General features: G+C 43.9%; 2 protein-coding genes and 1 long non-coding RNA gene across 6 annotated transcripts; all 3 read left to right on the forward strand.

Annotated features, from left to right (window-relative positions):
• The first annotated feature begins 1,339 nt into the window (after positions 1 to 1,339).
• On the forward strand, positions 1,340 to 31,777 carry LOC106591075 (uncharacterized). 2 transcript variants are annotated; one of them, XM_014182266.3, is made up of 2 exons: positions 1,340 to 2,004; positions 29,907 to 31,777. In XM_014182266.3, the coding sequence occupies exons 1-2, from the start codon at positions 1,587 to 1,589 to the stop codon at positions 31,136 to 31,138; spliced, it is 1,650 nt and encodes a 549-aa protein (XP_014037741.3). In that variant the 5' UTR covers positions 1,340 to 1,586; the 3' UTR covers positions 31,139 to 31,777. The 2 variants fall into 2 exon arrangements, with proteins under 2 accessions (XP_014037741.3, XP_014037742.3); XM_014182267.3 differs by having other exon boundaries at positions 29,910 to 31,777.
• A 10,884-nt stretch (positions 31,778 to 42,661) lies between these two features.
• LOC106591074 (uncharacterized) lies at positions 42,662 to 56,579 on the forward strand. The gene is made up of 2 exons (XM_014182265.3): positions 42,662 to 43,580; positions 53,659 to 56,579. Exons 1-2 carry the CDS (start codon positions 42,905 to 42,907, stop codon positions 54,303 to 54,305), a joined length of 1,323 nt encoding a protein of 440 aa, XP_014037740.3. The 5' UTR covers positions 42,662 to 42,904; the 3' UTR covers positions 54,306 to 56,579.
• Positions 56,580 to 61,807: 5,228 nt separating this feature from the next.
• On the forward strand, positions 61,808 to 65,546 carry LOC106564024 (uncharacterized). 3 transcript variants are annotated; one of them, XR_006757839.2, is made up of 6 exons: positions 61,816 to 62,186; positions 63,361 to 63,430; positions 63,714 to 63,927; positions 64,039 to 64,101; positions 64,225 to 64,469; positions 64,562 to 65,546. It is a non-coding gene; the product is annotated as an uncharacterized LOC106564024 (long non-coding RNA). The 3 variants fall into 3 exon arrangements; XR_014379571.1 differs by having other exon boundaries at positions 61,808 to 62,186; positions 63,361 to 63,927; XR_014379570.1 differs by having other exon boundaries at positions 61,822 to 63,927.
• Positions 65,547 to 72,089: the final 6,543 nt, after the last annotated feature.

Genomic DNA, 72,089 nt, shown 5'->3' on the forward strand with positions numbered 1-72,089 from the left:
TGCCAAAACCTGTGCTGAATAATCCCAATGCGTTTCTATGGGCATACTATGCATTACTAAGCTTGTCGTCTGCATACACGCTTTAGGGGTCAACGCCTCACATTGTTAGGGGCGGAGACATGAGCATCTCATCATTATATACAGATCTCTGGTTTCAGCCTCTTGTGAATTAGAGAGGAAAGTTGTCGGTGCACAGTTCAGATGCTGGCTTTGTCACGCCCTGATCTGTTTCACCTGTCTTTGTGATTGTCTCCACCCACCTCCAGGTGTCACCTGTTTTCCCCATTTAGTCCCTGGGTATTTATACCTGTGTTTTCTGTCTGTCTGTCTGCCAGTTCGTCTTGTCAACCAGCGTGATTTTTCCGTGCTCCTGCTTTGTCCTCATTGCTGTTTTGCTAGTCCTCCCGGTTTTGACCCTTGCCTACCTTGACTCTGAACCTGCCTGCCTGCCACTCTGTACCTCCTGGACTCTGACCTTGTTTATGTTCCTTTGTCTGTCCATGACCATTCTCTTGCCTGCCCCTTGGATTATAATAAATATCAGAGACTTGAACCATCTGCCTTCCGTGTCTGCATCTGGGTCTCGCCTTGTGCCCTTATTGGCTTCCCCTAAAATAAATTGACATTTGGCCAAAATTATGTAATTACTCCTGTCTAAATAAAATGATTCAAAATACTTAAATAGCTGTGGATTGTTTCAAACCACAAGTGTATAGACCTCTGCTATTGGGGAAGCCAGCAGTTTGGGCGGCACGTGTGGAAACAGGCCTAGCTGTTTACTGGGGCCCCTCCTGTTCAGCCTCTACAGTAATGATCTGCCTTCTGCCTGTACTGGGTCTGAAGTACAAATGTCTGCAAATGATAGTGATGTATGATACATTAATGATGTGCCTTCTGTCTGAACTGGGTCTAAAGTACACATGTATGCAGATTATACAGTGATATGTGCATGCAAAGAGCAAACAAGCTGCACAAGAACTCACAGAAAAAATTGTCCATGTTACAAAGTGGCTCAGTGACTCATGTTTGCATCTCCTATAATGTTCTATACATACGGAATTGTTTGACTACAGAGGCAGCAAAACTGTACTTCAATACTATGATACTCCCTCACTTAACATACTGCATGACTAGCTGGGCCCAAGCTTGCTGTACAACATTGTAACTCATTCAGTCTGTCCATAAACAAGCTATCTTGTGAAATACATGTACCTTTCTCGTGTATTCAAGATCGTAAATGGCAATAAAATAAACTTCTCTCAACTGCGTTACCAACTCCAGTCAATAGATGGCGATGTGCGTCTTGCAGGCGAAGCTGCTGGTGTGACGTATAATCTAGTGGACTGGACGCTTTTTCAACAACACAGCTAGTCAAGCCTCCTCGGTAACTTGCTAGCCAACATAGCCGAAACATTACAGCTCTTTAGACAATTTCTCTGTATATTAGCCTCTGTGTTTTAAGCAAACTTATGTTGTATAGCTAGTTGCCGCATTTCATTTCACGTTGTTAGTAGTCAGCTAGCTGGCTTGCTAAATTAACTCAGCACTAATGCTAACTAGCTAGCTAGCTAGCTAACATCCCGACCATGAACTCACTAAGCTACTCCCCCCCTGCTAAAGAAGAGGTCTGCTGGACGGAGAAAGAAACTCTCATTGAAGAGGTCACAGTGAAAAAAGAGGAAGAAGCTTTCAGAGTGAAAGAAGAGGATGTTACTGCGAAAGAAGAGGAAGAAGCTTTCAGAGTGAAAGAAGAGGATGTTACTGCGAAAGAAGAGGAAGAAGCTTTCAGAGTGAAAGAAGAGGATGTTACTGCGAAAGAAGAGGAAGAAGCTTTCAGAGTGAAAGAAGAGGATGTTACTGCGAAAGAAGAGGAAGAAGCTTTCAGAGTGAAAGAAGAGGATGTTACTGCGAAAGAAGAAAAGGAAGAGGAAGTGTTTGGATTGAAGGAGGAGGGGGAGATTACTGTCACATTGGAGGAGGAGAATGGAGATCTGATTAACACCAGTGAGTATTGTCTTAAACACAGAGGCACAACCTCTGCTGTTGTTGAATCAATGTGTGGTTTTTAAGGTGCATTCTACTGAAGTTCTACACTTGGATATGTTGGTCAGTACTGTAGGAATTGTTAAAGCTACAAAGAATGGAGGCCACCAACAGAACGTTAGAAAATGGATCAAATGCTTCCCGTATCTCTTCATGTAGTGCTTCTTCCAGTTTAAATACTCACCATCCCATAGACTCAGTAAGTCCCAAATAAAATGTTGCTTTTCTTCTGGTTTAATGTATCTCGAAATTAATTTGCCGGTTGGGTCACATCCAATTGATAAAACTGAAGGTTTTACGAATTTTAAGTACAGCAGCTTTGTTTACAAATTGTAGGTCAGATTTCTCAAGGTAATTACTACAGCAACACAACAATACATAGGCCTATATCTAACTACATCCCCCTCATTGCCAATGAGACTCATTATAAATGAGAGTTGAGCGATACAAAAAAAGTGGAGAAATCTTTTCTTCTTCAGTGGGGTTTATCGGCAGTTGGCATCCAACGTTATGGTGCATTACCGCCACCTACTGTACTGGAGTGTGGGCCAAAGACAGGGAGAAACTAAATCCTACCTGCCAGCCCCATTGCTGTTAAAAAAAGATAACAAAATATTTGAGACTGTATCTAATGACGTTCACCTCAATATACTATTTAAACTAATTTCCTGTATCCCTTTCTCCCTCACACTAGATCTCATCCTCTCTCTTTCCCTCTGACACTGCCCACAGTGTAGCAATACATGCTTCATGGTCTCCGTTTCCTGTCAATAATCACACTTTCCTGTTGGATGCTTTCCTATCACAGTCCATATCAGGCTTTTTGCCTCTGCCTTGCTCATTAAAACTACAACATCAACATCCCCCACTACCAAGTGCTTGTTTAGCCAGTACATCAACTGCCTCGTTCCCCTCCACCCCCACATGGGCTGGGACCCAAGTAAAGCTTGTCTGTATACCCATCTGTCTAATCCTGTAAAGGGTTTGTAGCACCTCATAAAGCAGGTCTTGTCTGCTACGTGAGCTAAAGGACTGGAGACTCATCAACACTGTACATGAATCAGAGCAAATAACTACTCTGTTGAGCTTGACTTCCTCCACCCACTGCAAGGCCAACAGCATGGCCATCAGCTCCGCCGTATATAGACCCAGGTGATCGTTTCCTGACTGCCACCCCACATTCCTGCACTACAAATACTGACCCAGTACGTCCTGTCCTTGGATCTTTTGAACCATCTGTGTAAATGGTCACAAAATCCTGATGCACAGTATCCAGACATCACTTAAACAAATCAGATGGATCAACACCCTCCCTATCTTCCCCTAGTCTCTCCAACACTTCTAGATCTACTACTGGAGGCGGGATTAGCCATGGTGGACTAAACTCCCTTCTATACAGTCCCATCTCCTTCGCCTGGGTATTACCCACCCACTCAAAGCTCGTGTTCTCAGCATGCCTGTAAAATCCCTTTCGTAGGATGAGACACCCCATGTCCCTGTAGGTTGACCCAATAATTAATTGCCAGCTGCAGTCTCCTAATCTGCACTGGCATATCCCCAATCTCCACCTGTATTAGCTGAGAAATGCGTGCCATAACAGTTAATAATATTGGCTCCTGGCTGTCAGTCCGTCTGTGACCCAACTCAATGAAGCCTAGAGGGGGTGAAATTCTATCCAGGCGGTGCTCGTGAAGGCAGCTTAAACTGAAGAAATCTTTGGTGTGTTCAGTCAGCTTGAACGTTTATGTTGTGGTACGGTTTATACTGAACGACACGTTTTTCCCAAAATGTGCTCTATGTTCTTGAACAGATTTTGAAATACGTTTGTTCTGTTTGGTGGGTGTGCCGGGGGATGGCTTGAAGTCATGAGTGACGTATTTAATGGGCAGCGGTGCATTTTTAACCTACAACTTAACCCCTCACAGTTTTTCAACTGGTCGTTCAGTACAACACCATTTCCATTCAATTGAACATTCTATTACGTGATGTACTGAACGCATCCCCGTTCTATTTCTTAAGCGATGCTGTCGTTGTTGACCAATCACAGTAGAAAATGTAGCCTGCGTGGTGATATGTCAGCATATACAGTTGAAGTCGGAAGTTTACATGCACTTAAGTTGGAGTCATTAAAACTTGTTTTTCAACCACTCCACAAATTTCTTGTTAACAAACTATAGTTTTGGCAAGTCGGTTAGGACATCTACTTCGTGCATGACACAAGTAATTTTTCCAACAATTGTTTACAGACAAATTATTTCACTTATAATTCACTGTATCACAATTCCAGTGGCTCAGTTCACATACACTAAGTTGACTGTGCCTTTTAAACAGCTTGGAAAATTCCAGAAAATGATGTCATGGCTTTAGAAGCTTCTGATAGGCTAATTGACACCATTTGAGTCAATTGGAGGTGTACCTGTGGATGTATTTCAAGACCTACCTTCAAACTCAGTGACGCTTTGCTTGACATAATGGGAAAATCAAAAGAAATCTGCCAAGACCTCAGAACAAAATTGAAGACCTCCACAAGTCTGGTTCATCCTTGGGAGCAATTTCCAAATGCCTGAAGGTACCACGTTCATCTGTACAAACAATAGTACGCAAAAATAAACACCATGGGACCACGCAGCCGTCGTAACGCTCAGGAAGGAGACGGGTTCTTTCTTGCAGAGGTGAACGTACTTTGGTGCGAAAAGTGCAAATCAATCAGAGACCAACAGCAAAGGACCTTGTGAAGATGCTAGAGGAAACAGGTACAAAAGTATCTATATCCACAGTAAAACGAGTCCTATATCGACATAACCTGAAAGGCCGCTCAGCAAGGAAGAAGCCACTGCTCCAAAACCGCCATAAAAAAGCCAGACCACAGTTTGCAACTGCACATGGGGACAAAGATTGTACTTTTGTGGAGAAATGTCCTCTGTTCTGATGAAACAAAAATGCAACTGTTTGGCATAATGACCATTGTTATGTTTGGAGGAAAAAGGGGGAAGCTTGCAAGCTGAAGAACACCATCCCAACCGTGAAGCACGGGGTGGCAGCATCATGTTGTGGGGGTGCTTTTCTGCAGGAGGGACTGGTGCACTTCACAAAATAGATGGCATCATGAGGCAGAACAATTATGTGGATATATTGAAGCAACATCTCAAGACATCAGTCAGGAAGTTAAAGCTTGGTCACAAATGGGTCTTCCAAATGGACAATGACCCAAAGCATACTTCCAAAGTTGTGGCAAAATGGCTTAAGGGCAACAAAGTCATGGTATTGGAGTGGCCATTACAAAGTCCTGACCTCAATCCTATAGAAAATGTGTGGGCTGAACTGAAAAAGTGTGTGCGAGCAAGGAGGCCTACAAACCTGACTCAGTTACACCAGCTCTGTCAGGAGGAATGGGCCAAAATTCACCCAACTTATTGTGGGAAGCTTGTGGAAGGCTACCCGAAACGTTTGACCCAAGTTAAACAATTTAAAGGCGACGCTGCCAAATACACTCAATTAGTATGTAAACTTCTGACCCACTGGGAATGTGATGAAAGAAATAAAAGCTGAAATAAATCATTCTTTCTACTATTATTCTGATATTTCACATTCTTAAAATAAAGTGGTGATCCTAACTGACCTAAAACAGGCAATGTTTACTAGGATTAAATGTCAGGAATTGTGAAAAACTGAGTTTAAATGTATTTGGCTAATGTGTATGTAAACTTCTGACTTCAACTGTATGTTTGACAGCAGGGCCATTTAACTTTCCCACTCTAGCTAGCTAGCTACCTGGCTAACACTATCAGTTTACAGAGTCACGTTTAACAGTAAATAAATCCACATTTCGTTGCGGTGGTTGTTGCCCTGCATGTGAATGGTGTGAAGGCACTAGCCTCTTTGACTAGAGGGACAACTGGTGTACTCGGTGGGAAACTACAATATTCCGGTGGGTGAAAAGCCCTTACATTTTTGAGTTATGGGTCGATTCCAGTGTTATGGACATTACCTTTGCATGTGTAGCATATGGAATGTCATGTGCAAAACTTACAGGGGTGATCCACTATATTGAGGAAATGTAGATAGCCACGTTAGTATCGCCCTTGTGTGGGTGCTGGCAAACACGGTAGATTGGCTGTTAATACCTAGCACTATCGAGCAGGGCTGGAATCTGACACAAAGTCGCAGAGTATTTGCAGAATTTTGGGCAACCAATCACAGCGCTTAATGGATAGCAACTGTCGTCAAGTCCGACACCTCAGACAAGCTCACGTTTTAAATGCATGAAAGCCAATGAGAACTATGGCAAAACTTCTCAATGTATGTTAGCTAGATAAATTATTATAATATATAAAAATATTATGAATACAACTATCGTCTGCTGTTCACCACAACATACCAGAGTTTTCTGATTAACAAGCGGTAGTCCGTGTTTAATTTGATTGTGTATTAAAAACACATTTGGAGATCATTGTGAGGGGTTTTCTCCAGTAGTTTGAATGGGGAATGGGTCCTCCCAGGAAAATGTTGTCCAAGGTTGCAACAGTAATCAAGGGGTTCAGTGCTTAGCGAAGGCTAGATTGTTTGTAAGACTTTGACAACTTTGTATTTATAGGCCTGGTCAACTTTGTATTTATAGGCCTGGTCAACTTTGTATTTATAGGCCTGGCCAACTTTGTATTTATAGGCCTGGTCAACTTTGTATTTATAGGCCTGGTCAACTTTGTATTTATAGGCCTGGTCAACTTTGTATTTATGGGCCTGGTCAACTTTGTTCTGAAGTTATCGGCAGTCACTGTCAGAAACTTCTTGATTCTATGTTTAGCGGAGATCTTCTCTGAATAAAGTGAAGCGGAAGGGATTTCTTGGCAAATTGCGAGAAGACGGTATTTCTGCTCATAGATTATGAACGTATAAACTACACATTGACACATTCAGCCCAAAGCAGGAAGTTTTAAAAAATACTTACTAGTCGCCAAAGTACCGGAGCATGTCTTGAAGATGCTTTTGGGAAACCTGGCCCTGGACTATTCTCAGATTTTTTTATAAACACACTTCTCATCTTTCTATCTAAAAAACACTACTGCCATGTATGAGAGATACATTTTCCATGATAATGGGGTCCTGTTATGTCTGGTGAAAACCAATCACTGCATTTCACAGCAAGAACCTCATAGCAACGGTCAAGCTTGGTGGTGGAGACCGTCAGCATGTAGCCTCGTTGTCCTCTGGGGCATATAGCTCGTCCTGTAGGACGGCGTTGGTGTCTGCCACGTGACTGGAATTCTTTTGGTAATGATTGTTAAAAGCCCCTGCCACATACGCCTCGTGTCCCTCTGAAAAACTCCTCAAAAAGTCTTCAACATCTCAAATGGCGAGACTGACTACTATCACATGGACAGACTTCATTAGTGTGTTTGTGTCAGACTGACTACTGCCACATGGACAGACTGACTACTACCACATGGACAGACTGACTACTACCACATGGACAGACTGACTACTACCACATGGACAGACTGACTACTACCACATGGACAGACTGACTACCACCACATGGACAGGCTGACTACTGTCACATGGACAGACTGACTACTACCACATGGACAGACTTCATTAGTGTGTTTGTGTCAGACTGACTACTGTCACATGGACAGACTGACTACTGTCACATGGACAGACTGACTACTACCACATGGACAGACTGACTACTACCACATGGACAGACTGACTACTACCACATGGACAGACTGACTACTACTACCACATGGACAGACTGACTACTACTACCACATGGACAGACTGACTACTACTACCACATGGACAGACTGCACTACTACTACCACATGGACAGACTGACTACTACTCCACCACATGGACGGACTGACTACTACTACCACATGGACGGACTGACTACTACTACCACATGGACAGGCTGACTACTACTACCACATGGACAGACTGACTACTACCATCACATGGACAGACTGACTACTACTACCACATGGACGGACTGACTACTACTACCACATGGACGGGCTGACTACTACTACCACATGGACGGGCTGACTACTACTACCACATGGACGGGCTGACTACTACTACCACATGGACGGGCTGACTACTACTACCACATGGACAGGCTGACTACTACTACCACATGGACAGGCTGACTACTACTACCACATGGACAGGCTGACTACTACTACCACATGGACAGGCTGACTACTACTACCACATGGACAGGCTGACTACTACTACCACATGGACAGGCTGACTACTACTACCACATGGACAGGCTGACTACTACTACCACATGGACAGGCTGACTACTACTACCACATGGACAGGCTGACTACTACTACCACATGGACAGGCTGACTACTACTACCACATGGACAGGCTGACTACTACTACCACATGGACAGGCTGACTACTACTACCACATGGACAGGCTGACTACTACTACCACATGGACAGGCTGACTACTACTACCACATGGACAGGCTGACTACTACTACCACATGGACAGACTGACTACTGTCACATGGACAGACTGACTACTACCACAAAGACACACTTCATTAGTGAGTTTGTGTCAGACTGACTACTGTCACATGGACAGACTGACTACTGTCACATGGACAGACTGACTACTGTCACATGGACAGACTGACTACTGTCACATGGACAGACTGACTACTACCACATGGACAGGCTGACTACTACCACATGGACAGGCTGACTACTACCACATGGACAGACTGACTACTACCACCACATGGACAGACTGACTACTACCACCACATGGACAGACTGACTACTACCACCACATGGACAGAATGACTACTACTACCACATGGACAGAATGACTACTACCACCACATGGACAGACTGACTACTACCACCACATGGACAGACTGACTACTACTACCACATGGACAGACTGACTACTACTACCACATGGACAGAATGACTACTACTACCACATGGACAGACTGACTACTACCACATGGACAGACTGACTACTACTACCACATGGACAGAATGACTACTACTACCACATGGACAGACTGACTACTACCACATGGACAGACTGACTACTACTACCACATGGACAGAATGACTACTACTACCACATGGACAGAATGACTACTACTACCACATGGACAGACTGACTACTACTACCACATGGACAGACTGACTACTACTACCACATGGACAGAATGACTACTACTACCACATGGACAGGCTGACTACTACCACATGGACAGACTGACTACTACTACCACATGGACAGACTGACTACTACTACCACATGGACAGACTGACTACTACTACCACATGGACAGGCTGACTACTACTACCACATGGACAGGCTGACTACTACTACCACATGGACAGGCTGACTACTACTACCACATGGACAGGCTGACTACTACTACCACATGGACAGGCTGACTACTACTACCACATGGACAGGCTGACTACTACTACCACATGGACAGGCTGACTACTACTACCACATGGACAGGCTGACTACTACTACCACATGGACAGGCTGACTACTACTACCACATGGACAGGCTGACTACTACTACCACATGGACAGGCTGACTACTACTACCACATGGACAGGCTGACTACTACTACCACATGGACAGGCTGACTACTACTACCACATGGACAGGCTGACTACTACTACCACATGGACAGGCTGACTACTACTACCACATGGACAGACTGACTACTACCACCACATGGACAGGCTGACTACTACCACCACATGGACAGGCTGACTACTACCACCACATGGACAGGCTGACTACTACTACCACATGGACAGGCTGACTACTACTACCACATGGACAGGCTGACTACTACTACCACATGGACAGGCTGACTACTACCACATGGACAGGCTGACTACTACTACCACATGGACAGGCTGACTACTACTACCACATGGACAGGCTGACTACTACTACCACATGGACAGGCTGACTACTACTACCACATGGACAGGCTGACTACTACTACCACATGGACAGGCTGACTACTACTACCACATGGACAGGCTGACTACTACCACATGGACAGGCTGACTACTACTGCCACATGGACTGGCTGACTACTACCACATGGACAGGCTGACTACTACCACATGGACAGGCTGACTACTACCACATGGACAGGCTGACTACCACCACATGGACAGGCTGACTACTACCACCACATGGACAGACTGACTACTACTACCACATGGACAGACTGACTACTACTACCACATGGACAGGCTGACTACTACTACCACATGGACAGGCTGACTACTACTACCACATGGACAGGCTGACTACTACTACCACATGGACAGGCTGACTACTACTACCACATGGACAGGCTGACTACTACTACCACATGGACAGGCTGACTACTACTACCACATGGACAGGCTGACTACTACTACCACATGGACAGGATGACTACTACTACCACATGGACAGGCTGACTACTACTACCACATGGACAGGCTGACTACTACTACCACATGGACAGGCTGACTACTACTACCACATGGACAGGCTGACTACTACTACCACATGGACAGGCTGACTACTACCACATGGACAGACTAACTACTGACTGTCACATGGACAGACTGTCTACTACCACATGGACACACTTCATTAGTGAGTTGTGTCAGACTGACTACTGTCACATGGACAGACTGACTACTCTCACATGGACAGACTGACTACTACCACATGGACAGGCTGACTGCTACCACATGGACAGGCTGACTACTACCACATGGACAGACTGACTACTACCACCACATGGACAGACTGACTACTACCACCACATGGACAGACTGACTACTACTACCACATGGACAGACTGACTACTACTACCACATGGACAGACTGACTACTACTACCACATGGACAGACTGACTACTACTACCACATGGACAGACTGACTACTACTACCACATGGACAGGCTGACTACTACTACCACATGGACAGGCTGACTACTACTACCACATGGACAGGCTGACTACTACTACCACATGGACAGGCTGACTACTACTACCACATGGACAGGCTGACTACTACCACATGGACACACTTCATTAGTGAGTTTGTGTCAGACTGACTACTGTCACATGGACAGACTGACTACTGTCACATGGACAGACTGACTACTCTCACATGGACAGACTGACTACTACCACATGGACAGGCTGACTACTACCACATGGACAGGCTGACTACTACCACATGGACAGGCTGACTACTACTACCACATGGACAGACTGACTACTACTACCACATGGACAGACGGACTACTACTACCACATGGACAGACTGACTACTGTCACATGGACAGACTGACTACTGTCACATGGACAGACTGACTACTGTCACATGGACAGACTGACTACTACCACATGGACTGTCTGACTACTGTCACATGGACAGACTGACTACTACCACATGGACAGACTTCATTAGTGTGTTTGTGTCAGACTGACTACTGTCACATGGACAGACTGACTACTGTCACATGGACAGACTGACTACTGTCACATGGACAGACTGACTACTACCACATGGACAGACTGACTACTACTACCACATGGACAGACTGACTACTACTACCACATGGACAGACTGACTACTACTACCACATGGACAGACTGACTACTCCTACCACATGGACAGACTGACTACTACTACCACATGGACAGGCTGACTACTACTACCACATGGACAGGCTGACTACTACTACCACATGGACAGGCTGACTACTACCACATGGACAGGCTGACTACTACTGTCACATGGACAGGCTGACTACTACTACCACATGGACAGACTGACTACTACTACCACATGGACAGGCTGACTACTACTACCACATGGACAGGCTGACTACTACTACCACATGGACAGGCTGACTACTACTACCACATGGACAGGCTGACTACTGTCACATGGACAGACTGACTACTACCACATGGACACACTTCATTAGTGAGTTTGTGTCAGACTGACTACTGTCACATGGACAGACTGACTACTGTCACATGGACAGACTGACTACTGTCACATGGACAGACTGCACTACTACCACATGGACAGACTGACTACTACCACATGGACAGGCTGACTACTACCACATGGACAGGCTGACTACTACCACATGGACAGACTGACTACTACTACCACATGGACAGACTGACTACTACTACCACATGGACAGACTGACTACTACTACCACATGGACAGACTGACTACTACTACCACATGGACAGACTGACTACTACTACCACATGGACAGACTGACTACTACTACCACATGGACAGGCTGACTACTACTACCACATGGACAGGCTGACTACTACTACCACATGGACAGACTGACTACTACTACCACATGGACAGGCTGACTACTACTACCACATGGACAGGCTGACTACTACTACCACATGGACAGGCTGACTACTACTACCACATGGACAGGCTGACTACTACTACCACATGGACAGACTGACTACTACTACCACATGGACAGGCTGACTACTACTACCACATGGACAGACTGACTACTACTACCACATGGACAGACTGACTACTACTACCACATGGACAGACTGACTACTACTACCACATGGACAGACTGACTACTACTACCACATGGACAGACTGACTACTACTATCACATGGACAGACTGACTACTACCACCACATGGACAGACTGACTACTACTACCACATGGACAGACTGACTACTACTACCACATGGACAGACTGACTACTACCATCACATGGACAGACTGACTACTACCATCACATGGACAGACTGACTACTACTACCACATGGACAGACTGACTACTACTACCACATGGACAGACTGACTACTACTACCACATGGACAGACTGACTACTACTACCACATGGACAGACTGACTACTACTACCACATGGACAGACTGACTACTACTACCACATGGACAGACTGACTACTACTACCACATGGACAGACTGACTACTACTACCACATGGACAGGCTGACTACTACCACATGGACAGGCTGACTACTACTACCACATGGACAGGCTGACTACTACTACCACATGGACAGAATGACTACTACTACCACATGGACAGACTGACTACTACTACCACATGGACAGGCTGACTACTACTACCACATGGACAGGCTGACTACTACTACCACATGGACAGACTGACTACTACTACCACATGGACAGACTGACTACTACTACCACATGGACAGACTGACTACTACCACCACATGGACAGACTGACTACTACCACCACATGGACAGACTGACTACTACCACATGGACAGGCTGACTACTACTACCACATGGACAGGCTGACTACTACCACATGGACAGGCTGACTACTACTACCACATGGACAGGCACTTCATTAGTGTGTTTGTGTCAGACTGACTACTGTCACATGGACAGACTGACTACTGCCACATGGACAGACTGACTACTACCACATGGACAGGCTGACTACTACTACATGGACAGGCTGACTACTACTACCACATGGACAGACTGACTACTACTACCACATGGACAGACTGACTACTACTACCACATGGACAGGCTGACTACTACTACCACATGGACAGGCTGACTACTACTACCACATGGACAGGCTGACTACTGTCACATGGACAGACTGACTACTACCACATGGACACACTTCATTAGTGAGTTTGTGTCAGACTGACTACTGTCACATGGACAGACTGACTACTGTCACATGGACAGACTGACTACTGTCACATGGACAGGCTGACTACTACTCCCACATGGACAGACTGACTACTCCCACATGGACAGGCTGACTACTCCCACATGGACAGGCTGACTACTACCACATGGACAGGCTGACTACTACCACATGGACAGACTGACTACTACTACCACATGGACAGACTGACTACTACTACCACATGGACAGACTGACTACTACTACCACATGGACAGACTGACTACTACTACCACATGGACAGACTGACTACTACTACCACATGGACATGCTGACTACTACTACCACATGGACAGACTGACTACTACTACCACATGGACAGACTGACTACTACTACCACATGGACAGGCTGACTACTACTACCACATGGACAGACTGACTACTACTACCACATGGACAGACTGACTACTACTACCACATGGACAGGCTGACTACTACCACATGGACAGACTGACTACTACTACCACATGGACAGACTGACTACTACTACCACATGGACAGGCTGACTACTACTACCACATGGACAGGCTGACTACTACTACCACATGGACAGGCTGACTACTACTACCACATGGACAGGCTGACTACTACTACCACATGGACAGGCTGACTACTACTACCACATGGACAGACTGACTACTACTACCACATGGACAGGCTGACTACTACTGCCACATGGACAGACTGACTACTACTGCCACATGGACAGACTGACTACTACTGTCACATGGACAGACTGACTACTGTCACATGGACAGGCTGACTACTACTACCACATGGACAGGCTGACTACTACTACCACATGGACAGGCTGACTACTACTACCACATGGACAGACTGACTACTACCACATGGACAGGCTGACTACTAACACATGGACAGACTGACTACTACCACATGGACAGGCTGACTACTACTACCACATGGACAGAATGACTACTACTACCACATGGACAGACTGACTACTACCACATGGACAGGCTGACTACTACTACCACATGGACAGACTGACTACTACTACCACATGGACAGACTGACTACTACTACCACATGGACAGACTGACTACTACTACCACATGGACAGACTGACTACTACTACCACATGGACAGAATGACTACTACTACCACATGGACAGACTGACTACTACTACCACATGGACAGAATGACTACTACTACCACATGGACAGACTGACTACTACTACCACATGGACAGACTGACTACTACTACCACATGGACAGACTGACTACTACTACCACATGGACAGGCTGACTACTACTACCACATGGACAGGCTGACTACTACTACCACATGGACAGAATGACTACTACTACCACATGGACAGACTGACTACTACTACCACATGGACAGGCTGACTACTACTACCACATGGACAGGCTGACTACTACCACATGGACAGACTGACTACTACTACCACATGGACAGGCTGACTACTACTACCACATGGACAGACTGACTACTACTACCACATGGACAGACTGACTACTACTACCACATGGACAGACTGACTACCACCACATGGACAGACTGACTACCACCACATGGACAGGCTGACTACTACCACCACATGGACAGACTGACTACTACTACCACATGGACAGGCTGACTACTACTACCACATGGACAGGCTGACTACTACCACCACATGGACAGGCTGACTACTACTACCACATGGACAGGCTGACTACTACCACATGGACAGGCTGACTACTACTACCACATGGACAGGCACTTCATTAGTGTGTTTGTGTCAGACTGACTACTGTCACATGGACAGACTGACTACTGTCACATGGACAGACTGACTACTACCACATGGACAGGCTGACTACTACTACATGGACAGGCTGACTACTACTACCACATGGACAGACTGACTACTACTACCACATGGACAGACTGACTACTACTACCACATGGACAGGCTGACTACTGTCACATGGACAGACTGACTACTACCACATGGACAGACTTCATTAGTGTGTTTGTGTCAGACTGACTACTGTCACATGGACAGACTGACTACTGTCACATGGACAGACTGACTACTGTCACATGGACAGGCTGACTACTACCACATGGACAGACTGACTACTACCACATGGACAGGCTGACTACTACCACATGGACAGGCTGACTACTACCACATGGACAGACTGACTACTACTACCACATGGACAGACTGACTACTACTACCACATGGACAGACTGACTACTACTACCACATGGACATGCTGACTACTACTACCACATGGACAGGCTGACTACTACTACCACATGGACAGGCTGACTACTACTACCACATGGACAGGCTGACTACTACTACCACATGGACAGGCTGACTACTACTACCACATGGACAGGCTGACTACTACTACCACATGGACAGGCTGACTACTACTACCACATGGACAGGCTGACTACTACTACCACATGGACAGGCTGACTACTACTACCACATGGACAGAATGACTACTACTACCACATGGACAGGCTGACTACTACTACCACATGGACAGGCTGACTACTACTACCACATGGACAGACTGACTACTACTACCACATGGACAGACTGACTACTACTACCACATGGACAGACTGACTACTACTACCACATGGACAGACTGACTACTACCACCACATGGACAGACTGACTACTACCACCACATGGACAGACTGACTACTACCACCACATGGACAGACTGACTACTACCACCACATGGACAGACTGACTACTACCACCACATGGACAGACTGACTACTACCACCACATGGACAGACTGACTACTACTACCACATGGACAGACTGACTACTACTACCACATGGACAGACTGACTACTACTACCACATGGACAGACTGACTACTACTACTACTACCACATGGACAGACTGACTACTACTACCACATGGACAGAATGACTACTACTACCACATGGACAGACTGACTACTACTACCACATGGACAGACTGACTACTACTACCACATGGACAGGCTGACTACTACTACCACATGGACAGGCTGACTACGACCACCACATGGACAGGCTGACTACTACTACCACATGGACAGGCTGACTACTACTACCACCATGGACAGGCTGACTACTACTGACCACATGGACAGACTGACTACTACTACCACATGGACAGGCTGACTACTACTACCACATGGACAGACTGACTACTACTACCACATGGACAGGCTGACTACTACTACCACATGGACAGGCTGACTACTACTACCACATGGACAGACTGACTACTACTACCACATGGACAGACTGACTACTACTACCACATGGACAGACTGACTACTACCACCACATGGACAGACTGACTACTACCACCACATGGACAGACTGACTACTACCACATGGACAGGCTGACTACTACCACCACATGGACAGGCTGACTACTACTACCACATGGACAGGCTGACTACTACCACATGGACAGGCTGACTACTACTACCACATGGACAGGCACTTCATTAGTGTGTTTGTGTCAGACTGACTACTGTCACATGGACAGACTGACTACTGTCACATGGACAGACTGACTACTACCACATGGACAGGCTGACTACTACACATGGACAGGCTGACTACTAGCACATGGACAGACTGACTACTACTACCACATGGACAGACTGACTACTACTACCACATGGACAGACTGACTACTACTACCACATGGACAGGCTGACTACTACTACCACATGGACAGGCTGACTACTACTACCACATGGACAGGCTGACTACTGTCACATGGACAGACTGACTACTACCACATGGACACACTTCATTAGTGAGTTTGTGTCAGACTGACTACTGTCACATGGACAGACTGACTACTGTCACATGGACAGACTGACTACTGTCACATGGACAGGCTGACTACTACTCCCACATGGACAGACTGACTACTCCCACATGGACAGGCTGACTACTCCCACATGGACAGGCTGACTACTACCACATGGACAGGCTGACTACTACCACATGGACAGACTGACTACTACTACCACATGGACAGACTGACTACTACTACCACATGGACAGACTGACTACTACTACCACATGGACAGACTGACTACTACTACCACATGGACAGACTGACTACTACTACCACATGGACAGGCTGACTACTACTACCACATGGACATGCTGACTACTACTACCACATGGACAGAATGACTACTACTACCACATGGACAGAATGACTACTACTACCACATGGACAGGCTGACTACTACTACCACATGGACAGGCTGACTACTACTACCACATGGACAGGCTGACTACTACTACCACATGGACAGGCTGACTACTACTACCACATGGACAGGCTGACTACTACTACCACATGGACAGACTGACTACTACTACCACATGGACAGACTGACTACTACTACCACATGGACAGACTGACTACTACTACCACATGGACAGGCTGACTACTGTCACATGGACAGACTGACTACTACCACATGGACACACTTCATTAGTGAGTTTGTGTCAGACTGACTACTGTCACATGGACAGACTGACTACTGTCACATGGACAGACTGACTACTGTCACATGGACAGGCTGACTACTACTACCACATGGACAGACTGACTACTCCCACATGGACAGGCTGACTACTACCACATGGACAGGCTGACTACTACCACATGGACAGACTGACTACTACTACCACATGGACAGACTGACTACTACTACCACATGGACAGACTGACTACTACTACCACATGGACAGACTGACTACTACTACCACATGGACAGGCTGACTACTACTACCACATGGACAGGCTGACTACTACTACCACATGGACAGGCTGACTACTACTACCACATGGACAGGCTGACTACTACTACCACATGGACAGGCTGACTACTACTACCACATGGACAGGCTGACTACTACTACCACATGGACAGGCTGACTACTACTACCACATGGACAGGCTGACTACTACTACCACATGGACAGGCTGACTACTACTACCACATGGACAGACTGACTACTACTACCACATGGACAGGCTGACTACTACTACCACATGGACAGACTGACTACTACTACCACATGGACAGACTGACTACTACTACCACATGGACAGACTGACTACTACTACCACATGGACAGACTGACTACTACTACCACATGGACAGACTGACTACTACTACCACATGGACAGACTGACTACTACCATCACATGGACAGACTGACTACTACCATCACATGGACAGACTGACTACTACCATCACATGGACAGACTGACTACTACCATCACATGGACAGACTGACTACTACCATCACATGGACAGACTGACTACTACCATCACATGGACAGACTGACTACTACCACCACATGGACAGACTGACTACTACTACCACATGGACAGACTGACTACTACTACCACATGGACAGACTGACTACTACTACCACATGGACAGACTGACTACTACTATCACATGGACAGACTGACTACTACTTTCACATGGACAGACTGACTACTACTTTCACATGGACAGACTGACTACTACTGTCACATGGACAGACTGAGTACTGTCACATGGACAGACTGACTACTGCCACATGGACAGGCTGACTACTACTACCACATGGACAGGCTGACTACTACTACCACATGGACAGAATGACTACTACTACCACATGGACAGAATGACTACTACTACCACATGGACAGACTGACTACTACTACCACATGGACAGGCTGACTACTACTACCACATGGACAGACTGACTACTACTACCACATGGACAGGCTGACTACTACTACCACATGGACAGGCTGACTACTACTACCACATGGACAGGCTGACTACTACGACCACATGGACAGGCTGACTACTACGACCACATGGACAGGCTGACTACTACCACCACATGGACAGGCTGACTACTACTACCACATGGACAGGCTGCTACTACCACATGGACAGACTGACTACTACTACCACATGGACAGGCTGACTACTACTACCACATGGACAGAATGACTACTACTACCACATGGACAGGCTGACTACTACTACCACATGGACAGGCTGACTACTACTACCACATGGACAGACTGACTACTACTACCACATGGACAGACTGACTACTACCACCACATGGACAGACTGACTACTACCATCACATGGACAGACTGACTACTACCACCACATGGACAGACTGACTACCACCACATGGACAGGCTGACTACTACCACCACATGGACAGGCTGACTACTACTACCACATGGACAGGCTGACTACTACCACATGGACAGGCTGACTACTACTACCACATGGACAGGCACTTCATTAGTGTGTTTGTGTCAGACTGACTACTGTCACATGGACAGACTGACTACTGTCACATGGACAGACTGACTACTACCACATGGACAGGCTGACTACTACTACATGGACAGGCTGACTACTACTACCACATGGACAGACTGACTACTACTACCACATGGACAGACTGACTACTACTACCACATGGACAGGCTGACTACTACTACCACATGGACAGGCTGACTACTACTACCACATGGACAGGCTGACTACTGTCACATGGACAGACTGACTACTACCACATGGACACACTTCATTAGTGAGTTTGTGTCAGACTGACTACTGTCACATGGACAGACTGACTACTGTCACATGGACAGACTGACTACTGTCACATGGACAGGCTGACTACTACTCCCACATGGACAGACTGACTACTCCCACATGGACAGGCTGACTACTCCCACATGGACAGGCTGACTACTACCACATGGACAGGCTGACTACTACCACATGGACAGACTGACTACTACTACCACATGGACAGACTGACTACTACTACCACATGGACAGACTGACTACTACTACCACATGGACAGACTGACTACTACTACCACATGGACAGACTGACTACTACTACCACATGGACAGGCTGACTACTACTACCACATGGACAGAATGACTACTACTACCACATGGACAGACTGACTACTACTACCACATGGACAGGCTGACTACTACTACCACATGGACAGGCTGACTACTACTACCACATGGACAGGCTGACTACTACTACCACATGGACAGGCTGACTACTACTACCACATGGACAGGCTGACTACTACTACCACATGGACAGACTGACTACTACTACCACATGGACAGACTGACTACTACTACCACATGGACAGACTGACTACTACTACCACATGGACAGACTGACTACTACTACCACATGGACAGACTGACTACTACTACCACATGGACAGACTGACTACTACTACCACATGGACAGGCTGACTACTACTACCACATGGACAGGCTGACTACTACTACCACATGGACAGACTGACTACTACTACCACATGGACAGAATGACTACTACTACCACATGGACAGACTGACTACTACCACATGGACAGACTGACTACTACTACCACATGGACAGACTGACTACTACTACCACATGGACAGACTGACTACTACTACCACATGGACAGGCTGACTACTACTACCACATGGACAGGCTGACTACTACTACCACATGGACAGGCTGACTACTACTACCACATGGACAGGCTGACTACTACTACCACATGGACAGGCTGACTACTACTACCACATGGACAGGCGGACTACTACGACCACATGGACAGGCTGACTACTACGACCACATGGACAGGCTGACTACTACGACCACATGGACAGGCTGACTACTACGACCACATGGACAGGCTGACTACTGCTACCACATGGACAGACTGACTACTACACACACATGGACAGACTGACTACTACCCGCCACATGGACAGACTGACTACTACCACATGTGACAGGCTGACTACTGCCACCACATGGACAGGCTGACTACTACTACCACATGGACAGGCTGACTACTACCACATGGACAGACTGACTACTACTACCACATGGACAGGCTGACTACTACCACATGGACAGACTGACTACTACCACCACATGGACAGACTGACTACTACTACCACATGGACAGACTGACTACTACTACCACATGGACAGACTGACTACTACTACCACATGGACAGACTGACTACTACTACCACATGGACAGACTGACTACTACTACCACATGGACAGACTGACTACTACCACCACATGGACAGACTGACTACTACCACCACATGGACAGACGGACTACTACTACCACATGGACAGGATGACTACTACTACCACATGGACAGGCTGACTACTACTACCACATGGACAGGCTGACTACTACTACCACATGGACAGGCTGACTACTACTACCACATGGACAGACTGACTACTACTACCACATGGACAGGCTGACTACTACCACCACATGGACAGCCTGACTACTACTACCACATGGACAGGCTGACTACTACCACATGGACAGGCTGACTACTACTACCACATGGACAGGCACTTCATTAGTGTGTTTGTGTCAGACTGACTACTGTCACATGGACAGACTGACTACTGTCACATGGACAGACTGACTACTACCACATGGACAGGCTGACTACTACTACATGGACAGGCTGACTACTACTACCACATGGACAGACTGACTACTACTACCACATGGACAGGCTGACTACTACTACCACATGGACAGGCTGACTACTGTCACATGGACAGACTGACTACTACCACATGGACACACTTCATTAGTGAGTTTGTGTCAGACTGACTACTGTCACATGGACAGACTGACTACTGTCACATGGACAGACTGACTACTGTCACATGGACAGGCTGACTACTACTACCACATGGACAGACTGACTACTCCCACATGGACAGGCTGACTACTACCACATGGACAGGCTGACTACTACCACATGGACAGACTGACTACTACTACCACATGGACAGACTGACTACTACTACCACATGGACAGACTGACTACTACTACCACATGGACAGACTGACTACTACTACCACATGGACAGACTGACTACTACTACCACATGGACATGCTGACTACTACTACCACATGGACATGCTGACTACTACTACCACATGGACAGGCTGACTACTACTACCACATGGACAGGCTGACTACTACTACCACATGGACAGGCTGACTACTACTACCACATGGACAGGCTGACTACTACTACCACATGGACAGGCTGACTACTACTACCACATGGACAGGCTGACTACTACTACCACATGGACAGGCTGACTACTACTACCACATGGACAGGCTGACTACTACTACCACATGGACAGGCTGACTACTACTACCACATGGACAGGCTGACTACTACTACCACATGGACAGGCTGACTACTACTACCACATGGACAGACTGACTACTACCACCACATGGACAGACTGACTACTACTACCACATGGACAGACTGACTACTACCATCACATGGACAGACTGACTACTACCATCACATGGACAGACTGACTACTACCATCACATGGACAGACTGACTACTACCATCACATGGACAGACTGACTACTACCATCACATGGACAGACTGACTACTACCATCACATGGACAGACTGACTACTACTACCACATGGACAGACTGACTACTACTACCACATGGACAGACTGACTACTACTACCACATGGACAGACTGACTACTACTACCACATGGACAGACTGACTACTACTACCACATGGACAGACTGACTACTACTATCACATGGACAGACTGACTACTACTATCACATGGACAGACTGACTACTACTACCACATGGACAGACTGACTACTACCACATGGACAGACTGACTACTACTGTCACATGGACAGACTGACTACTACTGTCACATGGACAGACTGACTACTGCCACATGGACAGGCTGACTACTACTACCACATGGACAGGCTGACTACTACTACCACATGGACAGGCTGACTACTACTACCACATGGACAGAATGACTACTACTACCACATGGACAGGCTGACTACTACTACCACATGGACAGGCTGACTACTACTACCACATGGACAGGCTGACTACTACTACCACATGGACAGACTGACTACTACTACCACATGGACAGACTGACTACTACCATCACATGGACAGACTGACTACTACCATCACATGGACAGACTGACTACTACCATCACATGGACAGACTGACTACTACCATCACATGGACAGACTGACTACTACCATCACATGGACAGACTGACTACTACCATCACATGGACAGACTGACTACTACTACCACATGGACAGACTGACTACTACTACCACATGGACAGACTGACTACTACTACCACATGGACAGACTGACTACTACTATCACATGGACAGACTGACTACTACTACCACATGGACAGACTGACTACTACTGTCACATGGACAGACTGACTACTACTGTCACATGGACAGACTGACTACTACTGTCACATGGACAGACTGACTACTGTCACATGGACAGACTGAGTACTGTCACATGGACAGACTGAGTACTGTCACATGGACAGGCTGACTACTACTACCACATGGACAGACTGACTACTACCACATGGACACGCTGACTACTACCACATGGACAGGCTGACTACTACCACATGGACAGGCTGACTACTACCACATGGACAGACTGACTACTACTACCACATGGACAGACTGACTACTACTACCACATGGACAGAATGACTACTACTACCACATGGACAGAATGACTACTACTACCACATGGACAGACTGACTACTACTACCACATGGACAGACTGACTACTACTACCACATGGACAGGCTGACTACTACTACCACATGGACAGGCTGACTACTACTACCACATGGACAGGCTGACTACTACTACCACATGGACAGGCTGACTACTACTACCACATGGACAGGCTGACTACTACTACCACATGGACAGGCTGACTACTACTACCACATGGACAGACTGACTACTACTACCACATGGACAGACTGACTACCATCACATGGACAGACTGACTACTACCATCACATGGACAGACTGACTACTACCATCACATGGACAGACTGACTAGTACCACCACATGGACAGACTGACTAGTACCACCACATGGACAGACTGACTACTGTCACATGGACAGACTGACTACTGTCACATGGACAGACTGAGTACTGTCACATGGACAGACTGACTACTACCACATGGACAGGCTGACTACTACTACCACATGGACAGGCTGACTACTACTACCACATGGACAGACTGACTACTACTACCACATGGACAGACTGACTACTACCACATGGACAGGCTGACTACTACCACATGGACACGCTGACTACTACCACATGGACAGGCTGACTACTACCACATGGACAGGCTGACTACCACCACATGGACAGACTGACTACTACCATCACATGGACAGACTGACTACTACCACCACATGGACAGACTGACTACTACTACCACATGGACAGACTGACTACTACTACCACATGGACAGACTGACTACTACTATCACATGGACAGACTGACTACTACTACCACATGGACAGACTGACTACTACTGTCACATGGACAGACTGACTACTACTGTCACATGGACAGACTGACTACTGTCACATGGACAGACTGACTACTGTCACATGGACAGACTGAGTACTGTCACATGGACAGACTGACTACTACCACATGGACAGGCTGACTACTACTACCACATGGACAGGCTGACTACTACTACCACATGGACAGACTGACTACTACCACATGGACAGGCTGACTACTACGACATGGACAGGCTGACTACTACGACATGGACACGCTGACTACTACCACATGGACAGGCTGACTACTACCACATGGACAGGCTGACTACTACTACCACATGGACAGACTGACTACTACTACCACATGGACAGGCTGACTACTACTACCACATGGACAGACTGACTACTACTACCACATGGACATGCTGACTACTACTACCACATGGACAGGCTGACTACTACTACCACATGGACAGGCTGACTACTACTACCACATGGACAGACTGACTACTACTACCACATGGACAGAATGACTACTACCATCACATGGACAGAATGACTACTACTACCACATGGACAGGCTGACTACTACTACCACATGGACAGACTGACTACTACCACATGGACAGGCTGACTACTACTACCACATGGACAGGCTGACTACTACTACCACATGGACAGACTGACTACTACTACCACATGGACAGACTGACTACTACTACCACATGGACAGACTGACTACTACTACCACATGGACAGACTGACTACTACTACCACATGGACAGACTGACTACTACTACCACATGGACAGACTGACTACTACTACCACATGGACAGGCTGACTACTACTACCACATGGACAGACTGACTACTACTACCACATGGACAGACTGACTACTACTACCACATGGACAGGCTGACTACTACTACCACATGGACAGACTGACTACTACTACCACATGGACAGACTGACTACTACTACCACATGGACAGACTGACTACTACTACCACATGGACAGGCTGACTACTAACACATGGACAGACTGACTACTACCACATGGACAGACTGACTACTACTACCACATGGACAGACTGACTACTACTACCACATGGACAGACTGACTACTACTACCACATGGACAGACTGACTACTACTACCACATGGACAGACTGACTACTACCACCACATGGACAGACTGACTACTACCACATGGACAGACTGACTACTACTACCACATGGACAGAATGACTACTACTACCACATGGACAGACTGACTACTACTACCACATGGACAGGCTGACTACTACTACCACATGGACAGGCTGACTACTACTACCACATGGACAGACTGACTACTACTACCACATGGACAGACTGACTACTACTACCACATGGACAGACTGACTACTACTACCACATGGACAGGCTGACTACTACTACCACATGGACATGCTGACTACTACTACCACATGGACAGAATGACTACTACTACCACATGGACAGGCTGACTACTACTACCACATGGACAGACTGACTACTACTACCACATGGACAGAATGACTACTACTACCACATGGACAGACTGACTACTACTACCACATGGACAGACTGACTACTACTACTACATGGACAGGCTGACTACTACTACCACATGGACAGACTGACTACTACTACCACATGGACAGACTGACTACTACTACCACATGGACATGCTGACTACTACTACCACATGGACAGACTGACTACTACTACCACATGGACAGACTGACTACTACTACCACATGGACAGACTGACTACTACTACCACATGGACAGACTGACTACTACTACCACATGGACAGACTGACTACTACCACCACATGGACAGACTGACTACTACCACCACATGGACAGACTGCACTACCATCACATGGACAGACTGACTACTACCATCACATGGACAGACTGACTACTACCATCACATGGACAGACTGACTACTACCATCACATGGACAGACTGACTACTACCATCACATGGACAGACTGACTACTACTATCACATGGACAGGCTGACTACTACTACCACATGGACAGGCTGACTACTACCACCACATGGACAGGCTGACTACTACCACCACATGGACAGGCTGACTACTACCACCACATGGACAGGCGGACTACTACCACCACATGGACAGGCGGACTACTACCACCACATGGACAGGCGGACTACTACCACCACATGGACAGACGGACTACTACCACCACATGGACAGACGGACTACTACCACCACATGGACAGACGGACTACTACCACCACATGGACAGACTGACTACTACCACCACATGGACAGACTGACTACTACCACCACATGGACAGACTGACTACTACCACCACATGGACAGACTGACTACTACCACCACATGGACAGACTGACTACTACCACCACATGGACAGACTGACTACTACCACCACATGGACAGACTGACTACTACCACCACATGGACAGACTGACTACTACCACCACATGGACAGGCTGACTACTACCACCACATGGACAGACTGACTACTACCACCACATGGACAGACTGACTACTACCACCACATGGACAGACTGACTACTACTACCACATGGACAGACTGACTACTACCACATGGACAGACCTCATTAGTGTGTTTGAGGGGAGCATGCTGTTTATTTAGTCAGGCAATGCCCACATTATTCTGACATATTTTAGAATGTTAATTATGTGAACGTCAATGCAGAATGCCATTGGGTAGTTAAATAAAAATAAAATACACATTATTGTTAAAGTGGTAGGCTAATGCATATGTTTTTAGCATACGTTTTGGGAGGAGTTTTTATCCTATATGCTGTTACAACAATTGAACCTAAAATATAGGTCCTTGAAAATTACAATGAAGTGCTTGGAAAAAGTCCTTGAATTTGACTTGCCAATATCTTTATTTATTTATTTATTTTACCCTAATTTAACTAGGCAAGTCAGTTAAGAACAAATTCTTATTTTCAATGACGGCCTTGTTCAATTAGCTGCCTTGTTCAGGGACAGAACAACAGATTTTTGCCTTGTCAGCTCAGGGATTTGATCTTTCAAGCTTTCGGTTTCATGTCCAACGCTCTAACCACTAGGCTACCTGCCGCCACGTGAACCCTGTATAGTCTACTTACTCAGCCCGCAAATGAAAGATAAAATAATCTGCTATTGATATTATAGCAGATTATTTTACACATCACTCACTTTCCTGTCAGATCTGGGCCAGTAAATTTCAGTTGGCACTGGCCCGGTGCCACTGGTAAATGTACCTGAATGTTGAACCATGTGTGTGCGTGTAGGGTCTATATGTCTACCACTCCGTGTAGCCGTTAGCGATGCTAATGTATTCAGGTAAGACTGAAAGACAATTACAAGGTAACTACAAAGTAGCCTATGCCTACCTGGAAGAATCGTGATTATTTGCATCAATGCATTGGCCATGCACCTCTGGCCTGCTGGCCCCCCTACCTCTGAGGAAGCACAGTTCCCGCTCAGCCCAGTCAAAACTGTTCGCTGCTCTGGCACCCCAATGGTGGAACAAGCTCCCTCACGACGCCAGAACAGCGGAGTCAATCACCACCTTCCGGAGACACCTGAAACCCCACCTCTTTAAGGAATACCTAGGATAGGATAAAGTAATCCTTCTAACCCCCCCCCCCCCCCCTTAAAAGATTTAGATGCACTATTGTAAAGTGGTTGTTCCACTGGATATCATAAGGTGAATGCACCAATTTGTAAGTCGCTCTGGATAAGAGCGTCTGCTAAATGACTTAAATGTAAATGTAAATTTGTTTTGAAAACTCCCATCACAACTGCGCTACAGAAACACTGCTAGACAAACAAGAATGCCTGGCTGGTGGCACTAGAATTAAAGGGTAACTACACACAAAAATAAATATATTGCAGATTTTTTCCCCCAAAATAAATTTCTTCTGATGTGGTTAAAGTTGTGGATTGAGAACATTCAATATTGTTTTTCTATTTAAGTGTGATTTTGAGAGGCCGAAAACCTGGGGGAAAAAATGGGGAAATCAGTCCCCACGTTTTTGTTTTGGTGTCGTGGTATCTCTTTTCTTTGCTGTTACAGTAAATCAATGTAAGAACACAGGGGAATGCTAATTTAACAGATGGCTAGTCATTATTAGCCTGGTTATATTATGGGACACAGGCCAGGTCATTATAAATGATCACATTTAATTGAGGGAACATGTGGTTACTATCACTGTTGTGGTTGTCTCACCAAGCTACCTTAAGATGGATGCACTAACTGTAAGTTGCTCTGAATAGTGACCATACTATTCCCTTAAAGCCACACAGTGTAAAATACATGGGTCATATAAACAATAGAGCACATGCATCACATGCTAAGAGCACTTGACTGTAAGTCTCTCTGGATAAGAGGGTCCGCTAAATGACTAAAATGTACGTGGAGATTTCATTCAGGTCTCCCTGTTTAACCACTCTGTTTGTCTTTAGCAGAAGAGAGACCCGACTCAGAGGAACCGGAGACGTCTGAACCAGCGAGACGACACCACTGTTCACAGTGTGGAAAGAGTTTTACCCATTTGGGGAGCCTTAAAAACCACAAGAGAACACATGCAGAGAAGAAGTCTTACAACTGCTCTCAGTGTGGAAAGAGTTTTAGCTGGTCTGGGCAACTGAAAGAACATGAGAGAATACACACAGGAGTGAAGCCTCACCAGTGCTCCCAGTGTGGAAAGAGATTTTTCAAGTCATCACATCTGAACGAGCATAAGAGAATACACACAGGAGAAAAAACATTCCAATGCTCTCAGTGTGGAAGGACATTTTCCCGATCAGGGGACCTGAAATCACATGAAAGAATACACACAGGGGAAAAGCCTTATCACTGCTCTCAATGCGGAAAGAGTTTTACCCGCTTAGGGAACCAAAAAATGCATGAGAGAATACACACAGGAGTGAAGCCTTACCACTGCTCACAGTGTGAAAAGAGTTTTGCAAAGTTAGGGAACCTTAAAATACATAAAAGAATACACACAGGAGAAAAACCATTCCAATGCTCTCAGTGTGGAAAGACATTTTCACGATCAGGGGACTTGAAATCACATGAAAGAATACACACAGGGGAAAAGCCTTATCACTGTTCCCATTGTAAAAGTAGTTTTAGCGGGTCAGGGCAACTGAACGAGCATGAGAGAACACACACAGGAGTGAAGCCTTACCACTGCTCCCAGTGTGGAAAGAGTTTTAGAAGGTTGGGGTCCCTTAAATCACATAAGATGTATACACACACAGGAGAAAAGCCATGTAACTTCTCCCAGAGTGAAAAAAATAAGTATGTGTCATTAGGGGACATGAAAAAGCATGAGAGAACACACTCTGTAGGGAAGCCTTTCCAATGCTCTCAGTGTGGAAAGGGATTTATCCAGTCATCGCATCTGAAAGTGCATAAGAGAATACACACAAGAGAGAAGCCATTCCAATGCTTGCAGTGTGGAAAGAGTTATACCCGGTTAGGGAACTTGAAAACGCATGAGATGACACACACAGGAGAGAAGCCATTCCAATGCCGTCAGTGTGGAAAGAGTTATACCCGGTTAGGGAACTTGAAAACGCATGAGATGACACACACAGGAGAGAAGCCATTCCAATGCCGTCAGTGTGGAAAGCGGTTTACCTGGTTAGGGAACCTGAGAATGCACAAAGTGACACATAAAGTAGGATAGCCTCACCTTTTCACACTGGGAAAAGAGGGTTTTGTTCATTTAAAGGGCTTGAAAGAGCATGAGAAAGTACATACACAGGAGGAGAAGACATACCACTGCTCTCATAGCCCAAATACATCGTCAAAGGACCTGAAATCACATGAGAGAAAAGTGTTCTGACTTACGTTTTTCATTAAGAATTTTTGTTTTTGGTTGTGACATGAAATCTAATTGTATATATAAAATCATACTCACAATTTGGCCTACATTTGTTTTTAGTTTTTAATCTCCAGACATGGTCATGTGATAGGGGCAGTATTACTGTATTTATCCCCAAGGATACAGTCATGTGAACGGGGCAGTATTACTGTATTCATGGTCATATCTCAAATCTGATTTAATCAAATGAAATGTGTAGTTGGTTTTGATTATAAACATTGATTGAATGGATACAAATGTGGATGTTAATTTGATGATTTGGATATTTCAAAATGTAGATTAATATAATTCAGATTTCTTTATTCTAACCTTGAAACCACTTGAATTTAGTTGTTGTTGTGTTTCATTGACTTAATTTGTGTACTAGTCATCAAGGAATATGAAAATGTGATAATGTTGTTCTGATGTTGACATTGGACATTAAAAACATTCAATACCTCATGAATGATCCCATCAGTATTATTAAAACATTCACTACCTCATGAATGTTCCCATCAGAATTATTAAAACATTCACTACCTCATGAATGATCCCATCAGTATTATTAAAACATTCACTAGCTCATGAATGTTCCCATCAGTATTATTAAAACATTCACTACCTCATGAATGTTCCCATCAGTATTATTAAAACATTCACTACCTCATGAATGTTCCCATCAGTATTATTAAAACATTCACTCCTCATGAATGTTCCCATCAGTATTATTAAAACATTCACTACCTCATGAATGTTCCCATCAGTATTATTAAAACACTCACTACCTCATGAATGTTCCCATCAGTATTATTAAAACATTCACTACCTCATGAATGTTCCCATCAGTATTATTGCACTATGTCAGAAAAACAGGTGCTGATTATAAAAAGGACTTGATTAATGCAACAGTTTTTTCTGAATAGTGTAGGCTGTTAGTCTGATGATGGTAGTGTGGTGCTGGGGAGTAGTTCTCTAGAAGTTATAGCATATGTATGAAGGTGCATTAACTCTGGAGAACCTTAAAGGTGAGCAGCACAATCTGACATTTGATCCTAAACAGGAAGCCAATAGAGGTTGAATAAAACAGGAAGCCAATAGAGGTTGAATAAAACAGGGGTGATGTTTTTTTTCTCGTCTGGGAAGAAGCCTTACTGGGATTCCTGTCAGCAGTAGTCAAGAACGACCTGATTGGAACGGTGTTACGCAGGTGGAAAAATTACACTTTATTAATGTTGCTTCAAATGAGAAAGTGCGCATCTTCTTCTGTGCACTTTCAGAGCCAATAAGCAGAAGGTCTGTTTTGCTGAAATTAAGTTTAACTGCCTCCGTCTTTTGATTGCATCTAAACAGTTTGTCAGTTTGGTTCTCAGTGTCCTCATCTAGACAGTCTGTCAGTTTGGTTATTGAAGTCTCAGTGTCCTCAACCAGACAGTCTGTCAGTTTGGTTCTCAGTGTCCTCATCTAGACATTTTGTCAGTTTGGTTACTGAAGTCTCCGCCATATCAAGACAGTCTGTCAGTCTGGTTCTCAGTGTCCTCATCTAGACAGTCTGTCAGTTTGGTTCTCAGTGTCCTCATCTAGACAGTCTGTCAGTCTGGTTCTGTGTCCTCATCTAGACAGTCTGTCAGTTTGGTTCTCAGTGTCCTCATCTAGACAGTCTGTCAGTTTGGTTATTGAAGTCTCAGTGTCCTCATCTAGACAGTCTGTCAGTTTGGTTACTGAAGTCTCAGTGTCCTCAACCAGACAGTCTGTCAGTTTGGTTCTTGAAGTCTCAGTGTCCTCATCTAGACAGTCTGTCAGTTTGGTTACTGAAGTCTCAGTGTCCTGAACCAGACAGTCTGTCAGTTTGGTTCTCAGTGTCCTCATCTAGACAGTCTGTCAGTTTGGTTATTGAAGTCTCAGTGTCCTCAACCAGACAGTCTGTCAGTTTGGTTCTCAGTGTCCTCATCTAGACATGTTGTCAGTTTGGTTACTGAAGTCTCCGCCATATCAAGACAGTCTGTCAGTCTGGTTCTCAGTGTCCTCATCTAGACAGTCTGTCAGTTTGGTTCTCAGTGTCCTCATCTAGACAGTCTGTCAGTTTGGTTATTGAAGTCTCAGTGTCCTCATCTAGACAGTCTGTCAGTTTGGTTACTGAAGTCTCAGTGTCCTCAACCAGACAGTCTGTCAGTTTGGTTATTGAAGTCTCAGTGTCCTCATCTAGACAGTCTGTCAGTTTGGTTACTGAAGTCTCAGTGTCCTCAACCAGACAGTCTGTCAGTTTGGTTCTTGAAGTCTCAGTGTCCTCATCTAGACAGTCTGTCAGTTTGGTTACTGAAGTCTCAGTGTCCTGAACCAGACAGTCTGTCAGTTTGGTTCTCAGTGTCCTCATCTAGACAGTCTGTCAGTTTGGTTATTGAAGTCTCAGTGTCCTCAACCAGACAGTCTGTCAGTTTGGTTCTCAGTGTCCTCATCTAGACAGTTTGTCAGTTTGGTTACTAAAGTCTCAGTGTCCTCAACCAGACAGTCTGTCAGTTTGGTTCTTGAAGTCTCCGCCATATCAAGACAGTCTGTCAGTCTGGTTCTCAGTGTCCTCATCTAGACAGTCTGTCAGTGTGGTTCTTGAAGTCTCAATGTGAGTCTTTGTGCTCACATATATTTATGTCAGCAGCATAAAAATGAAAGTTCAATCCAAATCTTCAGATTAGTATCCGAAGCCCTGGTAATTAATGTGAATTTGCCTTGAATGCAGATGTATAGTAGATATAAATTAGGTTATAAATTCACAATCATTAAAAATGAGCTGAACTAATCAATTAACACATGCTTCTCTTTGTATGTCTCAATATAATATTATTTAAAATGAAAGAAATTTAAAAATAAACTGAAAGTATGGCAATAAAATGTACTTTTATTTTGCAGTCAGTAGATTCTGTATGTCTCAATATATTATTATTTAATGAAAGAAATAAACCTAATGTATTGTAATAAAATATATCGATTTTTTCCAGTCAGACAATGGTGCTAGTGTGACGTACAATATTTAATTTAAGCAATAAGGCATGAAAACCTGTGTGTTATCGTGAAAAACACAAGACTATGGGCTGTTCTTAAGATAACAGCCGAGAAACAGCCTTTAAGAGTGTTCGGAAGACTGTTGCTAAAATGGAATCGAGTTATCTTCAATTTTGTCCGTAAATTTATCGCATCCACGTTCTCAAAATTCCCGACTCTGTTGGGCTGTCACTAGTTACCACAGCCACAAAGTCCCAGAGCAGAAGTTGATCCCAGCGCCGAACGCCAATGAGAGCTGGGGTTTCTGGGATATCATTTTCAAATCTAGAAAAATACTACATTCTTGCCAGAGGGAACTTCAAAAACACCTGTACACACATAGTGACGCATTACACACATAGTTACCCAGTGAAGGTTTACATTTGCTCTACACTAAAAGCATTGTGAATGTGGCTTTCAATTACTCTTCATTGAATTTAGCCTACTGTTAAATAATGAAACAGTGTACATTTTGGAGCAATAACCTTCTTAAACATGCTTACTTAAAACGACAAACATTGGTCAACAATAGAAGATACAATGGTGTAGCAGTGTATTCACAGGGGGTAATAGTGTAGTAGGGTATTCACAGGGGGTAATGGTGTAGTAGGGTATTCACATGGGGTAATAGTGTAGTAGGGTATTCACAGGGGGTAATAGTGTAGTAGGGTATTCACAGGGGTAATAGTGTAGTAGGGTATTCTCATGGGGTAATAGTGTAGGAGGGTATTCTCATGGGGTAATAGTGTAGTAGGGTATTCTCATGGGGTAATAGTGTAGTAGGGTATTCACATGGGGTAATAGTGTAGTAGGGTATTCTCATGGGGTAATAGTGTAGTAGGGTATTCTCATGGGGTAATAGTGTAGTAGGGTATTCACATGGGGTAATAGTGTAGTAGGGTATTCACAGGGGTAATAGTGTAGTAGGGTATTCTCAGGGGGTAATAGTGTAGTAGGGTATTCTCATGGGGTAATAGTGTAGTAGGGTATTCACAGGGGTAATAGTGTAGTAGGGTATTCACATGGGGTAATAGTGTAGTAGGGTATTCACAGGGAGTCATTCAGGGCAGGTGGGGCATAGCACATTTTTGAAACGTTTTTGTTTTAGTTTTTTGGGGAATTAATACGTGTCACATATCAGTTTGCAAACAATGTAAAATAAATAAATCATTGAGTTAATAAAGCCACATCCAAACATGGTGTCCTTTTTTGCCTTCTTGAGAAAGGCAGGTGTTCCAAAATGCAGGTGTTTCAGCCCAGCTCAGATCTCTCTGTGGTGGTGGAGCAGCCAGTGGAAAATACGGAGCCTAGGGGTTGGTAATGTTCTCTAGTTGCGCCGTTATTGGCTCAGTGTTCTGTCACTCATGGGGACACATTTTTTTCAACGTAAATGGCCTAAGTGAACTATCTTTGCTGGAGCCAAAGATGATCTGCTATCAACCTGGTCTCAGAGCATTTCGTATTATTTTATACGTAAATCCGGGACACTCCGTTTATTATGATATGTCACGTTTCGTATGGTATGTATTCATTTCTGGATATCCATCATCCATTTCGTATGATATGTTACGAATTACAATATGTTACGAATTTCGCAAAACTTACTATATGTTCCAAATTTTGCTAAATGTATGACATGTAATGGATTCTAGTTAGGTAGCTTCTAGCTGGCTAACGTTAGCTACGGGCTAAAGGATTAAGGCTAGGAGATGGATTAGCTAAAAGGGTTAAGTTAATGTTAGCTACGTAGATAACTCTAATGCTAGCTAGGTGGCTAAACGTTAGTTAGGCTAGGGGTTAGGGTTAAGGTTGGTTAAAAGTTAGGTTAAAGGGTTAGAGGAAGGGTTAGCTATCATGCTAAGTAGTTACAAAGTAGCTAAAAAGTCGTAAGTAGTTGCAAAGTTGCTAAAATGCTAAAGTTGTCCATGATGAGATTTGAACTCACAACCCTTGTGTTGCTACATTTGTGTTGCTAGACCTTCGTCTTGTACGCCCACCTATCCACCCTGACCAACCACTTTCGTTTTTAGCCTTAACCATCTGTCTTATGTAACCATACTAAACGTAACATATCATACTAATTTGGGTGTCCCGGATTTACATTTAATATGTTACGTCTAATCTACGAGACCAGGAGATTATATTATATATCTTTTATACTCAGTCGCTACTTGCGAGCCTTGCAGGTGTTTCTAATTAATGAACAATGCCATGCTGGTGGGTAGTACCATTCAAATACACTGCTCCAAAAAATTAAGGGAACACTTAAACAACACAATGTAACTCCAAGTCAATCACACTTCTGTGAAATCAAACTGTCCACTTAGGAAGCAACACTGATTGACAATAAATTTCACATGCTGTTGTGCAAATGGAATAGACAACAGGTGGAAATTACAGGCAATTAGCAAGACACCCCCAATAAAGGAGTGGTTCTGCAGGTGGTGACCACAGACCACTTCTCAGTTCCTATGCTTCCTGGCTGATGTTTTGGTCACTTTTGAATGCTGGCGGTGCTTTCACTCTAGTGGTAGCATGAGACGGAGTCTACAACACACACAAGTGGCTCAGGTAGTGCAGCTCATCCAGGATGGCACATCAATGCGAGCTATGGCAAGAAGGTTTGCTGTGTCTGTCAGCGTAGTGTCCAGAGCATGGAGGCGCTACCAGGAGACAGGCCAGTACATCAGGAGACGTGGAGGAGGCCATAGGAGGGCAACAACCCAGCAGCAGGACCGCTACCTCCGCCTTTGTGCAAGGAGGAGCAGGAGGAGCACTGCCAGAGCCCTGCAAAATGACCTCCAGCAGGCCACAAATGTGCATGTGTCTGCTCAAACGGTCAGAAACAGACTCCATGAGGGTGGTATGAGGGCCCGACGTCCACAGGTGGGGGTTGTAGGTGCCCTTCCCTGTAGCTCAGTTGGTAGAGCATGGTGTTTGCAACGCCAGGGTTGTGGGTTCGATTCCCACGGGGGGCCAGCACAGAAAAAAAATGTATGAAATGAAATATATGCATTCACTACTGTAAGTCGCTCTGGATAAGAGCGTCTGCTAAATGACTAAAATGTAAAATGTTGTGCTTACAGCCCAACACCGTGCAGGACGTTTGGCATTTGCCAGAGAACACCAAGATTGGCAGATTCGCCACTGGCGCCCTGTGCTCTTCACAGATGAAAGCAGGTTCACACTGAGCACGTGACAGACGTGACAGAGTCTGGAGATGCCGTGGAGAACGTTCTGTTGCCTGCACATCCTCCAGCATGACCGGTTTGGTGGTGGGTCAGTCATGGTGTGGGGTGGCATTTCTTTGGGGGGCTGCACAGCCAGACAATCAGAATCATCGCTAACAGCTACACAGTGGTAGACAATCAGAATCATCGCTAACGGCTACACAGTGGTAGACAATCAGAATCATCGCTAACGGCTACACAGTGGTAGACAATCAGAATCATTGCTAACGGCTTCACATAGTGGTAGACAATCAGAATCATCGCTAACGGCTTCACATAGTGGTAGACAATCAGAATCATCGCTAACAGCTACACAGTGGTAGACAATCAGAATCATTGCTAACGGCTTCATATAGTGGTAGACAATCAGAATCATCGCTAACAGCTACACAGTGGTAGACAATCTCAGAGACAGAGGCATTTCCTCTCTGTTTCCTCTTCAGGCAGTAGAAGGAAAATGCAAATCACTAATTTAACAACAACTTCCAAGCAGTGGGCTTAGTACAACAACGCCAAATGTTTTTATGCAAATTATATCACCAACCAAAAAGGCAATTAGGAGACTGGAAGGGCAAAGGGGCATTTGTAAAGCCCTATCTGTCCACGTTTGGCAAAGTGGGCACTGCTTCATGTGGCGGCTCATCTAAATAGCCCATATGCCACTGGATGAGAGAAGTTTTCCTTGTTTTTGGCAGAATTATGTGCTGTGTTATTATGTGTTGTTGGCAGTGCGTCTTGGTAAATTTAGCTCGGAAAATGACGCGCTTCTCAATCTGCCTAATGGGCAGGTCAGCCTTGGAGGAAATGATTGGCTGTAAGAAGTAAGAGAAAACATAACATCTGGTTGTTTTTAAATGACTTCTTATGACGTTGTTTGCAGTAGTGGAAAAATTATCCAATTGTCATACTTGAGTAAAAGTAAATATACATTAAAAGAAAATGACTCAAGTAAAAGTGAAATTCACCCAGTAAAATACTACTTGAGTAAAAGTATAAAAGTATTTGGTTTTAAATGTACTTAAGTATCAAAAGTAAAAGTATGAATCATTTTAAATTCCTTATATTAAGCAAGCCAGATGGCACCATCTTCTTGTTTTTTACATTTACTGATAGCTAGGTGCACGCTCCAACACTCAGATATCATTTACAAACAAAGCATTTGTGTTTAGTGAATCTGCCAGATCAGGTAGCAGGGATGTTCTCTTGATAAGTGTGTGATTTGGACCATTTCCCTGTCCTGCTAAGCATTCAAAATGTAACAAGTACTTTTGGGTGTCAGGGAAACTGTATACATTTATTTTCTTTAGGAATGTAGTGAAGTAAAAGTAGTCAAAAACAGAAATAGTAAAGTAAAGCACACATACCAACAACAAAAAACTACTTAAATAGTACTTTAAAGTATTTTTACTTAAGTACTTTACACCACTGATCGTTTGCCATATTAAACAAAGTAATGGAGATTTTTCCAATCTGCGTTAGCCACTCCAGTCATTAGATGGCGATGTGAGTCTTTCAAACGCGTGACGTTTAATCTAGTGGACTGGACGGGAGGTTTCTTCAAAAGGCTACTGATTCAACCACTTCGGTGGTTTGCGAGCGAACATAAAACCGACTCATTGAAGCGAATTAATAGGTATATTAATCTCAGTGTGTTGAATGTAATTCTGTTTATTATCTATCGACCAGTCAATTTAAACGTGACGTATAATCTAGTGGAAGGGACGGGCAGCTTTTTCAACAGCAACAACGGCTACTGATTCAACCTTCTCGGTGGTTTTGCTAGCGAAACAGTGAGGCTAGTTAGACCACTAATATGTATATTAATGTCACTGTGTTGAACATAATTCTGTTTACGTATCTAAATGATCACATTTGTTCAATTGATACTGCAAAAGGCTAATGCTAACTAGCTAGCTAACAAACCCGGCCATGAGTTTACTAAATTACCCCCCTCTGCTAAAGAAGAGGAGAAATGCTGGGCGGAGAAAGAAGCTCTGGGGCTGAACATTGCCGTAAAAGGGGAAGAGGAGGATATTACAGTGAAATAACCTTTTGTAGTGAAAGCAGAATGAATAATGGAGAAGCAGACTGAATAAACGATTAACACCAGTGAGTGTTGTCGTAAAAACAGGTGCACAAACTATGCAGTTGTTGAACTAGGCTAATGTTAGCTCTTGATAACTCTTGGCAGCATTCTGTCTTCTCCCTACAGTTCTCAACAGTTACCTTCGCCCACGACTGCGTGATGTGAACTACAATCACGTGCTGTATTTTAACGTTAAGAAAGGTTAATCGCTTGCAATAAGTATTTCGAATCATATATCCCTTATCTTAAATCAGCGAGAAAGAATCCTTCAAATAGAAAATATACACTTTCTGTAGCAGTTACAGATCCATACAGCTACGGTGCCTTCATCCTACTAAACTACACTGTAGCAGTTACAGATCCATACAGCTATGGGGCCTCCATCCTACTAAACTACACTAGCAGTTACAGATCCATACAGCCATGGTGCCTCCATCCAACTAAATTACACTGTAGCAGTTACAGATCCATACAGCTATGGAGCCTCCATCCTACTAAACTACACTAGCAGTTACAGATCCATACAGCTATGGGGCCTCCATCCTACTAAATTACACTGTAGCAGTTACAGATCCATACAGCTATGGTGCCTCCATCCTACTAAATTACACTGTAGCAGTTACAGATCCATACAGCTATGGAGCCTCCATCCTACTAAACTACACTGTAGCAGTAACAGATCCATACAGCTATGGAGCCTCCATCCTACTAAACTACACTGTAGCAGTTACAGATCCATACAGCTATGGAGCCTCCATCCTACTAAACTACACTGTAGCAGTTACAGATCCATACAGCTATGGAGCCTCCATCCTACTAAACTACACTAGCAGTTACAGATCCATACAGCAATGGGGCCTCCATCCTACTAAACTACACTGTAGCAGTTACAGATCCATACAGCTACGGAGCCTCCATCCTACTAAACTACACTGTAGCAGTTACAGATCCATACAGCTATGGGGCCCCCACCCTACTAAACTACACTGTAGCAGTTACAGATCCATACAGCTATGGAGCCTCCATCCTTCTAAACTACACCAAAGCCACTCTTCCCGTTACACTTATATACACTACCGGTCAAAGGTTTGCACACACCTACTCATTCAAGGGATTTTTCTTTATTTTTACTATTTTCTACATTGTATAATAGTGAAGACATCAAAACAATGAAATAACACATATGGAATCATGTAGTAACCAAAAAAAGTGTTAAACAAATCAAAATATGTTTTATATTTGAGATTCTTCAAAGTAGCCACCCTTTGCCTTGATGACAGCTTTGCACATTTTTGGCATTCTCTCAACCAGCTTAATGAGGTAGTCACCTGGAATACATTTCAATTAACAGGTGTGACTTCTTCAAAGTTAATTTGTGGAATTTCTTTCCTTAATGCGTTTGAGCCAATCAGTTGTGTTGTGACACGGTAGGGGGGTATACAGAAGATGCCCTATTTGGTAAAAGTCCATATTATGGCAAGAACAACTCAAATAAGCAAAGAGAAATGACAGTCCATCATTACTTTAAGATATGAAGGTCAGTCAATCTGGATAATGTCAAGAACTTTGAAAGTTTCTTCAAGTGCAGTCGCAAAAACCATCAGGCGCTATGATGAAACTGTCTCTCATGAGGACCGCCACAGGAATGGAAGACCCAGAGTTACCAGCCTCAGAAATTGCAGCCCAAATAAATGCTTCACAAAGTTCAAGTAACAGACACATCTCGACATCAACTGTTCAGAGGTGACCGTGTAAATCAGGCCATCATGGTTGAATTGCTGCAAAGAAACCACTACTAAAAGACAGCAATAATAAGAAGAGACTTGCTTGGGCCAAGAAACATGGGCAATGGACATTAGACCGGTGTCCTTTGGTCTGGAGTCCAAATTGGAGATATTTGGTTCCAACCGCCGTGTCTTTGTGAGACGCGGTGTGGGTGAACGGATGATCTCTGCATGTGTATTTCCCACTGTAAAGAATGGAGGAGGAGGTGTTATGGGGTTGGGGTGCTTTGCTGGTGACACTGTCAGTGATTTATTTAGAATTCAAGGCACACTTAACCAGCATGGCGTCCACAGCATTGTGCAGTGGTACGCCATCCCGTCTGGTTTAGGCTTAGTGGGACTATCATTTGTTTTTCAACAGGACAATGACCCAAAACACCTCCAGGCTGTGTAAGGGCTATTTTACCAAGAAGGAGAGTGATAGAGTGCTGCATCAGATGACCTGGCCTCCACAATTCCCCGACCTCAACCAAATTGAGATGGTTTGGGATGAGTTGGATCACAGTGTGAAGGAAAAGCAGCCAACAAGTGCTCAGCATATTTACCTTTATTTAGCATATTCCTTCAAGACTGTTGGAAAATAATTCCAGGTGAAGCTGTTTGACAGAATGCCAAGAGTGTGAAAAGCTGTCATCAAGGCAAAGGGTGTCTATTTGAAGAATCTCAAATATAAAATAGATTTAGATTTGTTGAACAATGTTTCTACAATGTAGAAAACTGTAAAAAAGAAAAACCCTTGAATGAGTCGGTGTTCTAAAACTTTTGACTGGTAGTATATATATATATTTAATAAACAACAGTAATATACAACACGGAACAGCCAGAGGGATTACATAAATACAAAATTACAAAGAGGAAAAATAATAACAAATCCGCATATCAAACACAGACATGTAGCCAATAAATTTGGGACATTTTGTTTTGCATACGTTTGAATGATTCTAAATCATTTTCCAAATCAGTAAAATAAATACCCTTTTTCATCATGTTGATTTGTGTATTACATTTTTTCCTAGTAAAATAAGGAGATTGTTGGTTAAGGGCTTGTGAGTAAGCGTTTCACGGTAAGGTCTACACCTGTTGTATTCGGCGCATGTGACAAATAAGATGTAATTTGATGTAGTTGATAATTGTGTTGCCCACTCCAGTCAGCAGATGGCGATGTGAGTATTTCAGGTGATTCTTCTTGCGTGACGTATAATCTAGTGGACGGTACCGCTGTCGACTACTGAAGCAGCCACATCGGTAGCTTGCTAGCCGACATTAAACCGAATAATTGAAGCTACTTTGACTATTTTGGGTATATTAATCGGTGTTTTAGACACAATGATTTTTACGTATATAGTAGTTAACTTAATGTACTTGTTCAATTTACGAATTTGTTTAGATTGATTTGATTCTGAGCCTAGCGCTAGGCTAGTTGCTAATGCTAACTAGCTAGCTAACGTCCCTCACCATGAGCTCACTAAGCTACTCTCCCCTTGCTAAAGAAGAGGAGGTCTGCTGGACGGAGAAAGAAGCTCTGGAGCTGAACATTGTCGTAAAAGAAGAAGAGGAGAATATTACAGTGAAAGAAGAGGAAGAAGCTTTCAGAATAAAACAGGAGGAAGAGGAGGCTATCACATTGAAAGAAGAAGAGGAGGATGTGAAAGAAGAGAAAAAACAGTTTGTAGTGAAAGAGGAAGAGGGGATAGAGGCTGTCATGGTGGAAGAGGAGGAGGTAGAAGCATTCAGAATGAAAAAGGAGGAAGAGGAGGTTGTTATAGTGAAAAAAGAGAAAGAACCTTTTGGAGTGAAAGAGGAAGAGGAGGGGGTAGAAGCATTCAGAATAGAAGAGGAGGCTATCACATTGAAAGAAGAAGAGGATGTTCCAGAGGAGGAGGCTGTTATAGTGAAACAAGAGAAAGAACCTTCTGTAGAGGAAGAGGGGATAGAGGCTGTCACAGTGGAAGAGGAGGTAGAAGCTTTGATAATGAAAAAGGAGGAAGAGGAGGCTGTTATAGTGAAAAAAGAGGAAGGACCTTTTAGAGAGGAAGAGGACGATATCTCAATGAAGGTAAAGGAGGAAGATGTTTTGGGAGTGAAAGAGGAGGAAGGAGAGGAAGAGGAGACTGAAGATCTGATTAACACCAGTGAGTATTGTCTTAAAAACAGGCATAGACTCCGCACTGTCTACACATGAATAGGTTGTCCATACTATAGGAATTGTTAAAGGGCCAATCTGCGATTGGTACATGGACTTTTACATGAATAATATTTAAGCCTAGCTCTCAAAAACCCTTCTATGTATGTAGGGTTTTCAGATATTACGTTCACCCACATTTGGCTCCAAGTAAACTACAATTCCGACGCTGTGTTCCAACAGTTTTAGAAACATGCTGATATGCCCGTTATAGTTCATGTCAGCGACAAAGATTCTTTGAAATAGAAAAGAGACTTACTGTAGCAGTTTTGCACGGACCCAAACACTGTGTATGGCTCCAATTGATGAACTTAACTTCCTCCCCAGCCAGCTTACACACAGGTGTTCGGAGCCTGCTAAATATTCAAATCAAGCTTTATTTATACAGCACATTTCAGACATGGAATGCAAAGCAATGTCTTTCACAGGAAGTAAATAAATAAAAACAATGAAAATAAAACTGGAATATTTACTACAAAACACATAAGGGGATATACAATTAAAGAACAACAATACAAACTGAAACCTTTACCACACAACACATATGATAAAAAAAACTGAAGAACAACAATACAAACTGAAACCTTTACCACACAACACATATGATAAAAAAAACTGAAGAACAACAATACAAACTGAAACCTTTACCACACAACACATATGATAAAAAAAACTGAAGAACAACAATACAAACTGAAACCTTTACCACACAACACATATGATAAAAAAAACTGAAGAATAACAATAAAACTGTGTAAAAAGCAACCTGAGGAAAAGCACTGCCCTAACGGTGTTGTAAGATCTCTTTTAAATATGTCCACCGTTTCAGCCCCCCTCAGGTTCTCTGGCAGGCTATTCCAGAGGCTGGGGGAATATTAGGCTACCTGCTGGGGCGGCAGGTAGCCTAGTGGTTAGAGTATTGGACTCGTAACCGGAAGGTTGCTAGATTGAATCCCCGAGCTGACAAGGTAAAAATCTGTCGTTCTGCCCCTGAACAAGGCACTGTTTCTAGGCCGTCATTGAAAATAAGAATTTGTTCTTAACTGACTTGCCTAGTTAAATAAAGTTAAAATGAAATTAAGAAATAAATACAATTAACTGAAGGCTACCTCTCCATGCCTCTTGGTCCTAGGCTTTTGGATAGTTAAAAGGCCAGAGGACCTCACAGCCTGTGAGTTTTAGAATTAATAAAAAAATTATTCTATTGGTTTTTAAATCAATCCACGATTGTGCACCTCAATACATGTCAGACATGCTTTTAAGTGATGTACCCAGTAGGTCCCTCAGGTCCTCTGGCCTTTTCACTATCCCAAAGCATAGGACCAAGAGGCATGGAGAGGTAGCCTTTAGTTAAATGTATTTATTTTTTAATTTCATTTTAACTTTATTTAACTAGGCAAGTCAGTTAAGAACAAATTCTTATTTTCAATGACGGCCTAGAAACAGTTCAGGGGCAGAACGAAAGATTTTTACCTTGTCAGCTCGGGGATTCGATCTTGCAACCTTCCGGTTACAAGTCCAACGCTCTAACCACTAGGCTACCTACAGTGCAGAGACCTTAAAACCAGTGTAGCGTATGTTCTCTGTCTGGTCTTGGTCCGATCCCGTGATGCAGCATTCTGTATGTTTTTCAGTTGACCAATAGCTTTCTTGGGTAGACCAGACATGAGAGCATTCCAGTAGTCAAGCCTGCTTGTAATAAAAGCATGGATGAGTCTCTCTGTAACAGCCTGAGAGAAAAACGGCCGAACATGTTCCTCAGTTGGTAAAAAGCTTTTGTCACATTCTAAATGTGTGAAAAGAAATTTAGTTCAGAATCTAAAATAACACCTAGGTTTTTTTTACCTGGTGTTTTATCGTTATTGCCCGTGAATGAAAATGTGTGGCCAGAATCTCTCTCTCTGCTTTGACTCCAACAATAAGTACTTTGGCCTTGTCTTGATTTAGCAGGAGGAAGTTGTGAGCCATCCAAGTATTTAAATCTAGTGATACAGGCTAATAATTTATCTGTGGAGCTAAAATCTTCTGGTCACACAGAAATGTAAAGATGTGTATCGTCTGCGAAGCAGCGAAAATCAATGCTGTGCTTTCTAAGAACTCTGCCAAGGGGTAACATACAGGGCCTTTGGAAAGTATTCAGACCCTTTGACTTTTTCCACTTTTTCTGTACATTACAGCCTTATTCTAAAATTGATTAAAAAAATACAAGATCCTCAGCCATCTTTTTTATTTAACCCTTTATTTTACCAGGTAAATTGAGTGAGAACACATTCTCATTAACAGCAACAACCTGGGGAATAGTTACAGGAGGGATGTATGAGCCAATTGTAAACTGGGGATGATTAGGTGACCTTGATGGTATGAGGGCCAGATTGGGAATTCAGCCAGGACACTGGGGTTAACACCCCTACCCTTATTATAAGTGCAATTGGATCTTTAGTGACCACAGAGAGTCAGGACACCCGTTTAACATCCCATCCATAAGACTGCACCCTACACAGGGCAATGCCCCAAATCACTGCCCTGGGGCATTGGGATATTTTTTAGACCAGAGGAAATGGTGCCTCCTACTGGCCCTCCAACACCACTTCCAGCAGCATCTGGTCTCCCTTCCAGGGATCAACCAGGACCAACCCTGCTTAGCTTCAGAAGCAGCCAGCAGTGGGATGCAGGGTGGTATGCTGCTGACCTAACAATACCCCATAATGGCAAAGCAAAAACAGCTTTTTAGAAAACTGAAATACCTTATTTACATAAGTATTCAGACCCTTCGCTATGAGACTAGAAATTGAGCTCAGGTGCATCCTGTTTCCATTGATCATCCTTGAGATGTTTCTACAACTTGGAGTCCACCTGTGGTAAATTCAATTGATTGGACATGATTTGTAAAGGCACACACCTGTCTATATAAGGTCCCACAGTTGACAGTGCATGTCAGAGCAAAAAACAAGCTATGAGGTCGAAGGAATTGTCCGTAGAGGTCTGAGACAGGACTGTGTCGAGGCACAGATCTGGGGAAGGGTACCAAAACATTTCTGTAGCATTGAATGTCCCTAAGAACCCAGTGGCCTCCATCATTCTTAAATGGAAGAAGTTTGAAACAAACAAGACTCTTCCTAGAGCTGGCTGTCCGGACAAACTGAGCAATCATGGGAGAAGGGCCTTGGTCAGGGAGGTGACCAAGTACCTGATGGTCACTCTGACAGAGCTCCAGAGTTCCTCTGTGGAGATGGGAGATCCTTCCAGAAGTACAACCATCAGTGCAGCACTCCACCAATCAGGCCTTTATGGTAGAGTGGTCAGACGGAAGCCACTCCTCAGTAAAAGGCACATGACAGCCCGCTTGGAGTTTGCCAAAAGGCACCTAATGACTCTGACTCTGACCATGAGAAACAAGAAACCAGGCATCATCCCTACGGTGAAGCATGGCGGTGTCAGCATCATGCTGTGGGGATGTTTTTCAGCGGCAAGGACTGGGAGACTAGTCAGGATCAAGGGAAAGATAAATGGAGCAAAGTACAGAGAGATCCTTGATGAAAACCTTCTCCAGAGCTTTCAGGACCTCATACTGGGGCGAAGGTTCCCCTTCCAACAGGACAACGACCCTAATCACACAGCCAAGACAACGCAGAAGTGGCTTCAGGACAAGTCTCTGAATGTCCTTGAGTGGCCCAACCAGAGCCCAGACTTGAACCCGGTCAAACATCTCTGAAGAGACCTGAAAATAGGTGTGCAGCAACGCTCCCCATCCAACCTGACAGCTTGAGAGGATCTGCAGAGAACAATGGGAGAAACTCCCCAAATACAGGTGTGCCAAGCTTGTAGCGTCATACCCAAGAAGACTCGAGGCTGTAATCGATGCCAAAGGTGTTTCAACAAAGTACTGAGTAAAGGGTCTGAATACTTATGTAAATGTTATATTTCAGTTTTTTTATTTTTTTATAAATTAGATAACATTTCTAAAAACCTGTTTTTGCTTTGTCATTATGGGGTATTGTGTGTAGATTGATGAGGGGAAAAAAGCAATTTAATCAATTTTAGAATAAAGCTGTAACGTAACAAAATGTGAAAAAAAGTCAAGGGGTCTGAATACTTTCCGAAGGCCCTGTATATAAAAATAGCTAATTAGCACAGGTGGTGGCCTATGTATATACAGTCGTGGCCAAAAGTTGAGAATGACACAATATCAATTTTCACAAAGTTTGCTGCCTCAGTTTGTATGATGGCAATTTGCATATACTCCAGAATGTTATGAAGAGTAATCAGATGAATTGCAATTAATTGCAAAGTCTCTCTTTGCCATGCAAATGAACTGAATCTCAAAAAAAAAACATTTCCACTGCATTTCAGCCCTGCCACAAAAGGACCAGCTGACATCATGTCAGTGATTCTCTCGTTAACACAGGTGTGAGTGTTGACGAGGACAAGGCTGGAGATCACTCTGTCATGCTGATTGAGTTTGAATAACAGACTGGAAGCTTCAAAAGGAGGGTGGTGCTTGGAATCATTGTTCTTCCTCAGTCAATCATGGTTACCTGCAAGGAAACACGTGCCGTCATCATTGCTTTGCACAAAAAGGGCTTCACAGGCAAGGATATTGCTGCCAGTAAGATTGCACCTAAATCAACCATTTATCGGATCATCAAGAACTTCACGGAGAGCGGTTCAATTGTTGTGAAGAAGGCTTCAGGGCGCCCAAAAAAGTCCAGCAAGCGCCAGGACCGTCTCCTAAAGTTGATTCAGCTGCGGGATCGGGGCACCACCAGTACAGAGCTTGCTCAGGAATGGCAGCAGGCAGGTGTGAGTGCATCTGCACGCACAGTAAGGCAAATACTTTTGGAGGATGGCCTGGTGTCAAGAAGGGCAGCAAAGAAGCCACTTCTCTCCAGGAAAAACATCAGGGACAGACTGATATTCTGCAAAAGGTACAGGGATTGGACTGCTGAGGACTGGGGTCAAGTCCGGAGAAGACAAGGTGAGCGCTACCATCAGTCCTGTGTCATGCCAACAGTAAAGCATCCTGAGACCATTCATGTGTGGGGTTGCTTTTCAGCCAAGGGAGTGGGCTCACTCACAATTTTGCCTAAGAACACAGCCATGAATAAAGAATGGTACCAACACATCCTCCGAGAGCAACGTCTCCCAACCATCCAGGAACAGTTTGGTAACGAACAATGCCTTTTCCAGCATGATGGAGCACCTTGCCATAAGGAAAAAGTGATAACTAAATGGCCCGGGGAACAAAACATTGATGTTTTGGGTCCATGGCCAGGAAACATCCCAGACCTTAATCCCATTGAGAACTTGTGGTCAATCCGCAAGAGACGGGTGGACAAACAACCCACAAATTCTGACAAACTCCAAGCATTGATTATGCAAGAATTGACTGCCATCAGTCAGGATGTGGCCCAGAAGTTAATTGACAGCATGCCAGGGCGGGTGGCAGAGGTCTTGAAAAAGAAGGGTCAACACTGCAAATATTGACTCTTTGCATCAACTTCATGTAATTGTCAATAAAAGCCTTTGACACTTATGAAATGCTTGTAATTATACTTCAGTATTCCATAGTAACATCTGACAAAAATATCTAAAGACACTGAAGCAGCAAACTTTGTGAAAATTAATATTTGTGTCATTCTCAAAACTTTTGGCCACGACTGTACATTAAAAATATATATATATATATATATTTCACCTTTATTTAACCAAGTAGGCCAGTTGAGAACAAGTTCTCATTTACAACTGCGACCTGGCCAAGATAAAGCAAAGCAGTGTGACACAAACAACAACACAGAGTTCCACATGGAATAAACAAACATACAGTCAATAACACAATAGAGAAAGTCTACATACATAGAATACACATAGAATAAACAAGCGTACAGTCAATAACGCAATAGAAAAAAAAGAAATCCTACATACAGTGTGTGCAAATGGAGTACGGAGGTAAGGCAATAAATAGGCCATAGTAGCAAAGTAATTATAATTTAGCAGATTAACACTGGAGTGATAGATGTGCAGATGATGATGTGCAAGTAGAAATACTGGTGTGCAAAAAAGTAAATAGAAACAATATGGGGATGAGGTCGGTAGTTGGATGGACTATTTACAGATGGACTATGTACAGCTGCAGCGATCGGTAAGCTGCTCAGATAGCTGATGCTTAAAGTTAGTGAGGGAGATCTAAGTCTCCAACTTCAGCGATTTTTGCAATTCGTTCCAGTCATTGGCAGCAGAGAACTGGAAGGAAAGGCGGCCAAAGGAGGTGTTGGCTTTGGGGATGACCAGTGAGATATACCTGCTGGAGCGCGTGCTACGGGTGGGTGTTGTTATGGTGACCAGTGAGCTGAGATAAGGCAGAGCTTTACCTAGCATATACTTATAGATGACCTGGAGCCTGTGGGTCTGGCGACGAATATGTAGCGAGGGCCAGGCGACGAGAGCATACAGGTCGCAGTGGTGGGTGGTATATGGGGCTTTGGTGACAAAACGGATGGCACTGTGATAGACTGCATCCAGTTTGCTGAGTAGAGTGTTGGAGGCTATTTTGTAAATGACATCGGCGAAGTCAAGGATCGGTAGGATAGTCAGTTTTACGAGGGTATGTTTGGCAGCATGTTTGAAGGAGGCTTTGTTGCGAAATAGGAAGACGATTCTAGATTTAATTTTGGATTTGAGATGTTTAATATGAGTCTGGAAGGAGAGTTTACAGTCTCGCCAGACACCGAGGTATTTGTAGTTGTCCACATATTCTAAGTCAGAACCGTCCAGAATAGTGATGCTAGTCGGGCGGGTGCGGGCAGCGATCGGTTGAAAAGCATGCATTTAGTTTTACTAGCGTTTAACAGCAGTTGGAGGCCACGGAAGGAGTGTTGTATGGCATTGAAGTTCGTTTGGAGGTTTGTTATCACAAAAATAGCTAATTAGCACAGGCGGTGGTCTATGCCTATAAAAATAGCTAATTAGCACAGGTGGTGTCTTACTGTAACTTGGACATATGGTCATGTTGGAACACTAACCATAACCCTATAAAAGTAAATCATAATTATTATTATTTTTTAACATTCTAGCCTTAGCATTTACTGGTAGAGATCATAACTTGGAAACATCTTTCAGTCTTTGGACGAGCTGCTCCACACAACAACCAGCTGTTTGGACGAGCTGCTCCACACAACAACCAGCTGTTTGGACGAGCTGCTCCACACAACAACCAGCTGTTTGGACGAGCTGCTCCACACAACAACCAGCTGTTTGGACGAGCTGCTCCACACAACAACCAGCTGTTTGGACGAGCTGCTCCACACAACAACCAGCTGTTTGGACGAGCTGCTCCACACAACAACCAGCTGTTTGGACGAGCTGCTCCACACAACAACCAGCTGTTTGGACGAGCTGCTCCACACAACAACCAGCTGTTTGGACGAGCTGCTCCACACAACAACCAGCTGTTTGAGAGCTGCTCCACACAACAACCAGCTGTTTGAGAGCTGCTCCACACAACAACCAGCTGTTTGAGAGCTGCTCCACACAACAACCAGCTGTTTGAGAGCTGCTCCACACAGAAACCAGCTGTTTGAGAGCTGCTCCACACAACAACCAGCTGTTTGAGAGCTGCTCCACACAACAACCAGCTGTTTGAGAGCTGCTCCACACAGAAACCAGCTGTTTGAGAGCTGCTCCACACAACAACCAGCTGTTTGAGAGCTGCTCCACACAGAAACCAGCTGTTTGAGAGCTGCTCCACACAACAACCAGCTGTTTGAGAGCTGCGCGCTCATTCAGTCGGACAGATTATCTGTGTGCAGCTCGTGTGATAAATAATCGACGAACGAACGGATTCGGGATTCCATCTGTTTTTAAATTATATAGCCTAGATAAAAAAGAAACAATTCCACTGACCCAACTGGACCTGACGGGGATGATGGACTGGCCCGGAGGGCAGGCAGCCCAGTATGTCGAGCCTGACACACACACACAGGGGAATTCCCATACCGTTGTTGCCTCTTCCAAAAGTTGGTTTATTTTTGGTCAATTGCACTGTTTGAATAAGCAGTAATATAAAAAATGGTGATCCAAAAACGAACACGACCAGCTAAAATGTCACTGGCACCCTTGCGACCAATTTAAAAATGTGTGTCGAACTGCCAAGTCAAAAGATTGCAAATGCGACTGTTTTGGTGGTCATATCGAACCCTGTAATGAACCCTACAGCTCTCGGTTAGCGTCGCCCATGGATGGCTCCGTCCGAACTACAATCCGGGAGCTGTATTTTAAGGTTTATAAATGTCAGTAATCATTGCTTGTGAAGAGGTTTTTGAAACAATAGAGAACTCCCATCATATCAGCGAGAAAGAATCTTTCAAAACCAACACTCCACCGGTAAATCAGATGCTATGTTTAATAGGCGCTAAAGGTAGTTAGCATCTATGACTAGACTAGGCCCCATGGATAAACACTAACTACTGCCTGTTGATGATAGTATCTTCTGACCTGGGGAGTGTTGTTAAGAGCCTTAATGCTCTGCTCATTAACATACAACCACTTGGGGTTCTGTTTTGGAAACATAAGGAACGGGGCTTTCATTTCAGCGAGAAAATAATATTAAAAAAATGTTTTACAGCGCTTGTTTTTATGGAAGACATAGGCTGCCACCTGTGCTGATTAGCTATTTATATATATTATTATGTTATTGTGTTAGTGTTCCGACATGTTAGGATCTCTACCAGTAAATACTAATGCTAGAATGTTTAAAAACACACATTTTGTTTCATTAACTTTTGTTTATTCAGGGAATTGACCAATTGAGACCAGTGTCTCATTTACAATGGTGCCCCGAGGACAAAAAAAACTCCTATCAATACAACAACAACAACAACAACAACAACAACAACAACAACAAGATAACGACAAGACAGCTATAAATACATTCCATCAGGTTATTACAACAAGTTATAATAATCAATTGAAACAATTGCACACCAGGGATTTCATTTACTGTTTTAAACTGCCCTGTCGGCACCAGGGAATCCAGGTGGAATTTGTTTTGTAAGGTATTCCATAACGGTGGTGCGTTAAAACTGAAGGCAGATTTACCAAACTTTGTGGAGACAAGCGGGACTTCAAGAGTTAACCAACCCTAAGAACGGGTTTGGTATCTCCATATTGTTATATTTCAACAAGGAAGTGAGGTATGTTGGAAGCTTGTGGAGCAGAGCTTTGTAAACAAGAATGGAGTAATGAAGAGATATACGGGACTTTAGTGAGGTCCAACCGACCTTCTGATACAGGATGCAGTGATGAGTATTAATACTGTCACCTGTAATAAAGTGAAGGGCACTTAGGTAGACGGCATCCATAGGTTTAAGAGTAGTATCTGCTGCATTCTGGTAAATGGTGCCACCATAGTCAAGAATGGCAGGAAAGTTGTCATCTGCTTCCTGCTCTTCGTGGAGAGGCCAAGATGTATTTCCAAAATGAAGAAGTCTACTTTACATTGGAGCTTTTTAACGAGCTTCATCAGTATGTTTTCTAGACTTTAGCTCTTTATCAATCCAAACGTCCAGATACTTCTAGAACCTGCTCGATGAGAGAAACCATCCAATGAGTGAATATGTAGCCCATCTGAGACATGTTTACTATCACTGTTGTGGTTGTCTCACCTAGCTACCTTAAGATGGATGCACTAACTGAGGGAAACTGTATTTACTATCACTGTTGTGGTTGTCTCACCTAGCTACCTTAAGATGGATGCACTAACTGAGGGAAACTGTATTTACTGTTGTGGTTGTCTCACCTAGCTATTAAGATGGATGCATTAACAAGTTGCTCTGAATAGTGACCATACTATTCCCTTAAAGCCACACAGTGTAAAATACATGGGTCATGTAAACAATAGAGCACATGCATCACATGCTAAGGGCACTTGACTGTAAGTCTCTCTGGATAAGAGCGTCTGCTAAATGACTAAAATGTACGTGGAGATTTCATTCAGGTCTCCCTGTTTTAACCACTCTGTTTGTCTTTGGCAGAAGACAGACCTGACTCAGAGGAACCGGAGACGTCTGAACCAGCGAGACGACACCACTGTTCCCAGTGTGGAAAGAGTTTTAACCATTTAGGGAATCTTAAAAACCATAAGAGAACACATGCAGAGAAGAAGTCTTACAACTGCTCTCAGTGTGGAATGAGTTTTACCCGGTTAGGTAACCTAAAATCGCATGAGAAAATACACACAGGAGATAAGCCTTACCAATGCTTCCAGTGTGGAAAGAGATTTATCGAGCCAGCACAACTGAAAGTTCATTGGAGAAAACACACAGGGGAAAAACCATTCCAATGCTCTCAGTGTGGAAATACATTTTCCCGATCAGGGGACCTGAAATCACATGAGAGAATACACACAGGGGAAAAGCCTTACCAGTGTTCCCATTGTGAAAAGAGTTTCAGTTGGTCAGGGCAACTGAAAGAGCATAAGAGAATACACACAGGAGAAAAGCCATTCCAATGCTTGCAGTGTGGAAAGAGTTTTACCCGGATAGGGAACATGAGAACACATGAGAGAATACACACAGGAGAGAAGCCGTTCCAATGCTCTCAGTGTGGAAAGAGTTTTACCCAATTAAGGAGCCTGAAAAGTCATGAGAGGACACACACAGGGGAGAAGCCTTTCCAGTGATCTCAGTGTGGAAATGGTTTTACCCGGTTATGGTACCTGAAAACACATGAGGTGATACACAAAAGGAGGGTAGCCTCACCTCTGCTCCCAGTGTGAAAGAGTTTTACCCAATTAAGGGTCCTGAAAGAGCATGAGAGAATACATACTCTTCATGTCACTACTCATTTTGGAAAAACATGTTCTGGCTTATGGTTTTGACTGAGAATTTGTGTTTTTGTCATGAAATCTAATTGTATATATTAAATCATACTCACAAATAGGTCAACATTTGTTTTTTATATTTGAGATTCTTCAATGTAGCCACACTTTGCCTTGATGACAGCTTTGCACACTCTTGGCATTCTCTCAACCAGCTTCACGAGGTAGTCTCCTGGAATGCATTTCAATTAACAGGTGTGCCTTGTTAAGTTCATTTGTGGAATTTCTTTCCTTAATGCAATTGAGCCAATCAGTTGTGTTGTGACAAGGTAGGGTTGGTACACAGAAGATAACCCTATTTGGTAAAAGACCAAGTTCATATTATGACAAGAACATCTCAAATAAGCAAAGTGAAACGACAGTCCATCATTACTTTAAGACGTGAAGGTCAGTCAATGCGGAAAATTTCAAGAACTTTGAAAGTTTCTTCAAGTGCAGTCGCAAAAACCATCAAGCGTTATGATGAAACTGGCTCTCATGAGGACCTCCACAGGGATGGAAGACCCAGAGTTACCTCTGCTGCAGAGGATAAGTTCATGACATTTAGCTGCACCTCAGATTGCAGCCCAAATAAATGTTTCACAGAGTTACCCAAGTATGTGTCACAGCATCATCGGACTGAGCTTGTTGTCATTGCAGGCAATTTCAACGCTGTGTGTTACAGGAAAGACATCCTCCCTCATGTGGTACCCTTCCTGCAGGCTCATCCTGACATGACCCTCCAGCATGACAATGCCACCAGCCATATACTGCACGTTCTGTGCGTGATTTCCTGCAAGACCGGAATATCAGTGTTCTGCCATGGCCAGTGAAGAGCCCGGATCTCAATCCCATTGAGCATGTCTGGGACCTGTTGGATCGGAGGGTGAGGGCTAGGGCCATTCCCCCCAGAAATGTCTGGGAACTTGTAGGTTTCTTGGTGGAAGAGTGGGGTAACATCTCACAGCAAGAATTCTCAAATCTGGTGCAGTCCATGAGGAGGAGATGCACTGCAGTACTTAATGTAGCTGGTGGTCACACTTGTTCAGTTTATGTCTCAGTTGTTGAATCTTGTTATGTTCATACAAATATTTACACATGTTAAGTTTGCTGAAAATGAATGCAGTTGACAGGGAGAGGACGTTTCTTTTTTAGCTGAGTTTATTTTACAATGTAGAAAATAGTAAAAATAAAGAGAAACCCTTGAATGAGTAGGTGTCCAAAGTTTTGACTGGTACTGTGTATATAAGCGTAACTCAGGAAGAGTAGCTGAAGTGTAGTTTAGTAGGATGGAGGCTCCATAGCTGTACGGATCTGTAACTGCTAGTGTAGTTTAGTAGGATGGAGGCTCCATAGCTGTATGGATCTGTAACTGCTACAGTGTAATTTAGTAGGATGGAGGCTCCGTAGCTGTATGGATCTGTAACTGCTACAGTGTAGTTTAGTAGGATGGAGGCTCCATAGCTGTATGGATCTGTAACTGCTACAGTGTAGTTTAGTTTAGTAGGATGGAGGCTCCGTAGCTGTATGGATCTGTAACTGCTACAGTGTAATTTAGTAAGATGGGGGCTCCGTAGCTGTATGGATCTGTAACTGCTACAGTGTAGTTTAGTAGGATGGAGGCTCCATAGCTGTATGGATCTGTAACTGCTAGTGTAGTTTAGTAGGATGGAGGCCCCATAGCTGTATGGATCTGTAACTGCTACAGTGTAGTTTAGTAGGATGGAGGATCCATAGCTGTATGGATCTGTAACTGCTACAGTGTAATTTAGTTGGATGAAGGCACCGTAGCTGTATGGATCTGTAACTGCTACAGAAAGTGTATATTTTCTATTTGAAGGATTCTTTCTCGCTGATTTAAGATAAGGGATATATGATTCGAAATACTTATTGCAAGCGATTAACCTTTCTTAACGTTAAAATACAGCACGTGATTGTAGTTCACATCACGCAGTCGTGGGCGAAGGTAACTGTTGAGAACTGTAGGGAGAAGACAGAATGCTGCCAAGAGTTATCAAGAGCTAACATTAGCCTAGTTCAACAACTGGATAGTTTGTGCACCTGTTTTTAAATAAACACTCACCGGTGTTAATCGGATCTTCAGTCTGCTCCTCCATTCCTTCCTCCTCTTTCACTCTGAAAAAGTCATCTTCCTCTTTTATTGAGATCTCTTCCTCTTTCATTTCAAAAGGTTCTTTCACTATAAAATCTTTCTCTTTATGAAAGCTTCTTCCTCTCCTTTCACTGTAGCATCATCCTTTTCTTCTTTTAATGTTTCAGATTTTTTTATTTTTTTAAAAAAATGAATTTCACTGAGGATCGTCCTCCCCTTTCTCCTCTGAGGAGCCTCCACTGATACATTCATACCTAGGCCTGATGTTACATCACACACGACCATACTGCCAGTCATATTGCAGACTTTACCTTATTACAAGTGTAATAGCTATCTGTCCTCATTCAATACGGCAAGAATCATTTATCTGTCCTCATTCAATACTGCAAGAGTCATTTAGCTGTCCTCATTCAATACTGCAAGAGTCATTTAGCTGTCCTCATTCAATACTGCAAGAGTCATTTAGCTGTCCTCATTCAATACTGCAAGAGTCATTTAGCTGTCCTCATTCAATACTGCAAGAGTCATTTAGCTGTCCTCATTCAATACTGCAAGAGTCATTTAGCTGTCCTCATTCAATACTGCAAGAATAATTTAGCTGTCATCAATCAATACTGCGAGAGTCATTTGACAGCAAGCAGGCCATCTGGCAGACCCAGAGACGACACCTGGTCTGCATTCAGGACCCCTCTGGTGTCAAATCAAATCAAATTGTATTTGTCACATACACATGGTTAGCAGGTGTTAATGCGAGTGTAGCGAAATGCTTGTGCTTCTAGTTCCGACCATGCAGTAATATCTAACAAGTAATCTAACCTAACAATTTCTCAACAACTACCTTGTAAACACAAATGTAAAGGAATGAATAAGAATATGTACATAAAAATATATGAATGAGTGATGGCCGAACGGCATAGGCAAGATGCAGTAGATGGTATAGAGTACAGTATATACATATTAGATGAGTAATGTAGGTTATGAAAACATATAAAGCAGCATTGTTTAAGGTGGCTAGTGATACATTACATCAGGATGGCAAGATGCAGTAGATGGTATGGAGTACAGTATATACATATGAGATGAGTAATGTAGGTTATGTAAACATTATATAAAGTGGCTAGTGATACATTTATTACATACATTTTTACATTATTAAAGTGGCTAGAGTTGAGTCAGTATGTTGGCAGCAGCCACTCAATGTTAGTGATGGCTGTTTAACAGTCTGATGGCCTTGAGATAGAAGCTGTTTTTCAGTCTCTCAGTCCCCACTTTGATGCACCTGTATTGACCTCGCCTTCTGGATGATAGCGGGGTGAAAAGGCAGTGGCTCGGGTGGTTGTTGTCCTTGATGATCTTTTTGGCCTTCCTGTGACATCGGGTGGTGTAGGTGTCCTGGAGGGCAGGTAGTTTGCACCCGGTGATGCGTTGTGCAGACCTCACTACCCTCTGGAGAGCCTTCCGGTTATGGGCGAAGCAGCTGCCGTACCAGGCGGTGATACAGCCCAACAGGATGCTCTCGATTGTGAATCTGTAAAAGTTTGTGAGTGTTTTTGGTGACAAGCCAAATTTCTTCAGCCTCCTGAGGTTGAAGAGGCGCTGCTGCGCCTTCTTCACCACGCTGTCTGTGTGGGTGGACCATTTCAGTTTGTCCGTGATGTGTACGCCGAGGAACTTAAAACTTTCCACCCTGTCCACTACTGTCCTGTCGTTGTGCATAGGGGGGGTGCTCCCTCTGCTGTTTCCTGAAGTCCACGATCATCTCCTTTGTTTTGTTGACATTGAGTGTGAGGTTATTTTCCGGACACCACACTCCGAGGGCCCTCACCTCCTCCCTGTAGGCCGTCTCGTCATTGTTGGTAATCAAGCCTACCACTGTAGTGTGGTCTGCAAACTTGATGATTGAGTTGGAGGCGGGCATGGCCACGCAGTCATGGGTGAACAGGGAGTACAGGAGAGGTCTGAGAACGCACCCTTGTGGGGCCCCAGTGTTGAGGATCAGCGGGGTGGAGATGTTACCTACCCTCACCACCTGGGGGCGGCCCATCAGGAAGTCCAGGACCCAGTTGCACAGGGCGGGGTGGAGACCCAGGGTCTCGAGCTTAATGACGAGTTTGGAGGGTACTATGGTGTTAAATGCTGAGCTGTAGTCGATGAACAGCATTCTTACATAGGTATTCCTCTTGTCCAGATGGGATAGGGCAGTGTGCAGTGTGATTGCGATTGCGTCGTCTGTGGACCTATTGCGGCGATAAGCAAATTGGAGTGGGTCTAGGGTGTCAGGTAGGGTGGAGGTGATATGGACCTTGACTAGTCTCTCAAAGCACTTCATGATGACGGAAGTGAGTGCTACTGGGCGGTAGTCATTTAGCTCAGTTAGCTTTCTTGGGAACAGGAACAATGGTGGCTCTCTTGAAGCATGTGGGAACAGCAGACTGGGATAAGGATTGATTGAATATGTCCGTAAACACACCAGCCAGCTGGTCTGCGCATGCTCTGAGGACGCGGCTGGGGATGCCGTCTGGGCCTGCAGCCTTGCGAGTGTTAACATGTTTAAATGTTTTACTCACGTTGGCTGCAGTGAAGGAAAGCCCGCAGGTTTTGGTAGCGGGCCGCGGCAGTGGCACTGTTTTGTCCTCAAAGCAAGCAAAGAAGTTGTTTAGTTTGTCTGGGAGCAAGACATCGTGGTCCGCGACGGGGCTGGTTTTTCTTTTGTAGTCCGTGATTGACTGTAGACCCTGCCACATACCTCTCATGTCTGAGCCGTTGAATTGCGACTCTACTTTGTGTCTATACTGACGCTTAGCTCGTTTGATTGCTTTGCGGAGGGAATAGCTACACTGTTTGTATTCGGTCATGTTTCCGGTCACCTTGCCCTGATTAAAAGCAGTGGTTCGCGCTTTCAGTTTTGCGTGAATGCTGCCCTCAATCCACAGTTTCTGGTTGGGGAATGCTTTAACCTCTCTGGGGTATGCGGGACACACTATTCAACAGCCAGTGAAATAGCAGGGCGGCAAATTCAAAACAAAAATCTCATAATTCAATTTCTCAAACATACAAATATTAAATCCCATTTTAAAGATACACTTCTCGTTAATCCAACCACATTGTCTGATTTCAAAAAGGCTTTAGGGTGAAAGCATAACATTAGATTATGTTAGGACAGCACCGAGACAAGAAAAACCACACAGCCATTTTCCAAGCAAGGAGAGGCGTCACAAAAAACAGAAATAGAGCTAAAATGAATCACTAACCTTTGATGATCTTCATCAGATGGCACTCATAGGACTTCATGTTACACAATACATGTATGTTTTGCTCGATAAAGTTCATATTTATATCCAAAAACCCCATTTTACATTGGCGTGTAATGTTCAGAAATGTTTTGCCTCCCAAAACCTCCGGTGAATGAGCACATCAATTTACAGAAATCCTCATCATAAACATTGATAAAATATTCAACAGTTATTCAAAGAATTATAGATACACTTCTCCTTAATGCAACCGCTGTGTCAGATTTCAAAAAAGCTTTACGACGAAAGCAAATTTTGCAATAATCTGAGTACAGCGCTCAGATATCAAAACAAGCCATACAGATACCCACCATTTTGGAGTCAACAGAAATGACAAAAATTACATTATAAATATTCACTTACCTTTGATGATCTTCATCGGAATGCACTCCCAGGAATCCCAGTTCCAGAATAAATGTTTGTTTTGTTCGATAAAGTTCATCTTTATGTCCAAATACCTCCATTTTGTTCGCTCGTTTAGTCCACTACTCCAAATGTAAGGCACGCGCTTACAAAGTCCAGACGAAAAGTCAAGAAAGTTATACTACAGTTTGTAGAAACATGTCAAACGATGTATAGAATCAATCTTTAGGATGTTTTTATCATAAATCTTCCATAATATTCCAACCGGACGATTCCTTTGTCTTCAAAAAAGAAAAGGAACACAGCTAACTCTCACGTGAGCGCGCCACTGAGCTCATGTCATTTTCTCTGTCAGCTACTTCCAGGAGCTCTTATTCTCTCTCTATTCACAGTAGAAGCAGGAAACAATGTTCTAAAGACTGTTGACATCTAGTGGAAGCCTTAGGAAGTGCAAAATGAACCCTAAGTCACTGTATACTGTATCGGCAATCACTTGTAAAACTACAAACCTCAGATTTCCACACTTCCTGGTTGGATTTTTCTCAGGTTTTTGCCTGCCATATGAGTTCTGTTATACTCACAGACATCATTCAAACAGTTTTAGAAACTTCAGTGTTTTCTATCCAAATCTACAAAAAATATGCATATCCTACCTTCTGAGCATGAGTAGCAGGTAGTTTACTACGGGCACGCCTTTCATCCGGACGTCAAAATACTGCCCCCTACCCTAGTGAAGTTAATAGACACTGTGGGTACAACATCACCGATGCACTTGCTAATTCAACTCGCTCACCGAATCAGCGTATTCATCAATGTTGTTGTTCGACGCTATGCGGATTGGTCGGACCAGCGTTGAACAGACCTGAGGGCGGGAGCTTCCTGTTTTAGTTTCTGTCTATAGGCTGGGAGCAACAAAATGGAGTCGTGGTCAGCTTTTCCAAAAAGAGGGTGGGGAGGGCCTTATATGTGTCGCGGAAGTTAGAATAACAGTGGTCTAGGGTTTTACCTGCCCTGGTAGCACAACTGATATGCTGATAAAATTTGGGGAGCCTTGTTTTCAGATTAGCCTTGTTAAATTCCCCACAGCTACAATAAATGCAGCCTCAGGATATGTGGTTTCCAGTTTACATAGTCCAATGAAGTTCTTTCAGGGCCGTCGATGTGTCTGCTTGGGGGGAATATACACGACTGTGATTATGATCGAAGAGAATTCTCTTGGTAGATAATGCGGTCAGCATTTGATTGTGAGGAATTCTAAGTCAGGTGAACAAAACAGAAGCAGCCCCTACACTGCTATATGATGGTATATTGGAGTGGGGGGGGACAGAAGCAGCCCCTACACTGCTATATGATGGTGTAGTGGAGGGGGGGGGGCAGAAGCAGCCCCTACACTGCTATATGATGGTGTAGTGGAGGGGGGGGGGGGGGGCAGAAGCAGCCCCTACACTGCTATATGATGGTATATTGGAGGGGGGGGGACAGAAGCAGCCCTACACTGCTATATGATGGTGTGGGGGGGCAGAAGCAGCCCCTACACTGCTATATGATGGTATATTGGAGGGGGGGGGGGACAGAAGCAGCCCCTACACTGCTATATGATGGTATATTGGAGGGGGGGGGACAGAAGCAGCCCCTGCACTGCTATATGATGGTGTAGTGGAGGGGGGGGGGCAGAAGCAGCCCCTGCACTGCTATATGATGGTGTAGCCCAATACGCCATTAATGAGCCAGAAGCTCATGGGCTGCAGTCTAGTGAAGGATCACACAAGGCCTGCAAAGTACACTGGTATGTATTTATAAATTATACAATTATACACACACACTAAAATGTGTGGTTCTGTTTATGTACTACTCTCTTTTTTGTTGTCTCTCTGTTTAAGGGGGTCGAGTACCTCTTCTCCCAGACCCATGGTGACCAGAGGCTGGAATCCAACCTCGGTAAGGACCCGGATGTCCCAGATGGGACACCTGATCTATTTGAGGGAGGGGAGGGAGAGGATGACCCTACCATCTCCTTGCACGCCCTCGATGAGAGTCTCCCACCAGTCTCTCCACTCAGGAAGGCCACTCCACCCAGGGGCGGAAATCCCGGGGGGGACGGGGGGGGACACGACCCCCCCATCCTAGGAAAAATATGATTTGTCCCCCCCAATATATCACTGAAACATAACTATGTAATTTAAATAATATTAATAATACGCAATGAAAGCAATTGTGCTGATTATAGACACTTAATAGCACGTTTTTAAGTTTCAAAAGATTGCGACCCCCCGCCCTTTGCCTCACAATGGTTTGATCAACTGCCAGTTCCTTAGCTTGCTACGTAACTGACGTGAGGTTAATCTAGTCAATCGTGCACACACACTAGCTGAATATGCAGAGCTAGCGCGCAAATATTAACTATTAAGCTAGCTAGTACCTATTCCATTTATGTGGCGTCGTCAAAGATGGAATCAGCATGCAGATGATGTAAGTTAGTGCTTCAAAGTCCCTGTGATAAGGTTAGCGATAAACTGAAGTCCAAACTGAACAGAACTACACTCTCTTCTACCATTGTCTTAAATATATTTAATGGTCTCGTTGCAAAAGCTAAATTGTCGCAAGGGAACTTTTATTTATTTATTTTATTTCACCTTTATTTAACCCGGGTAGCAAAGATTATAGCAAACACCACTGAAACTGAATTGGTGCTCGCTAGCTTTGCAAATTCAGCTATTGTTGGAAGCCAGCCAATATGAAACAAACTATTAAAATTACAAAAGGTTGCAGCATATGTTGTGTAAATGGTGAAATCATACAGCTGTCAACTCTTGTCATTTTAATCCGTTTCACATTTGCTAGCTACCTTTTAGATCGAAGCCCATATAGAATGATTGAAGATGATAGAAGCCCATCTTCTACTGTAAATAACCTACACACTGTGTTTGTAGCCAGCCAGCCAGCCAGGTAGAAAAATGGCAGAAAAATAAAAGACGGACATCAGAGTATTTTTCAATACACCAAAACGCAAAGTAAGAACCCTAGTAGCCTAATATCTCAAAGACTAGTTGATAAAATGTTCATAAGAAAGAAATGAAATTCTAATGGAAATGTTTCACAATGATGTCATTAGGCAGAGCAGGCAACAGATGGCACACAGACAGCAGAGTTGGGGACAGATATGCAGAGACAGGGAGTCTCAGGTAAGTTTGTTGAGTCTTTGTTTGGCAACATTATGAAAGGTTCTCAATTTTTTTGACTTGTAAAATAGGAACATCATTGGAAAATGCCACTCTCAACTTAAACTGGTGACTGAACTAAGATTTGTTAAAGGCAATGGTATTGCTGTTGTGATTAGTTGTGTAGTTTTGGGTACCGGTAGTTAGGAGTACGGCAAACACCTTATTTCTTTGGTTCCTCAATATACATTTACCATATTACAATGTAGGCTATGTGTTACAGCACTACTTTTGGTGTCCCCCTCAGGAATTGCTCTTGAGAAAATTTCATGTAATTGTCCCCTCCAAAGTGGATATCAGATTTTCGCCCCTGACTCCACCGCCCACTGAGCTCACTCAACCCAACCCATCCCAGCTACCTGTCAACCCATCCCAGCTAGCTACCAACTGCTCTATTTTATGATGACACTACGGAGGAGGTGGACACTGCATTCGCTGCCGATCAGGACACGGAGGATGATGTAAGTGCCTATCCACATCCTAAACAGCTCACATTGCTTAAGTTTCTTTCCATTCATAACTATTAATCCGACGATTAATCCAACCCTTCCCCATGACTCTTCTATTTCCAGGAGTACATAGGACCTGATGGGGTTAGTGGATACCAGCACGTGGTCCTCCTTGCCAAGAGTCTGGTGAGGCTGCTGGAGGGGTCATGGTTCTCCAATAGGCACATAGTTCTAATCTCATTACAACACATAAAGCCATGAGTGTATTTCTCAGTAACGTGATGTTTCCTTTTCTTAATCTACCTTCAGCTCCCTGCTTGGCTAAGGCTCTGGACCTGCTCAGTGGCCCAACACCAGCAGGACAGTAGAGGCCATTTTCATTGAGCTGTGCCACAAACACCCTGCTGGCAAGACGATGCTTGGAAACCGGGTTAACAGGTTACCATCCTGGGGGATTACAGGAGAATCAGAACCATGGTGCTGGTCAGCCCAAACCTGAATACCCACACAAGGCTGCAACTGTTCCAGGTCAACAAGTTGACCTTGACACAGTGGTACGTTTTATATGTTGGTATATTTTATGTGTAGTTCACTGGTTGACAGTGTTACTGATAACAATTAAGATATTTCATGTTTTTCCACACAGGTACAACAAACGGATATCCTCCATGTAGAGAGTGACTCTGCACCAGACCAGAGGGAGGAGTCAGTCCCCTTCCACCCTGCAGTCAGGAGCACAGCACCGCTGCCAGCCCCATCATCCAGCAGCACCTACCAGCTTCCAGAGGACAGAACGGGGCAGGCTACACAGCGTGGCAGAGCAGCCACTCCTACCATCACCCAGTCTGCCTACCTACCTTCCTCCCTAATTCTCCAGTCTCCCAAGACCTGCCCTCGACCTGCACTCCTCTACCCCCTCCTGCTGGTGGACCCAAGGTCTCCAGGACCACCGAATGGAGGAGGAGGAAGAGGTTGTAGTCTGGGACGTACGAAGGATACAACTGCTCTAAATTACTCTTTTTTTTTTTATGGCATTCATCTTCATTCACCTTAACTTGTACATACATCTCTTGTATATTTATTTATTTAATGGGACATTTACTTAACTAGGCAAGTCAGTTAAGAACAAATTCTTATTTACAATGACGGCCTACACCGGCAAAACCCGGACGACGCCCTATGGGACTCCAAATCACGGACTTGTACAGTGGGTGTAGGGGACATCATGTTGTGTTGGGAACACATGTACAGTGGGTGTAGGGGACATCATGTTGTGTTGGGAACACATGTACAGTGGGTGTAGGGGACATCATGTTGTGTTGGGAACACATGTACAGTGGGTGTAGGGGACATCATGTTGTGTTGGGAACACATGTACAGTGGGTGTAGGGGACATCATGTTGTGTTGGGAACACATGTACAGTGGGTGTAGGGGACATCATGTTGTGTTGGGAACACATGTACAGTGGGTGTAGGGGACATCATGTTGTGTTGGGAACACATGTACAGTGGGTGTAGGGGACATCATGTTGTGTTGGGAACACATGACATTCCCTGTGACAATCAATAATAATTGAATTCAAGTTAATTGAATAAATTTTTTAAATAAAAGCACTTTTTCTCCCTTGAAATTCATTTTGATTTATTTTCATACACTCTTTATAAAGTTAAACAAATAAAAAAATACAAGTAAATCGGTGATAATTTTCTACTCAGTCAATAAAGACACTGTTTAAAGAGTTGTAACAAACAAAAACTGAATGCATGCTGTCCAACACTATATTTGGAAAAAAGGATCAACAGAGGAGGGAAGACCAAAAGACCCAGCTACAGTGTGACAGAATAAAAAGGCAGCCGAGGGAAAGAGAGGAGAGAGCCCAGTGGCGTACTGGGAAACACAAGGACCCCACACCTGACATTTAGCCGTCCACAGTGGTCTCCAGTTCTGAACAGGCGCTTCTTTACTTTTTAAAAAAAGGTCCATTTTTTTAAAATTCCATAAATTTTGTTCATCTTAAAAAATTTACAATTCAAACAAAATCAATACAAGTCGATCAAAAGAAAAACAATCAATTACCCCCCAAAAATGGATGCATTCGTTCAAATAGCATGTAACAATCATAATTAAATATAGCAATATATTGTGTGGCGTGCTCAATAAAACACTAATGCTTGTTTGTCCTTCTGTAGACAAGAACCTGATGCCAGCTCCAACCGGAAGGTCGTTAACCCCCCCCCCGCCCCTGAAATTCAGCCGTCCCTGTTGGCCCCCAGTTCTGAACAGGCACCCCCCTCCAAAAGGTAAGTTCTCTTAAATTCACATTTGTGTGTTTGACTATAGCATTTTTACGCAATGTGTTTAATAAGCCACTACCTGGGTCCCTCTGTAGACAAGAACCTCAAGCCAGCTCCATCCAGAAACAACAAGGGGGTCCAGAGGACAGCTAAGCGGTGCCCACCAACAAGCAACCCCCCTAATGCTAGAGTTGCTGCTGCTTCCACCCTTGTAAAAGGCCTCCCCCTGACCAGGGCCATAGATTTGAGGAGGAGAATTGCACAGGCTGGTCATGGACCTGTCAGGAAGAGGAGGTTACCTGTTGCTTTCCCCTGCGGGATATGTGGCAAGCCCAAAATAAAATAATTTAGCCAAATGTAGTAGTTAAATTAAGTATTTGTTTTATCTGTTTTCTTGGTTGGTAAATAAAGTAGAGCTTGAGAGCCTAAAACAATCATGTGTCAAATAGCTCATTTGTTATTCTGTTTTAGAATTTTGGGAAGCGTTATTACATGAATATTACAGAGTTAATTCAATTCCTTAACATTTTTACCACAACTTCATTTGAGCCATCTTTGGGGGCCCTGTAAAGTCTGTTAAGGTGCTCCAGGGGCCCTGTGCAGCCCCCAGGGGCCAACCTACAGGATGGCCATGGATCTTTTGTGCAGGGGTCAAAACAAAAACAAAAAATATTTTGTGTGTGCTTCATCTTGTGTATTCTGACCTATGTAACTCCTATCTTCTGATCATTCCTCATAATCACCCAGATGTCTTCTTTCCAAATATACCAAGTTTTTGCATTTCAGAATCATGTAATTACACATCAATAGCAGTTACTTTTGGGTATGTCTATTTAGGCAGAAATCTACATTTTGCCATTTTCTCTCGTGATTTCAGGTCCTCTGGAAATGTCTTTCCACAATGAGAGCAGTGGTATGTCTTCTCCTGTGTATGTATTTTGTCATGCTCTTTCAAGCCCCTTAACTGAACAAAACCCTTTTCACACTGGGAGCAGAGGTGAGGCTACCCTCCTTTATGTGTCACCTCATGCGTTTTCAGGTTCCCTAACCTGGTAAAACGCCTTCCACACTGAGAGCACTGGAATGGCTTCTCTCCTGTGTGTGTCATTGCATGCGTTTTCAAGTTCCCTAACCGGGTATAACTATTTCCACACTGCAGGCATTTGAATGGCTTCTCTCTTGTGTGTATTATTTTATGCGCTTCCAGATGCCATGACTGGATAAATCCCTTTCCACACTGAGAGCATTGGAAAGGCCTCTCTACAGAGTGTATTCTCTCATGCTTTTTCATGTCCCCTAATGATAAATAGGTATTTTCACATTGGGAGCAATGATAGGGCTTATCTCCTGTGTGTGTGTATATCTTATGTGATTTGAGGGACCCCAACCTTGTAAAACTCTTTCCACACTGGGAGCAGTGGTAAGGCTTCACTCCGGTGTGTGTTCTCTTATGCTCGTTCAGTTGCCCTGACCAGCTAAAACTACTTGTACAATGGGAACAGTGATAAGGCTTTTCCCTTGTGTGTGTTCTCTCATGAGATTTCAGGTCCCCTGATCGGGAAAATGTCCTTCCACAGTGAGAGCATTGGAATGGTTTTTCTCCTGTGTGTGTTCTCTTATGCTCTCGCAGATGTGTTGACTGGATAAATCTCTTTCCACAGTGGAAGCATTGGTAAGGCTTGTCTCCTGTGTGTATTCTTTTATGTATTTCAAGGCTCCCTAACCGTGTAAAACTCTTTCCACACTGAGAGCAGTGATAAGGCTTTTCCCCCGTGTGTGTTCTCTCGTGTGATTTCAGGTTCCTTGATAGGGAAAATCTATTTTCACACTGGGAGCATTGGAAAAGCTTCTCCCCCGTGTGTGTCATCTCATGCTTTCTCAGATTCCATACTCGGGTAAAACTCTTTCCACATGGAGAGCAGTTGTAAGACTTCTTCTCTGCATGTGTTCTATTATGGTTTTTCAGGCTCCATAAACGGGTATAACTCTTTCCACACTGTGAACAGTGGTGTCGTCTCGCTGGTTCAGACGTGTCTGGTTCCTCTGAGTCGGGTCTCTCTTCTGCTAAAGACAAACAGAGTGGTTAAAACAGGGAGACCTGAATGAAATCTCCACATACATTTGACATTTTAGTCATTTAGCAGACCCTCTTATCCAGAGAGACTTACAGTCAAGTGCTCTATTGTTTACATGACCCATGTATTTTACACTGTGTGGCTTTAAGAGAATAGTATGGTCACTATCCAGAGCAACTTGCAGTTAGTGCATCCATCTTAAGGTAGCTAGGTGAGACAACCACAACAGTAAGCACATTGATGCAAATAATCATGATTCTGCCAGGTAGGCATAGCCTACTTTGTAGTACCTTATAATTGCCTTTCAGTCTACCTGAAGACATTAGCATCGCTAACAGCTACACAGGGTGGTAGACATATATTTCCCAATGGCAGACAAACATCAACTACATCACACCTGCCCAGGCCCACATGCTCACCCCCCCCCCCCCCCCCCCCCCCATCTCCAGTGCCCGCATCACTCTACACAAACATGTCCTCAAACTGCACCATTTTGTTTTCTCTCCGTCGCTCACCCACTTTCAACATTTAGATAAAGCATTTGACCTTTCCATTGTGTTACCGATAGAGGATTGATTGATTTCCAGTTACAAGTTTAAGTACAAGTTTTTTCAAGATGATGAGAAAAGTACAAAAAAAAAAAGTTTCTTTTTTGGCAGAACCACCTTCTGGAACATGTGAACTTTCAAATGAAATTAGGGTATTCTTATTTATTAAGATGTCCACACCTCTGCTGTTACTACAGTAGGTGGCAGCATAGGCCTCTCCAACCTAGCTCCTCTTTAAATATTACATTTCTCCTTTTTTTCTATGTAATCTCTTTAAGTGTTCAAGAACCATGTGCTTTTTCCCATCATGAAGCCCGTGCACATTGCAGGCAATACGTTAGATAGAATCAAAGTTAACCTTGTCAGTTCCATCTATCATTGAAGAACCAGATAAAACTATTTAGCAGACATGTCATGAGGGCAATGGGCATTCCATGGAATAGGAGAGTCATAGTGTGAATACATAGTTATTACATACATTACATACATAAAGCATGTGGGCTGAGCAAAGATATTTAACAGAGAACACACAAAAAACATAAAGCAAAGTACTTTGTTTTTTTGAGGCACTGGGTCTTTTTATGGCTTTTAAGATCCAACTCCTTTCCTAATGTACCAACAGACTGGATTATGATGTCATTGTAAATACATTACAGAAAGACTGTCACTTAAGTACTGTGGTCAGTTTTAATACAATTTCTATACACAATAAACTATCACATACAAATGGTTCTAAAACCATGATGAACTACGTCTCTTTCCACACCGGGACCATTGCTAAATTATCTCGTGTGGATTATTTCATGCTCTTTCAGTTGCTGAGCAGTGCTAGTGTCTGTGCTCATGCACTTTCATATAGCATAAATTCTTAAAGCTCTTTACACACTGGGAGCGGTGGTAAGGTTTCACTCCAGAGAGTATTATTTTATGTTCTTTCAGGCATATTGATGAGGCAAAATTCTTTCCACACACAGCAATGGTAGGGTTTCTCTAAAAGGAGTGTCCTCATGTTATTTTGGGGACCCTAATGAGAAAAATGTATTTCCACACTAGGAACAGTGACGAGGCTTATTATATACAGCGTTAGCTCAAGATTTTCAGGTTATTTATCTGGGAAAGTGTCTTTCCACACAGAGCAGTGGAAAGGATTCTCCCCTGTGTGTGTTTTCTCACGTATTTTCAGGCTCACTAACCACCTAAAACTCTTTCCACACTGGGAGCATTGGTAAGGCTTCTCTCCAGAGTGTATTCTCCCATGTATTTTCAGGCTTGATAACCAGTTAACGCTTTCTACACTGGGAGCAGTGGAAAGGCTTCTCTCCTGTGTGTATTAGCTCATGCAATTTCAGGCTTCTTAAGTGGCTAAACCTTTTTCACACTGGGAGCAGTGGTAAGGCTTCTCTGTGTGACCTCTCTTATGGTCTTTCAGGTGTCCTAACCACCAAAAACTCATTCCACAGTGGCAGTAGTGATGTTGTATTGCTGGTTTGGACGTCTCTCGGTCTGGTTCCCCTGAAGGACTCTTCCCGCTGTCAGAGGGAGAGTCTGGTCTCTCTCCTGCCAAAGACAGAGTATTGGGATAAATACTTGCTACAAAAATAATTCTCAATACATGGGGCACTGAACAGTCAACCCTGTGCAGACTGCCACGAGGAAACAGAATTAAGAACATATTTTCTGGTACTGTCCATCGGTGGCTCGCTTTTGGAGTCAGGTTCAGGAATGGTTATGTCATGTCATAACATCCGGGTTCAGATGGACCTGCGAAATATCATTATACTATTTATTTTTGGGGCAATCATTTTTTTTTTTTAATCTGTGGATTTTGGAAGGTTGGCGTTAAGATCAGAATGAATGGTGGAATGGCTGCTGTGGGTGAAAATCCAGCACTTTAAAAAAAAAGTGGAATATGTGTAATTATTTAAAAGGGATACTTCGGGGTTTTGGCAATGAGGCCCTTTTTCTATTTCCCCAGAGTCAGATGAACTCGTGGATTTCATTTTTATGCGTGCGGTTTGAAGGTAGTTGCTAACTAGCATTATTGCTAACTAGCGTTAGCAGAAGAATTACTGGAAGTCTAGATCGTTGTGCAAAACTAGCTCTAACTTCCTTCCTACTGGACACAGACATAAAAAAATAGTATCCACGAGATCATCTGCCTGGGGAAGTAGATAAAGGGCTTCATTGACAAAAATCCAGACGTATCCCTTTTACCCTTTGATGTGTATAAACACGCGGAAGTGATCATTCTACACTCAAACCGGTGCGATTAGAACACTTCATTAAGAACGTCTAGTTACGATTGACACAACAGTCAGCGTTGGACAGTTTTTTTACAGAAACATTTAGCAGTGTTTACAACGTTATGTCCTCAATATGAGCGGTTTATTTTTGGATGCAATGTTCAGACGTTCACAGTAGTAGAAACACAATTCTAAACCCAATCAGAAAATGTAGGCTACATTAGGGCTGGGCGGTATACCGTATTTGACGCAGGGACCGGTTTTGGTTTTTACTTTCCCTTCTTTAACGGTATTTTAAATGTTTGGTTTGTTAAATCTGATACTCTGTAATTTCGCTTTGCTCTCTCCATGCCACTTTCCACACAGACCTAGCCCCGCCCCCGTCACTCAAGGAGCGCATTTGTTGTTGCTCGACCACGAGAGACACTTGTGTTCAGTCTGCCTGGTCAATGCAGCACATGCAACAATGTTGATGACAATGATGCTATTTCCACTTTGCTTCTTAATATAAATCCACTAGTGTTCTATAATTACACTATTAGTTTGTGTTACATCTGCAAACAGCTAGTTTGTCTTGTCCTAGCAAGTTGAGCCTAAATCTTGTTAGCTGCTAATTGTTAGCCGCTTATGCAATGATAATGCGCTAATGCTGCAAATGCAGCACAGCTAATAAATGTACTGAGTTATAGCAAACGTAATTAGCTGTACAGCCTTATAATAACAGTGATGGTGCAGACCTAAATCAGGATGTTGTTTGTGCTACAGTATCTTCTAAATCAAAGACAAAGCAAGAATATGTTACATTCAATGTAGTCAAAGATGATAGGATCCCGTAGGAAACTTTGGTTCCTAGCCTGTCACAATAACTCCTCCCTGGCATTTTCATTTGTTGTCATGTTAAAACACTGTATTCAGTGCCCACTATTATCATTTGTTGTCATGTTAAAACACTGTATTCAGTGCCCACTATTATATTCTAACTATATAATTTGAATAATCATTCTATTTCCATG

The sequence above is a fragment of the Salmo salar genome, chromosome 12 (genome assembly GCF_965601325.2).
Source record: "Salmo salar chromosome 12, fSalSal1, whole genome shotgun sequence".
Lineage (NCBI taxonomy): Eukaryota > Metazoa > Chordata > Actinopteri > Salmoniformes > Salmonidae > Salmo > Salmo salar.

Bases quoted from the DNA above. Each gene is read 5' to 3' on its own strand.
- LOC106591074 (XM_014182265.3), top strand. From the start codon at position 42,905: ATGAGCTCACTAAGCTACTCTCCCCTTGCTAAAGAAGAGGAGGTCTGC. The intron at 43,581-53,658 runs GTGAGTATTGTC...TGTCTTTGGCAG, and splicing joins TGAAGATCTGATTAACACCA to AAGACAGACCTGACTCAGAG.
- LOC106591075 (XM_014182266.3), top strand. From the start codon at position 1,587: ATGAACTCACTAAGCTACTCCCCCCCTGCTAAAGAAGAGGTCTGCTGG. The intron at 2,005-29,906 runs GTGAGTATTGTC...GTTTGTCTTTAG, and splicing joins TGGAGATCTGATTAACACCA to CAGAAGAGAGACCCGACTCA.